We start from the raw sequence: 72,089 nt of genomic DNA, 5'->3' as shown, positions 1-72,089 counted from the left end.
TCGAATGTTCTGGTTGGGTGGGTGCCTATGTGGAGAATATAGTGTGACTGAATATGAGAGAAGGTTTATGGTGAGTGATTGGTGGGTGAATGGGTATGAATATGTGTGTGTGTGTGTGTGTGATTAGTGGGCGAATGGGTATGAATATGTGTGTGTGTGTGTACGCGCGTATGTGTGTGTGAATTTCTGGGTGAGTGGTTTATGTGTGGAAAATGAAGTGGGAGTGAGAGAAGGTGTATGTGTCAGTGACTGGTGGGTGAATAAGTATGAACATAAGTGTGTGTGTGTGTGTGTGTGAATGTTCTGGGTGAGTGGTGTCTGTGTGGAAAATGCAGTGTGAGTGAATTTGAGAGAAGGTGAATGTGTGAGTGACTGGTGGGTGAATGAGTATGAACATAATTGAGTGTGTGTATGTGTCAATGTTCTGGGGGAGTGGATGCCTGTGTGGAGAAAGCAGTGTGAGGGAATATGAGATGAGGCCTATGGGTGAGTTGACTGGTGGGTGAAAGGGTATGAATGTGTGTGTGTGTGTGTGTGTGTTTTCTGGATGGGTTGGTGCCTGTGTGGAGAATGCAGTGGTGAATTGGTATTAATGTGATTATGTGTGTGTGTGTATGGTTTGTGAATCTTCTGGGTGGGGGTTCACATGGAGAATGCAGTGTGAGTGAATGGGAGAGAAGGTGTGTGGGTGAGTGACTGGTGGGTGAATGTGTAAGAATGGGATTGGGTGTGCATGAGGAGAATTCAGTGTGAATGTTCTGGCTGTGTGTGTGAGTGAATGTGAGAGAATTTGTGAGTGATTGGTGGGTAAATTGGTATGAATGTATATGCGTGAAATGCTCTGGTGGGCCAGGGAACACTTGAGCATTGATTTTCATTAGGTGATATGACATGTTTTACTGGCATTTTCATTGCAAAGCCAACTTGATGTGTGCTATTACGTGGCTAGACTGGCATTTTGGTGCAGCAAGTCTAGCCATTGAGTCTAGCCATTGCTTTTTGATGTATGAAATTTTTCCTGGGCATCTCGGATACAGTAAGCATGATGAGTGTTATAATGTGGCTACACTTGAATTTTGGGGAGACAGTCTAGCCACTTCCTCTTGTGGCATGACATAAAGCACGCATTAGAAGTGTTAACACGCAGCTAGACAGGCATTTTGGTCCAGTCAGTCTATCAATTTTATGCTGTGTCATGATATGTTTTACCGGGCATATATTATAAAGCAACCATGCAAGAGTTATTCTGTGGCTAGACTGATATTTTGGTGCTGCAACTGTACCCATTTCTTACTGTGGCATGACTTTATTTTTACTGGGAATCTATGATAAAGCAAACATGATACAGGTTATTCTGCAGCTAGACTGGTGTTTTAGTGCAACAAGTGTAGACATTTCTTACTGTGGCGTGGCTTTTTTTTAATGAGCATCTATGATAAAGCAAGCACGATAAGTGTCTAGACGGTCCTACATTGGAGCTAGCCTGGACATGTTTTCTTACTGTGGCACAGCATTTTTAATGGCCAAGCCAACAAGAGTATGTTCCTATGTGGTGGTACAGACATATTTTGGCAGAGCCAGATTGGACATGTTTTCTTATAGTATCATTACTTGCATTATGTACGGAGCAAACAGGAGTATTTTCTTATATGGGAATATTGGCATATATTGGAGCAGCAAGTATGGCAATTTATGGCACAAACAGCATGAACATGACTTTTATACTGGCATATATTGTGGGGAAGGCATGAAAAGGAATTGGGAAATGCTCCTGTGAAAGTTGGTGACTTTCATCTATTAGATTGTTTTCATACGTTACCCTACAAAACCGATTGCAAACTGTCTGGCTTTTTACCCAGTTTTTCACAGAAAGTGTGCTGTATAATGCACCATTTTAACCCATTATTCAAAAACATATTTGCAGGCGGAGAATCCCTCGAACCCTCTTTCATTGGTTCTGGCTACCTCACTATGCTCGGTCGCTCTCACACACTTGTGGCAAATATTTATGCCCTCCAATAAAACAACTAAGCAGCTATTACAGGTGGCGCTGTTATATTTGGGGGCCAGGCACCACCCCCTTCTTTCTACACTAGGTGAAAGGTTTAAGCTTTGATTGCCCCTACAGGGCCATGATAATCTCGGACATTGCGCATGTGCAATGGTCATGTCTGGCCCAGAGTTTGGCATGTCCTGTGCTTTGTTGAGGAGTTTGGAGGGTGTCCCTCAGCATGGCCTGCAGAGCCCCACCCCATATGTTGTGCTAAACCACTGTAAATGGCTGTTTTTGAGGACTTGGGAATTATTTACCATGTTACTTAAAATATCGCAAGAGCAGATTTACACAGTTCTGGATTTTGTATTGCTAACAATCTGATCAATGCATGATGTAACTTGTAATTGATTTTTTTGCCCTGTAATTGTGGACCTACACGTCTCAGCCATAGCCAAATTGATCCATGAGGTCTGGCTGCATGATACAACTTGCCACATTTTACTGCAGTGTTTTTGCATAGAAGACAAGCCCTAAGTACCCCCATTCTTCCAACCCCATTCCAACCTCACCCTTCACTCCCCATAACCCTATTCTAATAAGCCCTGTTCTCCTAACCCCAATACCTACTGTATTAAAATGCAGTACTTGTCCTACTGGCACAATTTGATAAGTCAGCTGCAGCGAAATGGGGAGATACTACTTCAAACCTAAGGAATGTAATTCATGCTTAAGACTAAATGAGTTAAGGGGTAACATTTCTGACTTATCTTTATTTAATGTTTTATTCTGACAGATTTGAAAGCAATTTGATGACTCCTAATACATTTTTTACATTATTGTTCGGGTTTGTCATAAATATTAAAATATCATCTGGGTATGCAGCAATTTTATATTTATATTGGACACGTGAAATACCATGGATTTTAGAACAACATCTAAGAAGTTTCAAAAAAGGTTTGATCAAGAGCACCTAAAGAATAGGTAACCAAGGACCTCATTGTCACATACCTCTCTTTAATGAAAGCAGGTAGAAAATGGACCATTAATAAGTATTGCTGTTACAGGAGTCAGAGACAGCAGTTTAATTAATGAAACGCAATTCAACCAATCTCCCCGAACTACAGTTTAGGGTGTAGTGTGGTGCACTGAAGTTCTGTTCCCTGATAGGTGTCCCACTTACATTGGCCTTCCCATCCACCATTCTTACTACTTGCGGTAGATACCATCATTGGGGCATTCCTATGGTTTTACACAACAGGCTAGAGATGGTATGGTCAACAAAATGGGGAGCCTTTGTTTACCTCCTTCAGGGCCTATATCACATATTGGGTGGTTGGCCCTGGTCACATGATCTCACCAGTCCTTCTTAAAGCCCATAACATGTGACTTTGTCTCACTGTCCTCATACCAAAGAGGATTCTATAGGTTCAATAGGACAACTCTGGACACTGTTTTAATTGCACAGCCAGTCTGTCCTGGAAAGTAAGCAGTGGTCACTGTACTTGGCATCCCTGCTCTCTTGGTCCTAAACAGTAATATAAATAACACTCGAGAATTTATATTGAAACTGGCTTATTTGTGAATTATTACAGTTAGGGACAACAAAAGCAAACAGGGATAGCATAAATGGCACTCAAAGGTGCTAACATTTCATCCGAGAATTGCTCCTAAAAACACAGGGTGACTCATAGCTCACAAAAGTCTGTAGAATTTCCAATGATATCAAGATTCTCTCCCGGAGAGCGTAAATGGTGTACAGAAATGAAGTCTTACTAAAACCAAAGTGTCTACACTTGTGTAAGGCGCGTTATAAATGCCATATCATATCATATCATATTCCTGGGTGGACAGCCAATGGATACCCTGAGCTATCATGTACCAGCGCCACCACAGAATTTTCCAGCTGATACATTCTCACCACTCTATAGTGCTGTCAAGAATAACACTCTCTCTGCTCCAAAACATTCTCTGGTGCCAACTGAACCATGTTTACCCCTTTAGTGTCTAGTGACAAAGCATAAACATTGATGGAATCAAAACTGGGAGGGTCAAAAGATTGGGCCCACTTCCAACTATTGGGGTGGTAGTCTAGCACTGTGTATCAAAGTAGTTTCTTTTATGAAGTTGCAACTGGATGTTTTCAAGGTGACTGTCTACTTTATGTGTCAGTACGTCTACACAGAAAAAAGTGCACAAGAAAAGACAGTTTCAAATCACTTAATTCACATCTTCCTGTCCTTATAGCACTAACATGTATGTTCATCATACCCCCTGGTTTAGGACCCGACCCAGCTTACAGTACACATACCTGTTTCCTTTAAGCTCACTCCTTTGTGTCATTATCTGTGCCATATTTCCCAAAAAGAAATAGCTACCTGTGGATCACACTCACTGATGCCTGTCTCCAGCAGCCAGTCCCCATTTGCTCCACCATCCACCAGTGTGCCCACAGACTGACCCTCATCCAACACCCAATAATGTATCCCACTCTATGGGATTGCCTGGCTTTACACTCTGCGGTTGTTCCTCCAAAACACTTCCTGGTGCCAGCTTAACCATGTCTAATGGTCTATTAAGTCTGGAGGCAAAGAATAAACATTGGATGAAAGAAAGCATGATGGTTTAACCCTTTGACTGCCCTTAAGAAGTTTATATATGTCTGTAAATAACTGTCCTGTTTTGCCCGTAGGGCACACATTGGTGGAGTACTCCTTGTGCGCCATCCACCATAGCCAGAATATTACCTTTTAGCAGCTGCAGTCTGGGCCTCCAATGGGGTGGCAGTGAAAGGGGTATTTCAGTTCACTTCCAGCTGGCCAAAGAGTCATCCACTGCAAGCCGAAGTATCACTTTCATTCGCACCCAGGAAAGGGCACTCAGCCAATCAAGTAGCTGGAACAGCAGGCAAGAATACATAATCTCCACTTGCTGTTTCTAGCAACCAGAGGCCCATTCCCAGAGTGGTGCCACATTTTTTTTTTTTATGGTGGGGCAACATGGAGCTTTGTGCTGCAGTCCTGGCACTCCCCCTGAAATGGAAAAGGGGCTTAGTCACCTTTCCGATGGCTGTGGCCATCTTGTTTTTTTGTTTCTTCTTTTTTTCTCGTGCAGCCAATCTGATGAAATAATTTTTTTTTTGCTCCCGGGCAGATCACCCGGTATGAATAGCAATCAAGCCCAAGTAGGGGGGGCTTCCAGGCTGGTAATGGCCCACAGCCCTCGCCGAAGACCTTGCATGGGCTGGCGGGTTGTTACTGATAGCTTCTGACCATCACATTGGCCCCTGGTTCCAGAGATCAGCAATCCTCGGTAGGAATCTTCGAAAGATTGCTTTCTTTTCCTGTGAGTCCATAGAACTGACAGAATAGATTAGTCTCTTAAATGATCAAGTAAGACATCATCAAACAAGATAATGTTTATGTGAGCAACTGTAACAGGGAGAGAAGAAGGCATTCTTACAGGTCTTCTGAATAGGACTTGGGGAAGACTTTGTCTTGTTTTTCGGTTGGGTGTACTGCGGATTGTGAGAAAAACCAACAGAAGGGCATCAGGCCACTTCAACCCAGTCTCTTGACACAGTTTGGATAATCCATTGTTTTTAAAACACTGTCTATCATTCTACTGTCCCTGAGATTGCGGACGGGGAGGACAATGAAGGGTTGTTTGAGCATTAAAACCAGTAAGAAGATATTTAATGATTTGGTTGCCAAAGTAAAGTCCCCTGGTTACTGGTGACTGGGATCCTGAACCTCATTATGAACTCTCAACTCTCATATTGAGATCTTTGCAACAGTTATTTCATCTGTTCGCCAGTATGGGTACCCCTTAACCAAATTAGAAAAGACGTCAAGAATAACTAGCACATACTGAAAGTTATGGAAGTGGGGTATTTGGAGGAAATCTATTTTAAGGTTCATAAATGGACCATAGGAAAGACAGTGTTCCCTTTGAATGGTCGCTATAGTATTGTCCACATTGCTTTGGAAAAACATGAAACATCATCTGCAAATGTTTTGAGCTAAAGATGCAAAGTCAAGGGTGAACCAGTACTTTCTGAAGGTGGAAATCATGACACTTTGTTTCCCACGTGAGCCTGTCCACAGTATATCCTGACTTGATGGGACAACAATGTCTTTGGGGCTACTAAGTGATCCTGTCGATATCTTCAAATGGAAACCTCATGGAGCTGCGCCCCTTGTGGACACAAGTGTCCTCTTTGCAAAAAGAGGCATTTTCTTTTATAAGGGCCAATGCCTCTAGAGTCTTGAAAGGAGGCTGTTCTGGGACCTTTCTCATGGGCACTATATATTCACCTTGTGAGCCTGTTAGAGTAGCCAATTTTGCAGTGCAATCAGCAAAATTATTACCACAGCTCACTTCCTCATCTAAAGGCTGGTGAGCTGCACATTTGATTATAGCTATTTGTTGGGTATGGTAATGGTTTTTAGAAGGTCTGTTGATTACTGATGGCTCTTACTAGGGGAGCCTGATGAGGTCAGGAGGCCATGCTGCTTCCATAGCTGTCTGAAATCGTGATACACTCCACACTCATGGTGTGAGCCTGTGTATAAACTGACTACCTGCTGTTCTGACAGTCTGCATAACCTTGTGATTTCACGAGTTCTACTACTTGTGCTGGGGTGACATACAGTAGTTTCCCACTTTCTGCAACCTCTCCTGGGGCACAAACCACAAAACCTGAAACCAAAATACCTTTTTGATCTCGATAATATGTCCCATCCACAAAGTAAATTAAATCTGCGTTGTGTAAGGGCGTCTCACTAAGATCACCTTGGGGAGTGTACATGCAGTCTGTGCTTGTAATAACTTTATGGATGTCTGCATCACTTGGTTCCCTCTGGTGTGGGTAGCAGGATGCTGGGTTCAACATGGGGCAACTGGGCAGAGTTCAACAGTAGGACCTCATATTAGTTTGCTCAAGAAATAGATGTGTGCTGAGTTTCAACTGTAAGGAAACCATAGAATTTGGGACTGGTACTTCCATTTTAGAACCAAATTCAACGTTTACTGATTGTTGAACTGCTTTAGCTGCTGCAACTACTTACCACAAGCAAAGAGACATGCCTGCAGCTACAGGATCTAGTTCTTTGCTGTAATATGCAATGGACCGTTGATGAAACTGATCTGTGTTGGCACTGTGAGGCCATCCGCTTTTTCATGACAACACAAAGTAAACTTGAACTTGTTATTTAGTAAACCCAATGCGGATACTGAACCAGTTTTCTCTTCACTTCAGAGAATGCGTCCTTTGTCTCTCTTGACCATTGTAAAGGTTCAGCTCTTTTGGGCATCATATACATTTGCAGAGGGTTCACTAATTTTGCAGATCCTTATATCCATTGCCTACAATAACCCCCAATACAGAGGAATGCTCTAATCTGGGTGATTGTTTGAGGTTTTGGAATCTTGTATGCAGCCTCTTTTCTAGAGGCGGCTATGTCTAATGACCCATTACAGTAACTTAACCCAAGTAGTTACCCAACCCTTCCTTCAAGACACACATAACTAAGAAAACTCAGGCAGCTTGGTATCAGCTCTCCCTCCTGCGGAAAGTCAAGCCCTTCCTCCATCTGGACAGCTTTAGATCCACTGTTCAAGCACTGGTGCTAACCCACCTGGATGGGGGCAATTCACTCCTCAAAGGTCTCCCGTCGTCCTCCCTTGTGCTGCTGAGAAGTGCCCTACAAACTGCCCCATGCTTCATCTAGGGTCTACAAAGATATGACCAGATCACCCAATCCCTCATTGACCTTCACAGGCTCACACTGCATGCATAAATCACCTTCAACTCTTGCTGCATCATCTACAAGGCAGTCACTGTCAAGTCACCCAGCTATCTCACTGAGAAACTAAGCATCCCCGGTGGACAGTGCACCAACAGAAGCCAGGACACGTGCAGACTTGAAATCCACTGCTGCAAAAAGGAAAGGACCAGAAAACAAGCCTTCTCTGCCAATCCCCCAAGACTATGGAACCTCCTCCCTGCTAGCATCAGACTCGCCCCCACCCTCCTACATTTCAGAAAAGAACTCAAAACCCACCTCTTCAAGGAGACTCTTCTCCTCAGGTCTTTTTCTTTTTTGTTTGTCGGGTCAGCTGCGGGGGGTGTCCCCCGCAACACCCGCTCACTATACTATATAGTATACTAGTACACTATACTATACTATATAGTATACTGGTACACTATACTATGAAGTATAGTTAGCGGGGTGTTGTGGGGGCCACCCCCGCAGCCCTCGCAGCCTTTGTTTTTCTTTTCTTTTTTTACCTACCCCAACAAAATATACATACCACAAATGGTTCAAACGTTTTGCATTTCAAACTTTTGATGGTATGTATTTTAGGTCTTTTGGTGGGGTAGCTAAAATGGATTTGGTAATTTCAGGCTGATTCCGTTGGTACGCTTGTTCAAAGGAGGTTTGCCTGGCAACTTTGGTGCTGGACTGCTGTGGTGGCGGGACAAAGATTGATATGCAAATTGATATTCCTCCTTTGTGAAAAATACATTGAGTAAAAAGCGATGGCTGCGGACTCTCAAAGTGGGAAAAAACCACAGAACTAGTTATCATGCTATGTTGTTTCTAGAGAGGGGCGCCTGCTACCCTTTGTGTATTTTTGCAGGGAACTTGGGGTTGGTCACCCTAGGTTACCTGGGGATCCCAGACATGGACCCTTGTTCACTGTGCTCAGAGAGAAACAGCTCCACCTCACTGTTGAGGTCCAACAAAACTGAAACATGTGTCTGGGGTTCCTGTTGGCGTTTGTTCAAAGGAGGTTTGCATGGCATTTCGGTGCTGGACTGCTGTTGTGGCAGGACAAAGACTGTTATGCAAATAGATATTCCTCCTTTGTGAAAAGTACAGTGAGTAAAAAGCAATGGCTGCAGACTCTCAAAGTGGGAAGAAACCACAGAACAGGTTATCATGCCATATTCTTTCTAGAGAGGGGCGGCTGCTACCTTATTTGTATTTTTGCAAGGAACTTGGCGCTGGTCACTCTAAGTTACCTGGAGAAACCTAGACGTGGACCCCTTGCTCACTGTGCTCAGATAGGCACAGCTCCACCTCACTGATGAGGCCCAACAAGGCTGAAACATGTGTCTTGGGCTGCTGTTGGTACTCTTGTTTAAAGGAGGTTTGCCAGGCATTTCCGATGCTGGACTGCCCTTGTGGGTGGGACACAGACTGATATGCAAATGGTTATTCCTCCTTTGTGAAAACTACAGTGAGTAAAAAGCAATCGCTGTGGACTCTCATAGTGGGAAAAAACCACATAACAGGTTATCATGCCATTTAATTTCTAGAGAGAAACCTTTTTGTATAGTTCCCTATCTTACCCCAATCTCTTTTTCTTGGGCATAATCAGATATGGCTGCTATCGATTATTTTGAAGCTTTTTCAAGGGTGTCCTGCACATGGACCTGCAGTATTGTGGCATGTCAATGTCTGCCTAACCTCTGGAGGCATCACTATTCTCATGTGCGGATTCCTATCTGCCCAGGCCAAGTCATAACATTGGCTAATGGTGAGGATGCCCTTGATGAACCGCTGTGGTTCATCTCTAATGTTGGGGAACTCCTTGGCTAGTTCACGCATATCTCTCAGTGTCAATGGACAGTGACTAATTGGTGTGCCCCTCGTTTTGTTGGCAGTGCTCCCGGTGAGTGCCACAATGGTGCTTTCAACAGAGTAGAGTCAGGTTCATGTAACATGCCTCCCCTCATCACAGATGGGGTATAAGAAGGAGGATTATTTGGCATAAACGCTGCTCCGGGAGCAACTGAGCTGCTTGGCCCTTGCTTCACTTGTGCAACAGAGGCTTATACTTGATGAATCCCTGTGGTAGACAGCTGTGTGACACCTGGCATCGGGGCATTTGCCCTTCTAGGTGCCGTGCTGCGGACACTAGTGATAGTGATAATGTCCTCTGTGGATTCATCATCCTGCTTGACGTCCCTCTTCTCGTCTATGATCTGGGGCACAATAGGATCAACAATCTGCCAATACTTCCCCCCCTCAGCACCCAAATGTGTCCCCTTAACCGCTCATTGGCATCTCCAAGCCCCCTACCTTTGACATGTTGTGTCCCGCAGTAACTTCCTGCAGCCACATTGCATATGCCCCTCTTGGGCTCGTCTTCCCTTCTTGGGCTTCTAGGTTGTGTCTTAAAGCTGCCAAGTTATCTAAATTAAAAGCGCCCTTTATCAGAAATTGGGTATACCTGTTGCGGTAGCAGATGCCAAGCCTCAAGAAACATGCACGTGGCACTACTGTAATTGGCGTACATGAAATGTGCAGGAATTCCCTTAGAAGGAGTGCCCACCTGTTTACTGTGTTCATTGCTCATTTTCTGTCCCCCATTTTAGCTCCACTCACCACAGCACAGTTGCCCCTGCACCACTCGTACTTTGACACCACTCGTGTGCGGCCTTAAGAGGTGACTTACAAGGGCTCCGCTGAGTGGTCCTGAAAGGGTTTGTGGGACACTCTGTTCTCGTCCCAGCTTTCCCGGCTTAGTTTAGACATAACAAGACCAGAAACCAGATATACCAGAGAATCTGCCAACTTTCCAGACCAGCCAATGTCCTAAAACTGCAAATATTTTCACTGGTTTAAATCAGGACACAACAAGTACATAACTCCTATAATCATGATAAGAAGCAGGGCCAAAACAAACGGCAGAACCAAATCCCCCATCCAGAACTTCCAACCCATGATCAAATATCCCTAAAACAAATAAATGTCTTGTTTAGCCATCATGGAAAATCTGGGCTCCCCTGTGAGCCCTACGTGAGTGCACCTAATTGCGGCTTGCCCTTACCCGGCCACTCCTTGGACTTTTTAACTAAAACTCCTCACCTCTTTTAGGTCGTTTGTATGGGGTGTTCGAGAGGAGGCATGTGCTCGGTGTGTGGTGCCTTTGCATTGTTCCACAGCTATGAGTTGTAATGCCAATCTCTGCAAGAAATCAGTCTCACTATTCTGAAGGTAGCAAACTGAGCTGATTTATTCATTGGCCTCATTATAAGTTTGCCGGTCCGGGAACTACGGTACTGGTACCGGTAAGCATGCCGGTACTGTAGTTCCCGGACCGGCAAACTACGAGTTGTGCTCGCGGGTGTCTTTCTGCCCGCCAGGTCGAGCACAGCATGTCGAATGCACCGGCACCGTTATAAACAGTGCTGGCGCACCCTATGGGGCTCAATGGGAATGGGGAGTAATGGACTCCAGCCCCTGGCAATGGGGACCTACAGGGTCCCCCAAAGTCAGAATGGCCCTGTACGTCCCCATTGCCAGGGGCTGGAAAAAATGCAACTCCGGCGGCAGCCATGCCTGTTTTACAGGCACGGCTACCGCCAGGGTTGTAATGAGGCCCATTGACTTGCAGGTCATGGAACGTAGAGGAGCAACCCTACCAATTCCATCTCACCAATCTTTCCAGCTTTCTAGGGCTGCTATCTTTATACTCTCATGGTCACCTGAGAACATTCTGCAGGGGCAATCACATCATTCATATATTAGAGTGTCAGGCGTTACTTTTCATGAACACATATTCTGTAAATGCTTCACAGTTCTGGTTTAATTTAGCCTGCAAGGGGGCGGTGATTACTTCTGTCAAAGTACATCTGATCTGCCTGATTAGCCGAGGGGCATCCGTCCACCACCATCATCTCCCTGCGGTACTTACGGTCATGAGTTTATTAGGAAACAGTCTCTTTTAACAGTTCCATAAAAGGATATCACAGCATGGTATGCAGTGGAACACTGCCCAAAGCACCTGCCATAAGGGTCTGTTTCCTTGGTTGAGCCGCACCAGAAAAGTGTTTGGATGAGTGACTGCAGATTGTAGGTCTGGACACTGGCATTGAGTGTGGCTGGTGGCAGCATCAGAAAAGGATGCACCTTTAGATCATGGTACATACAGAGGCTCATCTCTAGATGCCACTAGAATCATCCTGTTTTCATTCAACCAATGTTAAGTCATCGGCTATTGGTTATGCCCTGTGACCTCCAAACCAGCTAAAGTGGCCACTGAGAATTGTTAATGGGCAGACACAGTGGACACTTCCGCTCCCCCCCCCCCCCTTAGCCCCCAACCCTTGCAGAAACACAGGCCACTGGTCGTGGCCACTGGCAACTCTGTCTGGGGCTGGCCCTCAGCCCTGCTCTAGTCTTCACCTCGCCATTGGCCAGGCACAATGGCCCCATGGTCTCAATAGTGAGTCCACAGGCCTGTGGCAATGAACAGTTGCACCTTTGCCCATGGCAAGACATTGCCCATGATGAAGGCCCTTCCAGCGTGCTGGAGTTTCCCATTATGGGTCTGCAGGCCACTGGCCATTGTCTGTAAGCATGACCAGTGATCAATGTCCCAAGGGCGTGGCCTTCAGCCATGTCCCAGTCAGCCCTGGTAGCTATGGTGGTCTACAGGCTGCACACTCGAACCCGCAGACCCGCCCATAGTAGCCACTGTGTATGGTCTATTGGTCCAGGCTGGGTCTTTGAATCAAGCTGGGCAGTGTCGGAATCCAATCGTGGACCCCAAGCTGATCCGGTGCCCTGCAGGCCGCCCCAAAGCCCTGTTCACCAACCAAAGGCTGTGAGCCCCACAGAGACATTGGTCTTTTTGGCTATTTTGGGAACTATTGCACCCCTCAGTTGGCCCTCTAACCTTACCTATGGCTGATGGGTGTTCCAGGAGCCTGCACCATGCCCCTTTTAAAAATATTTGCCCGAGCAGCAGCATCTGCAGGACACTGCAAAAAATCAGTGAATAGTGATGGCAGTCATTTCGAAACATTTCCTGGGCCCCAAAATGAATCCGATTGGCTGATGTTCAACCAGTCAATCTGGTTGCCCAATAGTAACATTGGTAAACAACGTTTTGCAAAATGTGCAGCCAGATTTACAACAACGTACTGGATGGATCAATGTACCAGTCATATAGCAAAGGAGTAGACCACTCGCTTTGACATCAGAGCAGAGCCTGCTGACGCAGGTTCGAATCCCGGCTGGGCCAAACTCACCCTCTCCTTCCGAGGTCGGTAAATGATCATCACGCACCATGGGGAATAAAAAGCAGCGCCTGAGCGTTCGTAGCGCTATAGAAATGAAAATAAAAATGTGTATCATACCACGAAAGGACTGTGAGCCACACCCTATTATTGATATCTTTAAATAAGTCAATTGGCATTGTCGTTGCTAAAAAAAAAAAAAAAAAAAAATGTGCATTGTCGTTGAGTACGCCGATTAACAATGACCCACCTCCCCTTGCATTGTGTGCTGGGCATGGCCACAATGCATGCTGCGCCCGAGGCATGAAGCCATGTCCCTTGCACGGTGACCACGCCTGCATCGGTATGGACACCATCCGGCAGGCTATTAGTATACCTAATACAATGAATTGGGACAGTACTTATTAAGGACACTGATTCTAGCAACTCCTGTCTGAGGTATGATACTGGCCCATTGTTATTACTCTGTGTTGGTTCTGGATTGAAGGCTATTTTCATGATTCTGTAGCATTTAGATTGAGCACTTGAGAACATTCTAAAAAAGTGTAAGCACAAACAATTTGCAAGTTAATTAGTGGAGTTCAAGAGTGGAGAGCAGACTGGACAGTCCATGTTCTTCACAAATCCTTGAAATATGTCTTTCAACTCAATGCTGTGGCTTTACACTCTGCATTCGACAATCTCCCCCATCTCTGTTTACAAGTTGAGTTTCCCCATCAGTCTCCACTAGGATTTAGGCTCTTGACCCCTTCATCCTGCTCTAGACAAGTGCATCCTTCACTCCTCTGCTCAGTTTTGGCATTCGCGACAAATAGTTCCCACCGCAATGTATTTATACAGCAGTATTGGCTGCAGAGACCTAAGCCTTGCAAGACGCATTCAATAAACATGCTTTCACTAAAAGGAGTGATTTAAAATGGCTCTCTTTCTATGACTCTTCTGATTTAAGTTGAGCCAAGGAAATAATATTTACATAATAGTTGGCTACTTAAATCCAGCTCGTAACACAGTCTTAAATTGCAATAGCACTGAACAGTTTTGAAAGGATAGACAATACAGTGATATATCCCAAAATATTTTTGTGATGAATACCTACCACCAGTATATTTTTCAGGTAATTCTTCTTCTTCCTCTTCTTGTTATTATTAACAAAATTTAAAACAAGCAGTTTACTTCTGGCTATACGAGTTGCAGGGTATAGAAAATACACACTCACGTCAAATTCAGATGCAATTTCAACATAAAGCAATGCCATGGAAATTAAAAAGTAAATGGTGGGTAGAGATGACACTTTTAGGGTGGACCGCCAGGCAGGCAGAGCCTTTTACTAGTAGTCCGCAGGTGCAGAATTCATGGAAGGCCTAACTCCTTCCCAGCCCAAAGGAACGTAAGGTCCAGACAAGCAGCAAGGTGTAACAGAGGTTTATTACAGCCAACACAGGGAACTAATTTGCGGCAGCCATTCCGAACACCTCTCAGCGAACTCTGGCGCGCGGCATCACTCTTGCGTCACACTCCAGGCCCTTCGCCAAAAAACCTAAGTACACTTAGATAGGCTGTCCAGTGGTAGTTCCCCTATAGTAGCCCATATAGAAAGTTATGTATTGGACCAGGCCATGTCAGGGTTCAGACTTGGGCTATCCCCCATATTTGCTACAACACAATTCTTACAGAGTGCGGACACCATGATTGGTCAGTGATCCCGGCTACCCACCCCTTGAGCCGGGAGTTCTGATTGGTGGAGCGCGGGCCCCCAAGCTTGGGTCAAACTCTGTTCCGAGCCTGCGGGACACCTGCTCTCGGTGCATGTGCAACTATCTGTCTATGAGGTGCAACTATGTGTCCGCACCATAACTGTGTGCGAGCCATCATGGCATTGAGCATGCTGCATTCCCAGCGCAGGACTGTAGCTGGAGTCTAACAGATTTGTTGCGACCATTGTCTGGACGGTGAGACGGTTGGCTCTTCCCAGCCACCAGATCTTGGCTCCTCATCAGGTCGGCGGGATCACATGCTTGGAGAACACGTTTGTGAGCTCCAGGGCTCTGAATTATGCTGTATTTTACAGGGACTGAACTCGTCCGCAGATGGTGTTACTTTGGTTCAGAGTGTGGAATGTCACTTGCGACATTACGACCTTGGCAATGGCTTTGTCCCTGCCGCAGTGATTCTGCTTGCAAAGCACCCTGTGCCCATTCAGGTTTTCTCGAGAGGGTTATGGCCTACTTCGATTTCCTAAGCCGTGGTCTGGCTTTTATATACTCCCGAAGTGTCCATAGATTATTGTGTCGTGGCTGTCAGGTCCCTCGAGTGCTCCTGTCATGCCATAGGGTTAGTTGCATATAGCATCTGCAAGCATTTACACGTTCGCTTCTGGCTTCTTGCATTCTTGCGTTGCTGCGGCAAGCTAATTACAAAAATAATAAACGTCCAGACAGTATGTTTTTTGTCGCCGTCCTCTAACTCATACAACTGTATACGTGTGTTCTTCATGTAGTCAGGCGTGTGAGTGTCCCAGATGTGCAGATGGCAGGTGTGCTTCATGTCTGATGCATCTATGTCATCGTGGTATCTCTAATGACTGGGGCATGGCTTCTCAGTGCGTTAGTCGATTCTGTCCATATAGCTGTCTCCAGCTCCGTCTTGTGTATCTTTGTTCAATTTGGGTCATGTTCGCACGGCTCTAGAATTTAAGGATCTGGTGAGTGGGTATCCCTCATGGTATTAGTCAATTGGGGGAGCAGTGAGGATTGTTGTGAGCTCATACAATTGGTGGCCATGTTGTCTTTGGTATTTCTTCCTATTCGAGGGTCTTCCGGGATGGGAGGCATATTCTGACATTCCCCTGCAACCCAGCAGAGCACTGAGGGGGAGCCCCTCGAAGTAGTAGTTCCAGCTCTGCTAACTGGTGAAATGAGGCTGGCCTTTTCGAGGACCTTTTGTGGGCGGATCAGAGTAAGGCCTTGGTGGACAGAGAAGCATGTGCTGACGTGCTCATTCCTTGGGTCCAGGATTGAGCCCCCACTGACAGAGAGGAGCCTGGCGACGGCGATGGAACACCACCATGTGAGCCTGTTGTCACAGAACAACTGGATCGGGTGGCGTGCACAGAGCCTGGCCGACCGCCTGACCGGAATTGAGCAGCAGATCTCACTGGGCGGGAGATAGGCGAGTACCCAAATGGACCACCGGGGAGAGGGTTGCAGGCAGATGTGGAGGGACTGTGGACTGGCCTGCCCAGCTGAAGTGCTCAGGTGTGAAGAGCAGGGGCATAGAAGCACAGTGTGGAGAGTGAGTCTCACGAGAGCCGTGATCCCAGCAGCCTCACAAGACTCAGTGTGAGCGCAGAGAGCAGGAAGTGCAGCTAGGGAAGCACAGGCGATAAGGACAAGTGGAGGGAGCCGCAGAGGGTGCCCATTCCCAACACTCCTTATATATGTATATGCATGTATATATATTTATAGAGAGAACTTTACCAGGACTAATGCTGCCCTCTACTGGGCCCAAGACTTATGCTTTGAGACTCCCTGATTTAGCAATAAAGCAACTGCTTATAGTTTGTGAGGAATTGCAAATAACCACTTTTATCATCAAGCCACAGTGTCACTTCATCCTCTTTTTACTACATAATTGGCGACGAGGACCAGGAGTACCCCCACGTATCCAAGATGCAGAGTGCAACACCACTCCCGGCCTTTCTCCGGTCTCCAGGTAGGCCTGCAATTTCATGGCCTCAATGGGAATCGCTATTTACCACCTCAATGCAATTGGGGGCACTGACTACCCCCCGGCCAGAAAATGGGCCATGGTGTTAAATGCCATAGGAGTAGAGGACCAGAGAATTTATGCAGGGCTAAACCAGGAGGAGAATGAAGATGAAGACAATGACGTGTTTAATGAGGCGATTAGGCACATAGTGATGCGATTCTCCAACAAGGAAAACACTGTGCTGCACCAAATACAATTCTATACTAGAAAACAAAAAGCTGCGGAGCTGGTAGACAATTACGTCACGAGGATGCGAGAGCTGGCAGCTTTCTGTGGCTTGGGGAATCACACTGAAAGCATGACATGTGACATGCTGGTGGTCCACACCAATTTGAGGAAGGTACAGGATAGGTTTATAGTGGAGAAGGAGTTGTTACTTGACAGAGCAATCCAAATTGCCAGTGCCATCGGAGAAACCTCAAGCAGGCACAGCGAAATGACGGGCAGTGCGCTTTGCCCTGAAGTGAATGCCATGCAGTTTTGGGTCCATAAGGAAAAACAAAGGTGGGATGCCAAGGACGAGAGGTTCGGGAGGAAAGAACCACTGAAGTGCCACACGTGTGCCAGCACCCAACGACCGGTCAGAGCACAGGTACGGAATAGTGATGGTCGATTACCTGTCTAAATGGGTCGAGACTGAGTTTGCGGCTTACATCAGCACCACAGCGGTCAATTAAGTATTGACAAAGGTTTTTCATAGGGAAAGATTGCCCAAACAAAGTGTTACTGACAATGGGGTCCAGCTGGTATCCAGAGAAATTGAGAGATTCCTCATGGGGAATGATATAATATAAAGCAAAGCTTTTCTGTACCATCCTTAAGCCAAAAGATTGGTCGAAAGGATAAATAGATATGTTAAAGGGGCATTGCAGCTGGCCAGAGCCTCAGGCATGGAAGCATACAAGACAATCAAAGAGGCAATTGCAGCCCACCGCCTCACTCTCAACGGGGCTACAAATATGTCGCTGCTCCACATGCTGTGTGGAAGAAGAGCGATTTCCTCACTTATACCTCAGTGGTTAACAATAGTTAGAGAAGATGAGGTGAGGACATAGAATAGGTTGTGTGTAGAATCAAGAAGAGTAAGGTGACCATGAAGAGCAGAGGTGACAATAGGACAGCTGCCCAGAGAACAGAGGTGCAGGCGGGCGACATGGTCAACATTCGCCATCCTCAAAAGGATCAGATTACTGGATCAAGGTTCAGTAACCCTATTCCGGTAGTGCAGAGAGAAGAAAATCATGTGTGTACCCAAGATGCAAACGATGGAACCTGGAAAGAGTAGCTGAGTGGCAAAGGTCATTGGAAGGATTGAAAGAACCTCAAGTGAGAGAGTTCAGTGGACAAGAAAGAGGCAATACACAAATGCCTAATGCCAGTGACGTGGAAGCTGTGGGGGGAGCACCGCAGAGAATGACGAGCACAGGTCCAGCACAGGAAGTGAAAGAGTGAGCCAAGAAAAGCAGGGTAATGAAGTGTTGCTGAGAATGAATGCGAGAACAACCACAGAGTTGCCTGTCAGAAAGAGTCCTAAAGGTCAGCCCCATCGAGAGAAGTGCAGATCTGCCAGCCATGAAGACTATATGATGCAATGGGACATTCCTGCTCAACAAAAAGAGGTATGTGGAGAGTGAGTCTCGTGAGAACTTCGACCCCGGCAGTCTCGTGAGACTCAGTGTGCAAACAGAGAGCAGGAAGTGTGGCTAGGGAAGCGCAGGCGATAAGGACGAGCCAGGGAGTGTGCCCAGCCCCAGCACTCCTTATATATGCATATGCATACATATATTCACGGAGAGAACTTTACCAGCACTAATGCTGCCATCAACTGGGCCTGAGACTTCTACTTTAGGACTCCCTGATTTAGCAGTGAAGCAACTGCTTATAGTTTGCGAGGCATTGCAAATAAACAACCCCTTTTACCATCAAGCCACAGTGTTACTTCATCCTCGTTTTTCTACACCCAGGCTTACGTACATGAGGAAACACGACCTTGGGACAATAATGGATTCCCTCATTTCTTTAATTATAAGACAGGGAAAGGATCTTTAGCACTTCTGTCCTTACTTAAAGCTTTTATTTTAGGAAACACAACCGGTGTTGGGGCCAACTACCCCATCATTATGGGGGGCGGGGGAACTCAGTCTTAGCCTGGGGATAGGAGAGTATTTATTTTCTCTCACCGAAGAGGAGAGGGCTTTTTTGGTACCCACAGTTCTCTAGTTGATTCCTCCACATCAGGTAAGGCCCTCTTCTATCTGGATCTCTCGCTTCAACGGGTTATCGAGCGGTACATGGAAGCTTTAGTGTTCGGAAGGGGATTATACCTTTGTAAATGATAGGTCTCATAGCATTTCTGAATATATGAGTCCCAATGAGATGGTGGAGGTGGATACAGGGCTTTGAGGTTATCAATAGGCCAGAAAGTGATCATAACCCTCTATCTCTCGAATGGGCTACAGAAGAGTTTGGTAGGGAAGAATTTGAAACATTCGGCTGTAATTACTTGGGGGCAAAGAGCTAGTCTGCTCCATTGGAATTGCAGGGATAATACCGTACTAAGATATGATATGATATGGGATTTATAACGCGCCTATACACAAGTGTTTCACGGCGTGACGAGGCAAGGGAGGGGAACAAAGGGAGGACGGACAACGATCCTACTAGGCCAGATGTCATTCAGATCGTGCAAGTGCATGGGAAGGGGGCAGGGACAGTGCAGTACAAGGGAATAGATAATAACAATAAGTAAATTAACGGCCAGCATGTGGCAAGGGTAAGTGCAGACATCAGGTGTCAAGGGCTGGTAGGGGGACTGTAGAGATACAGAAACAGTCCCCAAGTGTGGGTGCTGCCTGGTAGTACCAAGGTAGTATCTGCAACAAGATCCGAACTCAGGTCAAGCTTAAGTTACAATACAGACGGACTTTATTAAGCCCAGTAAGACTATATTTAGATGCATGGTTTCAGACAAGGAAAACAAGACACGTTCTCCTAAATCCTGCTGTCTGCTAACTGCTAAAGCCCTGTTGGAGGTGTTAAAATGGCCGTTAGTGGACAATGCTGAGATAAGACTCAGACCTTGCAATATACGTCATCTACATCGGATAGGAGGACTGAAATAGCAATTATTATCATGGGAAGCGCTATGTGATGTAGCAGTGAGGTCAGATTACGAAATAGTTTGGAATGTCGTGCCAAGAATTCAGATGGTTTCGACACTGGTTGCTTACCAATCCCTGAAGTCCATATTGCTGAGGAGATTTTTTGGTTAAACATAGCAAGGAACTTTCAGTACTGAAGATAGGGCTCTGAATAACACTAGCAGTAACATTATGACTAGCTCAGGACTAGCTCAGGAAATTAGGGCTATTTGGAACTGCTGATGTTGAGGGAGTTGTCGGTTTTGCAAAGATAGAAACCATTTAAATCACTAGGGATAGACTGTGTCCAAAAGGACGTTTTCTGTTCATTGTTGGGTCTATTGGGACCTATCCTAGTACAATACACTTATCTCTACTAATCAAATCCAAGATAGATGGAAGATTGGGATAATTGTCCCGATCTACAAAAAGGGCAGCAAATCTCTTTGCTCCTCTTATCGACCAGTTACCCTATAAGCTGTTCTCAGGTGTCATTCTGAAATGCTTGTAGGAATGGGTGATATACAATAACATCCTTTTTGATTCACAATTATCTTTCAGACCAGGAACTTGTACAATACAGTAGTACCTGAATCTATATTTTATTTTGCCCAAATACATCCAGATCCTTGATTGTCCTATCTACGTGGCCTTTATGGACCTTTGATAACATAGATAGGAGTTTACTTTGGAAAACCCTTTGCGATATGGTGGCACCAAACCCCTGATCCGGATCCTGAAGTCCTTACATGTGAATTCCAGGGTTTGTGTGCAATTTGGGCTGGATGGGGTGCTGACAGAAAGCATGATGGTGAACAAGGGGGTTTGTCAAGCTTGCTTCTTCGCATCTCTTCTCTTTAATGTATATGTTAATTCCCTGGCCCCATATCTAGAGTCACTTACTGTTGATGTTCCATGCTGCGGAGCCAGGAAGTTGACAGTTCTCAGCTATGCTGGTGATGCTGTTCTCCTAGTAAAGACTCCAAGATCATTACAGGAAATGTACGAGGAATGGGGATTGCAGGTTAATCACCTGAAATGCTGTACAATGTTTGTTTCTTTGAAAGCAAAAAGGTTTCCGCTGAAAACCCTGGAAGTACAGCGATTGGGTTCTTGTTCCTCATTTCACTATTTAGGGGCCAGGTTCAACAGTGGGACTGGAGTGGGACCATCAGATTGAGAAGCAAAGAGTCAAGATGAGCCAAACTATAGGGAGAATTGTCAGACTGGCCAGGACAGTGCACAATTCCTCCATGGAACACATGCTAAAGGTCTATGAGGGTAAAGCAATACCCACACGAATTTTAGGGGGTTGGGATCTGGGGATATAAGGTAGACCACCTCTAAAAATACGAACATTTTTTTTCTAAGATGATTATTAATGGTCCATCCATCAGCACTGGTATATTATGTACACTTTGAAACTGCAATGATGTAGCCTATTGATATAATAAATGTGAGACGAATCTTGACATGGTTGTCATAATGGGCTAGCAACCATGGGGAATTAACAACCTCTCTGATGCCATTATACAGTAGGTTAGCTGACCCACAGAAAGTCTTTGTTATGCAAATTATCCTGGGCTTCATACTTTGATGACCCAGCAAGTATTGGCAGTGTTTCTAAGACTGTGGCCAAAAGTTGGACTGTGTACTATCCGGCCTCTATGAGGGAAGATGCAAAGAGTTTACAATCACAGGTAAGGACATATCTACCTTTGGCTGCAGTGGACAGGCCTGCAGCTTATTGGCTTCAGGTGTCCATACCTTGGCAGAGATCCCTTCTCTCCAAAGACAGCTTTAACATACTCCCAGGAAGGACAGCTATGCAGAAATGGTCTGATTGTGATGATGGTGGTCCAGATTGCAAGTGTATCTTGAGGGTAGAGGGGTTTGGGGGGTGAGACCCTGATTCATTGTGTAGGGTTCTGTCCACTTTTCCATGATCTACAAGCAAAATACTTAAAGAATATACCTCGCGACGTTGGAAAAGGACTCTTCATCCGGCTGTGGTGTTTTTGCTAAGCTCAACAAAGCCAGTGGTTAGGTTTGCTATTGCTTGTTCTTTAAAAGGTTTGGAGGAGACGTGGGAGGGTAGCGATGCCCTGTTGTAATCTTACTGCGGTTAGGGATGCATTGTGAAGAATTATTGTTGATTTCAGGATGAAGTGTGTTATAGTTTTGATGCCGGAAATTGGTTTTAGATTATTTTGGATGTGTGTATTCATTTTATGAATTATATGGAATGTGTTTGTTGTGATGGTTTTATGGATTTGTAACAGTCCCAAATAAAGTGATTGATTGATTGATTGATTGATTGATTGACTTAACGGAAGTTTGGCATTCCTTCAGGAAGAGGAAGGTAAAAACCGTGAGGAAAGAACTCGCAGGCGTATTGTTCTTATTGAATATGCCATCAATGAAGGAGTTACACTCTGTATTTTCTTGGCGAATGAATTGCTGTAACATTCTTCTTTTTGTAAATGCCTAATAATATTTATTTGTAAAAAAAAAAAAAAAAGGTAAATGGTGTCCTGCCTTTTGCCAGAAATGTTCCTAATGCGTTTGTGTGAAGTGTGCATGGGGCCAGTGGTCGAAGTGGGCAGGGGCGGTTGATACCGTTGCTTTTTTTTTAAATTAAGTTTTACTGTGTCTATGCTTTTAGTTTAAAAAGTAACCGTTCCAGAATTATTTCGTTTTAGAATCAAAGTGTTGGAAGAAGTTGAAAGTTGCACTTCAGTACACTTCAGTGCACTGCACTGCACGCTCCCTTAAAGCGTTTGTTTGGGGTTTGGATAACTGGCTGCATCTGCATTAGCACAAAAGGCCCAATAAGGTAAAGGCACTCCTATAATGCTACTTCGACACATCCCGCAAAGGCAAACCTTCATACACCTTCTTCTTTTGGGGTTTGTCATTTCTTTGCTCTTAAATAACATGTGTTATTACGATTCGACTTCATCATGCTCAAGTTATCAATCAGCAGTAGGAGCTTAACTCGCTGAGCCACCTCACTCCCTAGTGGAACAGCCTTGTCCTGGCCTCTACTGTACTCTTTCTCACCCCCTGACAGAGTGCTCAAAGTAGCCACTTTCCCCGCTTCCGTCGCCATTTTAACATATCATTAGAAAACAGTCTGCAAATTGCAAATTCCGGGGCTCTATTAATATAGAACCCCAACTGCAGGAGTAAGTTAGGACAGGTCTAACTTACACCTAAGTGTGCTTGTTCCTTCCATCTTAACATTGCATTCACAAAGAAGCATCTCTAAGCAATGCAGTGCTGGAAATGGAACATTGTACTGGGGGAACCCTCTCATTCTTGGAGGGGCTGGCGTGGGAATGAGGGGTGGGCTGAGAGGCATAGCCATAGCCCCTGGTCAGGCCACACAATACAGTATCTCTTCATAGAATCCAGTTATGGTAATTTGCATAAAAGCATAGAGCATTATGGGAACATAATGGGCACAATTTTAAATTTTAAACATGTCTTATAGTGAGTCAGTAAGAAACGCTTCTGAGCGAATAATGGAAGTTGGGCGCTGTGGTTTTGATTGCTCACACCATAAGAAAAAATGTATGTACATTGCAGGACATATATAACAGTTTAGACAGCTGCAGCAAGTATGTAAGGCTTTGGCTGTTTCTGTATTCAGTTTTCCGTGCAGAGTTCACTTTCTCGGTTGCTCATGCATGTGATAACTCTGCTTCAATACAGATCTCGCTGCGAGTGTCCTGTTCTGAAACTGAGTTATCAGACGCTCAAGCACCCAAACCTCGAGCATACAACTTCCAGAAGGCTGGCAGCACTGCAGTGTCTTCTGAAAGCTGTCTGTTAGTTTAAGCGTGGATTGAAATCTTCAAAGAACATGTCATGGGCACGCCCCCGGGGGGCAGGGCCATGAAGCCATGGATAACTAAAGTTCCCTGAAGTGAGTTACACGTGCAGCTTTGTTCTCAAAGAAAAGAAAAGGCACCTGTGCCTAAAACTGTGGTCTTACGTGTGCCTGGTGTATGCAATGAGTAAGTGACACATTAGCAAGGTGTAATGGAAAGGGATTTAAAACATGCAACTTTAGGAATCTTTTATTCTCCTGATTTCAAACAATGTTCCCGTGTGTTGTTTTCTTTCCTAGACATATGTGCATTTGACAGCAATTTGTGCACTTTCCCACACTATCCCAAACGTATTTCCACACTTGTACCGCAACCATTCTGGTGTTCGTTAGTTGTGTAGATACGTCTGGTAAATGCCTCTGCAGATGTTTGTGAATAGCAATGTGAGTTACGACGTGGAGGCTGTTCAGCGTCACTTGCGTGGCTCTCTTATACCCAAAAGCCTACGCATGATCTGCTAAAGTGACCTTTATAGGAGTTTTGTGTAACATGCTATCTGAATACTGCGCAATTTACGCATGAATGTTCACTGCTTGGTTGTCAGAATTTCACGCATTCTTATCACGTCCATTGCTGTTTATAGCTGCCCTCGTCCATGGCCTGTACACACCCAGAACATCTTTTACGATATTCTAACACTTCCATGCCACCCTGCTTCTAACCAGCATTGTGGCACTCCCAAATAGATGGGCTACCCCACCTGTATGGCACTTGCCGGTAGTGAAATATCGCAGTAAAGACTATGGCATTGGTCTTTGCATAAAACAGAGTACACCAATATGCATTCTTATATGTGACAATGTATTTTTCAATTAATGATGTTTTAAAAACCAGCCTATACGGGCTGCTGAATCTATGTCACTGATATTCAGCTCCTTTTTCAAGGAGAATTACATACAAAAGTCATCATATTGTATTTTCATATGACTAACAATTTGTAGTGCTAATGACTTGTGAGGGTTAGTATCCAAAGTGACTCATGATGTGGTTAAGCTACATAACACATCTCTCTAGTCAACACTTCTGGAGTTTCTGGCACGAGCGAAGTAGTTGGCTGTGCTGGTGCCGTCTTCAGGACTTGGCAAGGGAGCGTGGAGGTATCTCTTCCAGACCCTTTTGGTGTGACATCTATAGGAGTAAGTGAAAGCTAAAATCAGATATTGGTGTCTGTGTGTAGGGAGTCGACACACCTACATGTTGTGCTGCGATAACGTCCTACCTGAGCCAGTTATTGGTAGTGTCACAGGTACGTAGAAGAAATGTTCTCTTCTTCTATAAAGGAGCCTATTGTGCGCCTTCTGGGTCTTGATCCTAATCAAGGTGGTCTGCTCAATGACCGCGTAGTTAAACTGTAAAGTTAACAGAGGCTATTAATCACCTTTGAATATTGTCAACAGATGGCAAGTTGCTTACTGTTGGAGCTGCATTCATTAATGCGGGCTATTTAAAGTAATATCTAGCTGGGCTTATCATCCTTGCTTACGGATAGCCAGCATGTCAGTAATTACACGGGTTACGTGCATATTACGAGATCCTTCGGTTTACAAATGGCCGCGGGCTGTGCGTTTAACAGTTATACAGTGCGTTCCTTAATGTGTGGTATACATTTTGACCCCCCTGGGATTCCAAAATGGTGGGCTGGTCCTCCTGCTAAGACCGCGACTCTAACGTCGGGTCTGGGGGCAGCACCGCTCTGTTGGGAGCGGTGGGCATACCTGCGTATGCTTCCTGCAGTGCGTAGCTGTACTCGGGATCAGTGGTACTTGCCCGCGCATGCGTCTTTGATATTAATGGACGCGTGGCGCGTAGCTAGGCAACAGCTGAGCGTATCACGCATGCGTGTGTGTCTAGTGCTCTCGGGTCGTCCGAGTGTTCTAGGAGCCACGGGAGCTGTGATACTATGATGTCTGATGTGAGATGAGTACCTTTCACAACTGGGTGCTCGAAAAGGGTGGGAAAAGCACGGGAGCTGTACGTGCTTCCCATTAATGTATCACAGGGCATGGACATTGTACATCACACACATCTCATGGAGAGTAACAAGTCGGGATCACATGATTGTCCCGGTGGCTTTACATCAACAGATGGAACATATAAAACATTCATGGCACATGCAAAAAAAACATACAAAAAAACCTTTGATCAATAACTCTTGTTTGTCTTGCAGTGTGTGGATGGTGACAAGTGTCTGCATGACATCTATCAAATTGGCTCGACAGTGGTACTGTAGGACTGGAAGGGTTGTCCCATAATGCTGGACAGGCCTGTACACCCCATGTGTGTGTGTAGTAGCATATGTTGAGTATGCTTTAGCAGCTGTGTTGCTTCAGAACAATAAGTTCCATTCTTTTGACACATTGAGTCAGTTTTTTACCATATCTAAACGGTGAATCCATTTCTGTTCGAGCTTCCTAAGTTCCAAATCTCTATCCCCTCCTCTTGCGTTGGCGTTGACTATTTGAAGGACGCACCACCTTAGTTCTGTGTGTTTGTGTTTCTTTTTGAGGAAATGAGCCACCATTGGCTTGTCTTCGACATTGTTTATTAGGCAAGATCTGTGTTCACAAATTCTTTGCCGCACCTCTGCGTCCTTCAAATAGTCAACGCCATATTGGTGTACTCTGTTTTATGCAAAGACTAATGCCATAGTCTTTACTGAGATATTACACTACCGGCAAGTGCCATACAGGTGGGGTAGCCTATGTCCTTGTGTTACAAATACTGTTTGATACCCTCATGACACAGGCCCCCCTGACTAAAAAAGAGGGCCATACACACCCCTTGTGAGTACATATATATACTCCCAAATAGATGCAGTCTGCCATCTTGCCTCCCTGCTACTGGAACTCCTATTAGGTCCATCACCATCCTGGTTGCCTTCCAGATGAGTGTCAAATTGCACCTCGTTTCCCTAGAACGCTGCGTTGCTAGGCCTGGAATGGATCCAGGGCTGTGCTAATGTTGGGACTGTTGGAACTAAGAGCTTCTATCCGGGGCTACAGCCAAAAGTCCTGCTGTGACAGCAATGTCATTTGACATTTAGTCACTAATTTTCCTCTCGTCCAGTGACCCACTAACTTCTATAAGGTAGGAGCTTGATTCACAAAAGTGGGCTCATATCAAGAAATCAAAATGATGCACTCTTTTGCATAATTCTAAGGAAAGTGAAGGCAACGGTATTCACAGCCATCACAAAGGCGACTTGCACATTTCTCCGGGATCAAGTGCCAGCACAAGTCATGCTCTGACTGCCCCCTTGGAATACATTTCTAGAGGAGCAGCTGTATACCTCTACAGGAGACCCCACCCCCTTCCTCCCATATGTTGGAAGCATGAGACCGTGCCGTGTTTGACACCTGCCGTTGTGCCAATGCCGCAGGGTGTGTTCGAAAGAAGATACCCGTTGAGACAACCTTACCAAATGTATCCCCGAAGTGATGACAAACTAAGGGAGGAACTCCCTGAAGGAATATGAAAAAGAGCAAAGAAAGAAGCTAGTGACGTCACAAGAGATATACACGACGTCCCGAGATACTGCCTGAAGAGGAAGAATGGATCCTACAGAAACTAATGACAAAATTAAGAATCAAGTGAGCTTTTTAATCGAATAAGATTACACGGAGTGCTACAGAAAATCAACCGTTCAATAATTCTACGAGCAAGTTGGGTAGTATGGCCTCTTGATGTGTGTTACAATAAAACAATAAAGTAAGTTTAAAAAAAAATAATAATAATAATTATACAGACGTTGCAACGCAACGTAGACTAAGTAACAATAGAATCTGGCTATACGTAGTAAATAGAATGCAGGCAAAGCAGCCATTGAATAGAAGCTGGACATCGGTATCATGAATTTAGTAAGCCAGGACCCATGAAGAGGGAAGGGAAAACTGTGTCGCAGCATGAATAAGCAGAATCGTGGAGCTGCATGGCGGGGTTGCATGGCCTGGAGTCAAAACTGTAGCAGCCAAGGTCAGCTATCTATTCTGGAAATGGTTGAACGTTGTTAAGGTGCAAAGAAAGAACACCAAGAGTGCCAAGTTGTAACGCTCACCTGATTTCCGTAGAGGCGCCGGTCTTGACTGGGCGTATACCGTATCTTCAAAGGTGATGTGTAACACACGGCTGGCTCTTTGGGCTGGACCTCTGTGCACTGTATGTCTGACTCGAAGGGTAAGATGTCTGCAGATAGAAAATATGGGATTAATGAACTGGGTTATTGAATGTCTCTCTCTTCTTCCCTTTCTCTTCTCCTGTAGAACCCCAAAGGTTAACGCTCTCACCTTAGGTAAGTGAACGCCGTGCTCTCCATCTGCCTCGGGGCAGGGTGCTGTAACCAGTTTCTTCACTGGATAAGGGGAGCAGGCCTCTTGACTTCAGAGGACTGGTGACCGTCGTTTACTGCACGAACGGTAAGTTTCGAGTAATTCTAATGTCTTTAAAGTCTTTAGTAATGATGTCTCTTGTTTTGCAGGGTTCCGGCGATGGTGGATGACGGGCTGAAGTGAGTTGAAGATGGAGCCCGTGTGATGAATAGAAGCGCCTGGAAGCACGTAAGTAAGCGCTTGTTGCCTGCTTCACGATGCGCTCTAACTGTCTTTTTATTTTGCAGGTACAAGTTCGGAGCAGCTGCAGGGTGCCGGAATACCCACTGGGTTAGATGTGGAAAGGAGTAATGGCCCGTGAGTATTAAAGTTCCCCAATGTCTTTAAACGCACCTTGTTTTGTCTTTCAAATGCGGGATGCAGCGCTGAAGGCCTCCGGAGCGTGCGAAGAGTTGGTAAGCTTTTGTCTTTCAGATGACGGAATGCAGTGTGAAGACCTCCGGAGCGCACAAAGAGTAGGTAAGCCTTTGTCTTTCAGATGTCGGAATGCAGCGCGAGGCGTTGGTGACAGCCGATGGACCAGGTAAGTGAAGAGCTGTCACTGAAGACCGTAATGCTAACCTGTTCTTTCTTGTCTTTATAGGTGTTGCTGAAGACTGGATTCAGGAAGGTAAGCCTTTTTCCTTAGGCCCAGGATCAGATGCAGAAGACACGATGAGCGTTCTGCTGCAGAGGATGCAGAATAACGCAAAGCAAGATTCATCCATCGGGTGTGGTTTAAATAGCCTCCTGTAGTGCTTAGGTGTCTCCTTCCACAGCCACGCCTAGGTAAGAAAAGAGTTCCTGCTTTCCAGAAGAGTTCCAGTGTTCTGAACCTAGGGAGTGGCTCCTGCCCCACCCAACAGGAAAAGTAGTTCCAAACAGAAGAGGATCAGAGGCTCAACTGGCAGGCAAGTAAGCAGCATGGTCTGCTGCAGGTAAGTCCACCCAAGCATTATGAGCCCGGCGCTTCCAGCGCTGGGACTGGGCATATTTATGAGCCTGGTGCCACTGGCGCCAGGACTGGGTCCAAAAGGTCCCAATTGGGACTGGTTGGCACTCGGAACCTGGGTTATGGATCTGCTTCCAAGGGAGTTGGGAAAACCCTGACCTTTTGGAAGCAGAGATCATGACAGTACCCCCTTCAAGGCCCCTCCCAAACCGGGCTTCTCCGGGGGTTTTGGCTTGTCAGGAAATGTTCGGTGAAATCTTTTGATTAGGCGAGGAGCGTGGACATATTCAGCAGGTTCCCAGGATCTCTCTTGGGGGCCGTAGCCTTTCCAGTCAATTAGGTAAAATAGTTTAGATTTGGAGATCTTGGTGTCCAGAATGCTTTTGACTTCAAACTCGAGTTCTCCATCAACTAGGATAGGTTTTGGAGATTTAGTTAGTCGGGTTTGAGGTTGCACGGGTTTTAATAGAGAGACGTGGAAGACCGGATGTATCTTCATGTGCGGTCGCAAGTCCAACTTGACCGCTACTGGGTTTACTATGGTAGTGATGGAATAGGGACCAAGGTATCTTGGGTTGAATGTGCGTGGCCCTTTTAGAGGTAGATATTTGGTGGATAACCAGACTTGATCCCCTACTTGATATTGAGGGGCTTCCTTCCGATGTTGATCTGCTCCTTTCTTGTATTGTTCTTTAGCCCTTTGAAGGTGAGAAACAGCTTCCTTAAAGGCTTGGGTGATTGTAGAATGCAGGTAGTCTACTGCTGGTGTTTCAAGATCTTGGAGGGGATCCAACTCTGAGGTTCGAGGGTGACTGCCGTACAAAAGAAAAAACGGGTTTTCCCAGTTCCCGAATGGACAGAGTTATTGTAGGCATATTCGGCTATCCAAAGGATGTCTTTCCAAGTTTTTTCAGTTTGTTGCAGCATGCAGCGTAAATACTGTTCCAGAGTTTGATTGGTCCTCTCGGTTTGTCTGTCGGTCTGAGGGTGGTGACTGGTCGATAGTCTCACATCAATTTGAGCCGACCGACAGCAACTTCGCCAAAAATGAGAAATAAATTGACTACCTCGATCCGAAATTAGAACCGAAGGTAAACCGTGCAGTCGGACGATGTTTTCGAGAAATTCTCGGGCCAGAGTTGCTGCTGTTGGCAAGCCTTTGAGCGGAATGAAATGCGCCATCTTGGAGAATAAGTCCACGATTACTAGAATCGTATTGTATCCGGAGCATGGAGGTAGATCGGTGATGAAGTCCATAGAAAGCGTATGCCAAGGGCGAGGTGGGATGTCAATAGGGCGTAAGAGGCCTGCTGGTCTTTCCGTTTGACTCTTGTTTTGGGCGCATACTCCACAGGACATTATAAAGTCTCTGATATCTTTTTTCCAAGACGGCCACCAGAAGTAGCGCTTGATCTTTTCTGAGGTCTTGGCTATACCGGGATGTCCTTCCATTAAAGAATCGTGATAACAAGAGATTACTTTTTTCTGTAAATCTGTGCTGGGTAGGTATAATCGTTCTTGGAAATACAATAAGTTGTCCTTTACTGCAAAGTCCTTTCCCTGCAGATGCCAATTCTGTATGTCTGCTGAAGTTACAAGTTGCCTGGCTTTATCCTTAACTTCCTCTATGGATTGTGTGGCGATTACACCCAGAATTCTTTGTTCGGGAATGATTGGTACAGGTTTAGGGTTGATCAAGTGTTCTTCCACTCCCATCCGAGAAAGGGCATCAGCTTTACCGTTTTTTGTACCAGGTCGATAGGTAATTATGAAGTCAAACTCGGCAAAGAATAATGCCCAACGGAGTTGTCTAGAGGATTGGGCTTTTGCGGTTTTCAAATATTGCAGGTTTCGGTGATCCGTAATCACAGTAACGGTGTGTCGGGCCCCCAGCAGATAATGCCGCCAAGCCTTAAAGGCAGACTTGATAGCCAGAAGTTCCTTGTCAGTAATCGTGTAATTGATTTCAGGAGGCGAGAATTTGCGGGACCAAAATGCCACGGGATGCAACTGATTGGTTACCGGGTCCTTTTGTGATAGAACTGCCCCCATGGCAAGGCTTGAAGCATCAGTTTCCACGGTGTAGGGGAGTTCGGGGCAAGGGTGTTTTAAGATTGGTGCAGAGATAAATTTAGTCTTCAAATCCTGGAAAGCTTGTTCCGCCTCGGTAGACCATTCAAAACGTTTGTTTTTCTTTAACAAGGCAGTGATGGGCTGGACTATTCGAGAGAATTCGGGGATAAACCTGCGGTAAAAGTTAGCGAAGCCTAACATGCTTTGCACACCTTTTACGGAGGATGGTGATGGCCATTTGAGAACTGCATCGACCTTCTTTGAATCCATACGCACTCCGCCAGGTGATAATATGAATCCCAAGAATTCAACTTCAGTCACGTTGAAAACACATTTTTCCAACTTAGCGAAAAGTTTGTGTTGACGCAATCTTTCGAGGACCATTTTCACGTGTTTCCGATGTTCAGATTCCGATGAAGAATAAACGAGGATGTCGTCAATGTAAACAACAACACACACATCTATGAGCTCTCTGAGGACATCGTTCATAAAATATTGAAAGGCGGCCGGGGCATTGCAAAGTCCGAAGGGCATGACCTGATATTCAAATAGCCCATACTTGGTGCGGAAGGCCGTCTTCTATTCATCGCCCTCTTTTACTCGTACCAAGTGGTAAGCTCCTCTAAGATCCAGCTTTGTATATATGCATGCTTTTCTGACTTGGTCCAGGAGTTCAGGGATCAAAGGTAACGGATATCTATTCTTAACGGTGATCTGGTTCAGGGAGCGATAATCTATACAAGTTCTAAGGTCTCCTTCCTTTTTTGGAACGAAGAACAAAGCTGAAGAAGCAGGAGACTTGGAAGGACGAATAAACCCATTTGCCAGGTATTGATCCAGGTATTGTCGAAGGTGAAGGTTCTCAGGCTCGGTGAGGGCATAAATTCTACTACAAGGAGGAGTAGATCCAGTTATCAGGTCTATCTGGTAGTCATAAGACCTATGGGGAGGTAGAGAGTTAGCCTGATCCTTCCGGAAAACATCTTGGTATTCTAGGTATTCGGGAGGTAACTGGGGAGTCTCTGAAGAAATTGCTGCCAGTGCAACACCAGGTGGAGGGTGACAAGTAGAGACACATTCTGGAAACTGGACCGTTCTTGCTCGCCAATCGATCAGAGGATTGTGTTTCTCTAACCAAGGTATTCCTAGAATAATCTGAAACTGAGGGGCCTTGATCACATCGAACACGATCTTCTCATGGTGTCCATCTTGACTTACTAGCGTCACTTCTTGAGTGGTATGCGTTACTGGCCCGGAGGCTATCTCCGTACCATCCACCGTAGTAATGACGTCCTTTACAGCCTTGGGACAAAGAGTTGGATTCATCCTCAGAACCATTTCATGATCCACATAATTGCCGATGGCACCGCTGTCGACGTAAGCTTCAATTGCATGTAATCGATCCGGATTATCAGGGCTAATGAGGACCATAGGTATCACGAAATGCGAGGTCACGGAACTGGTTTTCACGCTCTGCAAGAGGACCTCTATTCTTGTCGGGCGAGGTCGTTTCCCTGCTCAGAGTTTGTAACTTTGGTAACTGCAGCTCCTACTGCCTTCTTGGCAGGTTTCACCGGACAGTCTCAAAGAAAGTGCCCTGAGTTTCCGCAATAGAGGCATAATTGCAACTGTTTTCTCCTTTCCCGCTCCTTTTGTGTTAGAGGACCTTTCAGACCCCCTATTTGCATGGGTTTCCCGGAGTCTACTCCTTTGGAAGGAGTTGGCGGTTTGGAAAATACTCGAGCATCAAACTTGGAACGATCGGCCTTCCGGTTCTGCAGTCTGTGATCTATTTGAACGACTAAGTCTATATAGTCCGAACAATCTTGTGGGGGATTCACTACTTGGGCTAACACATCTTTGAGCTCTCCACGTAGACCTCTATAAAACAGCGTAATCCTTTTGTCCTCAGGCCATTGAGTTTCCACTATCAGTCTGTTGAAAGACGCAATATAAGCCAAAAGGTCTTGATTACCTTGTCGCAACGAAAGAAGCTCATTGTCCAAGGCCTGCCCCTGTGAATGTCTTGCGAACAGTTTTTCCATACTGAGCTGAAAAGCTTGAAAATCATGGAGGACCGGATCATCTTGATTTACTAGAGGGATCGACCAGTCTGCCGCATTGCCACTAAGGTACGAAAGCACGAAAGCTACTTTAGCTTGATCAGTTGGAAAGGCTGCTGGCCGGCATAAGAAATGCAACCGGCACTGATTGATAAATACTGCAAACCTCTTTGGGTCACCAGAAAATCGTTCGGGCGGAGCCAGAGGTACATTCCCAGGTTGGTTGATCTGCACTGGATTCATAGAGGATGTAGAAGGAAGATTTCCCCCAGATGCGGGTAACGGGGTCTGTCCGGCTTGTGACTGTAGCAATTGTCTAGCGAGATCATCTAATCGCTCCTTGGAAATAATCAGTTCCCTTCTTAGAGCGTTCGTTTCCTGACGGGCTGCATGCACTTCTGCCCTTAGTTCCCCAAGTAACTGGGCTAGTTGGTCGGTATCCGAGGTTTCCATAGCGCCTGGACGGGAGTTTTGTGGTAGGCTTTGCGTTCTGTAACGCTCACCTGATTCCCGTAGAGGCGCCGGTCTTGACTGGGCGTATACCGTATCTTCAAAGGTGATGTGTAACACACGGCTGGCTCTTTGGGCTGGACCTCTGTGCACTGTATGTCTGACTCGAAGGGTAAGATGTCTGCAGATAGAAAATATGGGATTAATGAACTGGGTTATTGAATGTCTCTCTCTTCTTCCCTTTCTCTTCTCCTGTAGAACCCCAAAGGTTAACGCTCTCACCTTAGGTAAGTGAACGCCGTGCTCTCCATCTGCCTCGGGGCAGGGTGCTGTAACCAGTTTCTTCACTGGATAAGGGGAGCAGGCCTCTTGACTTCAGAGGACTGCTGACCGTCGTTTACTGCACGAACGGTAAGTTTCGAGTAATTCTAATGTCTTTAAAGTCTTTAGTAATGATGTCTCTTGTTTTGCAGGGTTCCGGCGATGGTGGATGACGGGCTGAAGTGAGTTGAAGATGGAGCCCGTCTGATGAATAGAAGCGCCTGGAAGCACGTAAGTAAGCGCTTGTTGCCTGCTTCACGATGCGCTCTAACTGTCTTTTTATTTTGCAGGTACAAGTTCGGAGCGGTTGCAGGGTGCCGGAATACCCACTGGGTTAGATGTGGAAAGGAGTAATGGCCCGTGAGTATTAAAGTTCCCCAATGTCTTTAAACGCACCTTGTTTTGTCTTTCAAATGCGGGATGCAGCGCTGAAGGCCTCCGGAGCGTGCGAAGAGTTGGTAAGCTTTTGTCTTTCAGATGACGGAATGCAGTGTGAAGACCTCCGGAGCGCACGAAGAGTAGGTAAGCCTTTGTCTTTCAGATGTCGGAATGCCGCGCGAGGCGTTGGTGACAGCCGATGGACCAGGTAAGTGAAGAGCTGTCACTGAAGACCGTAATGCTAACCTGTTCTTTCTTGTCTTTATAGGTGTTGCTGAAGACTGGATTCAGGAAGGTAAGCCTTTTTCCTTAGGCCCAGGATCAGATGCAGAAGACACGATGAGCGTTCTGCTGCAGAGGATGCAGAATAACGCAAAGCAAGATTCATCCATCGGGTGTGGTTTAAATAGCCTCCTGTAGTGCTTAGGTGTCTCCTTCCACAGCCACGCCTAGGTAAGAAAAGAGTTCCTGCTTTCCAGAAGAGTTCCAGTGTTCTGAACCTAGGGAGTGGCTCCTGCCCCACCCAACAGGAAAAGTAGTTCCAAACAGAAGAGGATCAGATGCTCAACTGGCAGGCAAGTAAGCAGCATGGTCTGCTGCAGGTAAGTCCACCCAAGCATTATGAGCCCGGCGCTTCCAGCGCTGGGACTGGGCATATTTATGAGCCTGGTGCCACTGGCGCCAGGACTGGGTCCAAAAGGTCCCAATTGGGACTGGTTGGCACTCGGAACCTGGGTTATGGATCTGCTTCCAAGGGAGTTGGGAAAACCCTGACCTTTTGGAAGCAGAGATCATGACACAAGTTTAATTCATTTAGAGCATTTAAAACCCGCAAAATGGACCAGATCGTGGTCTCCTGTCACTTGGGCCAAGGATGAAAATAGAGTTTGAACATCGAGTCCTAGCCCCGATAGTGAGAGCTCTCAATCGTGTGCATTCTCACAGACAAGGATACTTTTGCAAGGCCAAGTAAAAAGACAATCTTCATGGCAGAAGGCATGGGTGATGAGAGATTCTGGGCTTATTGGGTGGGCAGGTAGTGTCATGCCCCATCTCCTTGCACCTGTGTCTGGGCTCACATACTGCTAAGTGAACCAAATGTTCCAGACATGACAAAAGCGTGCCAACAAATTATATCAGTCCATTTATCAAAGGACCTTATAGTTTGAAGACCAATGAGAAACTGTGTATCTAATATTTCTGAAGATGACATGTTTTGGAGGTATGTTGTCCACCTGATAGTGGACAGCCAATCACAATCTTAGTTACTATAGAAAGTATACTTAGATGTTCCCCTTTGCCAATCCCGACCCTTGATACATTTTTAATTATTTGCCACATAGTACGACTTCACCTCTGACGTAGTTCTGATATAAAAGCTATTGTTTGTGTAAAGATCACTGAGAGAACCTGAGCGTACGTCCGTTGATGTTCGTTGTAAACTCCCTGTTTTAGATAATTGTTAATAAAACAGTACTTTGCCATCTTCCTGCGTTGGTTCGGTTATTTGTGCTTGGAGTTATTCTGTCTGATTCCATCCATTGCATGCACGTTCCAAAAGGGCCCTAAGATCACATTAGGCTTCTATCCCAGCACCCACATTGATTTTGGGAGCACATGCCAATAGAATGACTGTTAAAGGGACCATTTATGTATGTATTTACTGTTTGCTTGTTGGGCGCTTATACAGCAAATGAATTCTGTTTCAAAGCGCCCACAGGGCAACAGGGAGGGAACATGGGATTGAAGTGCATTACAAACACAGATATATATGTATACAGTGGGGGAAGGAACTAACGAACCTACTATTGAACCTACCGTCATCGTGAAATGTTAAAAGAAAATCAGACTGTTGTTCGTGGGATAAAAATGCAAGTGGGACAACAGCAATTCACTGGTTTCTTCATTTTAAATAATGCACAGAAGGGTCACACAATATTTCCATTTGTTGTGCATCCCTATGCGCCTGTTTCAAATTGATATTGGTATCTTCCACGTATTTCACAGCACATACTTGGGAATAAGAATGTGCTTATGAAATGCATGACATTGCCCGTTCACATCCAGAGACCATTTTGAATGTGACAGATCACAGGAGAAGGATGGCGCCTCCCTACACTTGCGTCAAACAAGCTTTTTTGAATCCAGCCCAAAGTTCTGATCTGGTTGATCTACCACACCAAATTACCATCCTCCCCAAATATTTGGTGTTGCACTAACATGCTGCACCATGCGGACCATCTACTTTCACCTCTGGAAGTTGATTTGAAGGGTATTCACTAATAAATAAACAAATAAGAGCGACTGCCAGGCAATGCCAGGACATCCAAATTGTGCAAATTTAACTGTTGCAGAGACACAAGCCAGTTGCTAACTGAAAACATTGAAGCCGCATTGCATGAGCCAGACTAGGTCACCAGTCTAAACTTTTACAGTGTTATGTGTGCAGGCATCTCCAGTGCCCCTGTGCCACCATCATAATGCAGCCCAGCAGTGGTTGCAATAGCAGACAATGCAAACAAGAATACCCTCAATCTCTCAAAGTGTCCATTGGAATGACATCACTTGCACATTTACATACTTGCATTAGTGCACCAGAACCCTAGACATCAGGGTTCTACAACCTGTGGTTCTGCGGATATTTTGTACTACATCTCCAAACAGCCATAGCCAATGAATGGTGAGGGATCATGGGAGCTGTAGTCTGAAACATTTAGCGAGCCGAGGCTGCAGGCCCCAGATGCTGCACTACAGTATTCCAGTGCACTCTGAGCAGAGAGACATTCATCCCAAGACCTTAACGCACCTCTTTTGGGAACAGAATGACCCAGACAGGAGGTGAACCAAAGATAAAGCGACGTAGCCAAAACTCTTCCAGTGGGTGGGTCTCCACCGTATGCACATGGGCTTAGAGCAGGGGTCGCCATTAAATTAAGTGTAATATATATATCCGGAGTGTTTTCTTCTGCGCGTACCCACAACCAAGCCAAAGTGTGACCTTGTATAGCATAGCTCATTGCATTGTAAACAGCAGGTGTTTCTGCTCCCCAACTAATAACAGGAGCGGAAGCCATGAAGGGTGGGGCAGCATGTGCACATTTGCACACGCGCTGCACAATCATCGCTGGTGATCTTTCTGTAGGCAACTTGGCCCAATAGACAGGCCGTCAAAATGTAACTTTTCACCCAGTTGATCTCTCTCTCGCTATTCTCCCCCTTTTTGCACAACACTCCATTGCTTGCCAGCTAGATTTGTGTTATACAAATCAAAGGCTGAATGCAAAACAACTGCAGAGTGGGAACATTCTAAAGTTAGACACATTGCTGCCCACTTCCTTCATTGAACTATTTCATTGACATTCTTGCTTCAAAATGTATGCTGAAACAGGGCTCTCAAATCATGTTCTGTAAGTCCTGGCATTGTTAGCAAACACCATCTTGCTTTCATGTACAGTTTATAAATACAGGACTACAAGACCAGAATGCAATACAACATGAGCCTAAAGCCAAGACTGGTTGAGTTCACAACTTGACATCCTGCCCAATGAGTTGTACTACTTTCAAGACCTGGACACACTCCAAAAGAGACTATGTTGAAAAAAAGTCACATGCATGTAGACAGCTGTGCTTTGAAACATTTTTCAATAATGTGCTTTCTAAAACATCGATGAAATAAATAAAATAAAAAATGACCCAACAATGCCGGTTGCTGTTATGTATGAAATGCATAGCACTTGATGCTCTACAAAAAAGGGTCAGCCTTGTTGTGCATTACCATGTGTGAGCACGGGTGAGCTGTGGCCACAATGGCAGGTCTGATGGTGGGAGTTGCCCCACAAGCCTCACCCTGCCTACACCACTGATCGGAGGCCCTACTAATCAATTGATCAATTTAATTGTGTGCCAAGTATTGCGCACTCTGTCAAATAGAGTAAGAAGTCCCCCTTTTCGGATTGCAATGCTAAGGGTGTGCATGTTCGTCCTGAATTCCCATAAGGAATCCTCGTGAGCTACGCCCACTCCCGCACTTAAGTTATTATGTGAAGTCAGGCTGTACTCTTCAAACTCTAGACAACATCATTCAGTACATAAGGACAGCTGAAACCTGGTTGCAGTCTCCTCCTGTTACTGTAAAGTCCACCGTCAGAGCCCCAATATAAGAACCATGATTGTGAAAAGAGGATACACATTTAGATCACAAAGACGTATCACTAGACAATGTGACATGGTGGTGGCTGGGAAAGTACAACCTGGTGCATGCTGCACCTTTACCAACTTACAGCACTGCTCTTGAACCTGCAGAAACGATGATCATCCAGCAGTATTTCGGCTTTAATAGCATGGCTTGCAAGTAGCAGTAACCCCTGCTGCAGTGGGCTGGACCAAGTGGCAAGGGCCGGGCCTCAAGTTATAGGGCCAAGCAAAGAGAGGGTCTTAACACTGGACCGGTTCAGCCTCCTGCCACAGGTTTAAGTGCTAGTGCCAGTGCGGGGCTAAGATTTGCGGTGCTGATACCATTTTAGTCATTTTTTTTTTAAAAGGGATTGGCGGCGTGCCTTTGGATCACAGTGGGAAAACAAAAGGTGATGGTTAGAAGGTTTAGAATTCATCATAACCCCTAGCACAGCTCTGGGAAAACCTCCAGACCATCATTATTCTACCGGCTAAGCCATTACAGAAGGGGAAAGACCATATGCAAATAAGGCTTGGTACCACCCCAAAAGGGGGTGTCCAGCTCAAACTGTAAGGTCACATCCCTACTACACGTGACCACAAGCATTCCCAGACATGTTTCTGGCTCATTGAGCATCATCAGTGTGACAAATCAACTTCCGGTGCACCATTGGTCCAGGGATGAATATTGGTTTCTAAACCATCAATCAGCCCCACACCTCTAGTTAACCAGAACAGATTGGAAACACAAGCAAATTATAAACCTCCTTGTCCAATTTGGGTAACGGGGACGGAACGGCAGGCTTATCTCCGAAAGGTCGTGGATCATTGGTTAGTTGCAAAACAGCAAAAATACAATTATTACCCAATGAAAAAAGGAACTGTCTAGTCAAGGTTGTATACACAAATTGACTTTATCATCACAACAGACAGTTCTAACACACTATGAAATACAACCCACCTGTAAAGGAATGCAGAGGACAGACAGTTTCAAAGAAGGAAAAGGGATGCACTCTGGATACTGAGAGAAGGGTAGTTGGTATAGAAAATAATCGCAACAGTCAAGGATACTTGGTTTCAGCAAGAGTCAGGGGAATAGACCCACAATGTACTTTGTGCTGGTAGGTGTTCTTGGTGCTCGACAGGGTTGAGTTGGTTTCAAGGCACTTCGCAGCTTCTGCAACAGAATTCAAGACGGGAGAGAGCTGCGGGTATCAGGTGTCAACCAGTTCAGCTGGCCTAAACAGCAGCTATGGGTCTGGAATTGTTGTCTGAGTCCTGGTAGGCGGTTCTGAAGCACTGGGTGAGGTGACTCAGATGGCTTTAGCGACTGTGACTTAACAATAGTCAGCGGTTGCAGTCGGTTGCAGTTCGAGGGGCCCGACTGGCTGGAAAATGTCCTTTAAAGCGGAGGTGGGTAGATGCTTGTCGATTAACTTCTCCTGGCTTCTTCACGGGACTCATATCGGCGAAAGCTGAGGACTGTGTTGCAGGCAGCTGCTTTGTTCAAAGACTCTCTGGCACTTCCCACCCAGGATGTTTGCTGCAGAGCCTAACAGGGCACGCTGTGTGCTGGCTTGGTACCCATTCTGGAGCTGCTGGAAGGTCCTCTTGATTCGGCAGCGCACTCTGTTCCATGGGAGATGTTTTGGGGAGGGATCTTGCTTTCCTCTCGGAGGTCCTGGCATTTCTTTACTGGTGGAAGATGTCAGGCAGACTGTACCTTCAGCCAGGGTCCAATGATGAGTTCTTCTTTCTGCTTCTGGTGAAGCCTTCAGATGATCACCCAATCATGATGGTCTCAGCACTCTTTTTATGCCAAATGGACCAGAGGGATTGGAGGAGGCTAAGTCTACCTTATTTCTTTTTTTATTTTTTTTATTTTTTATTTAAAATGTTTTGTTTGAATTTTTCAAACATTTCATTTACAGTTATTTAACTTATCAAAGAAATTAGCAATATATTACTACATTTCAATCTTCCAAATTGCGGTCTACATTGATCGCAGTCCAAAATTCCATTACTGTGAAAATTAGACGTTTGTCTTGTCCTCTTAATAGCGTGTTCCATCTTTCTTCAGTTGTCATCTGTTTATGGGATATCTCAAAACAATCTCTGTATAGAATTCTTTTTTCCATCAGAGCCGGACAGATCATGATCAAATGAAAAAGTTTTTCCGGGGTAGTCATCGATTTACAGAAACAGCAATTAGAAGTTTTATTTGCTTATTTGTCTGTCATGAATAAGTAATCACGAGTTGGTAATATGTTGAGGCAAAAACGCAAAAATAGGTCTCGGATAATGCAACCTGGAAAATAGTCCAAGTAGCGCGGCAGTTAGTGGAGAGCTCTTATTTCGAATCCACATTTGAGATGACGTTTATATTTACTTTGTTCGGCTACAGTTTTGATCCAGTCGTTGTTCCATACTTTGCGTTTCGCATGCTGTGGTCTATTTATCAGCATTTCTTCAGAAATTTCTTCTGTATGCATTTTCTGTTTAATTTCAGAAGTCCACCTCATAAGGGCTGTGATTTGAAAAGCTTGTTTCTTTTCTTTAAGGATTTCTAACAATGGTATTTTGTCTTGTGAGATTATTTTTCTATATTGGTCCATTTGCTTCCAGAGTACTACAGATTGGATGGATTGTAGAGCAAATTCAAAACAAATTCTTGTCATCGGAAAAGATCTTGGGAGAGATAGTGTTTTCCTCCAGAATAATGCCTCGTAACGGGGCCATTTTATTATTTGTTGGTTGATCAGTGATTCACTTGCATTGGTCAAGCATGGGATTACTTTTTGTTTATACAGAGCAATTGTAGCTTTTATGGTGTATGTTCCGAATTTCAAATGAAAGAATCGTCCTTGCCTTGCTATGGATTTGGCTTTTTCCTTTAAATGGTCTTTCCATTCTTGCTCATTCAAAGAGGGATTGATCATTACACCTAGATATTTGTTCGCCTTGGTTCTCACGATCTGTTTGCTTACCAGATGAATCTTTAAGGTAGGTTGGTTTTTCTTTTTTTGAATGGCCAATTTCATTACCTTAGTTTTCTTGATATTTATCTGGAGATCGTTTTCTGCCATGAAATTATGTGCTTTGTCTAAGGTATTTTGTAAACCTGTTATGGTTTTATCTAGAATGATAATGTCATCGGCGTAGATTAAGGCTTGTATTGTCTTGTTGTTGATCTTCGGGGGATTCGCCACTGTGTTTGAATCTTTTCTCTGAAATCATAAGTATACAAGTTGTATAGGCAAGCTGCCAAGGGGCACCCTTGCTTCAAACCATTCCAAGTGGAAATTGGTTGTGTCACCATACAATCATTAGTTAGTCGGACTTGGACAGAGGTGTCAGAGTAAAGTTCTTTGATCGGGTGCAGGATGGAGGATGGACAGCCCCATGATGTTAATTTGGACCAGAGTTTTTGTCTATTGACAGAGTCGAAGGCCATCTTTAGGTCTATGAAGATGGCATAAACCTGTTGGGTCTTAATTAATGCTTTGTATTTTATCATGTTCAACAGTAATAGGTTCACATTAGTTCCTATTTTCTTGCCAAAACCAGTTTGTCTTTTGCCTTGCTTTCCGTTCTGAGCTGCCCAGATATTAAGTTTTTTTACCAGATAACCCGCAAATAGCTTCCCTAAAGGATCTAGGAGAGCTATGGGTCTGTAGTTCACCGGATCCTTCCGGTCTCCAGCTTTGAAAATTGGAATTAGGATAGCCAGTGTCCATGTATGAGGGATTTCCTTTGTCTTTCCAATTAGATGAAGGAGTTGAGTGAAAAAAGTTGCCCAATCCTCTGGAGCTGCTTTGAGATCTGCGTCCGATAATCCATCAGGCCCAGGGGCCCGAGAGGGGTTGAGGGCCATGATGGTATTTCTGAGCTCTTCAATATCCCAATCGAGATTCCAAGCGCAATCTTCTTTCTCCACGTTGGTTGTCAGAATATCGGTATTTGATTTGTAAAGAGTCGTAAAATGTTTGAACCATGTCTGTGCTTCAACTTCTTGGATCATAAGAGTGGTTTTTGGTGATTCATTCAACATTGACCAGAGTTGTCGTGTATTTTTCTGTTTTAATGCAGCTAGGATCGCTTCTGCATCATTTTGTTGCATTATGACTTTGATTGCTTTGATTGTGTTAGAATATTTCTGTTTTTCTTTTTTTATTTTGATTTCAAAATCAGGTTCTTTCTTTATTTTTAATTGTTGTATTCGTTTATTAAGAAGTTTATTTTCCATCTTGATTTTGATATTGAAGTGATGCGTATGCTTATGTTTTGATAAATTGTTGCTCCTTGCTCGTGGTTCATAATATTTCTCCAGGATCCAACCATAGTTCAATTTTGAGAGGTCTTGAAGTGTCGACCGTTCAAAAGTTGATGTTAGTCCAGATATTTGATGACTCTTTATTCTGAGTTTGATCAAACCATTGTTGAGTTCAAGAGCTGGTAAAACTATTCGGGGATTTTCTGATCTTAATATGTCCCATTAAATTGATATTTGATGATGGTCACTGGTGGACTGTGGAGAGTTATCAGTGGAGATGATTAATTTACGTATGCCTTCTGAAATGAAAATGTAATCAATGATTGATGTAGATCGATCTCATGACCAGGTTGGAAGGGGGAGCCCTTTGCCGTTTGTCGTTGGATCACTCATGAAGATATTACAAATGATTAGCTCTTTTGTCCATTTCTAGCTCTAGGTGCCAAAGAGTGAGCATCGAGTTTTAGTCCTTCTCTGCTGAATAGGTGCATGTTAAAGTCTCCCGCAATGATGAACTCGAATGGATTGTTAGAATAGGCGATAGTATCAATTTCATCGCATATTGAGCCTATGAATTTATCGTCATTCATTGCGGTCGGGTTCCAGTATATATTAAAAATTATTAGGTAGGTGGTTTCTGGGCATTGCTCCAGGTCATTAGTGAGGGTTGGTATAAGTATAGTGATGTATTGAGCCCAGGAATGGATATTCTTCCTTGTTATTATCGACCACGAGGGGCTGATTTTCGTTAGAATCATCATGCCTGTCGCCGGTCTGCCTTACTGGGAGTTAATGGCAGGATTCGTCAGAGTTGTAAATCCCTCACATAATGCCTCTTCTTTCAGCCAGGTTTCCTGTAAGCATATAATATCTGCTTCTGCAAGAGAGACTGATCCTTCATCGAACAGGTGCTTATGTCGTTTAGTGTTCCAGGAACATAAGGATATTTTACTTAGTTGGGGAGTGTTGGATATTGATTGTTATAGATAAGTTTGCCTACACAGACTCCGGTATTCTCCTGAACTGATAGATGTTGTTTTGCAGTTAGGGGTCCATTGTGAGTCGCGCCATATCCCTTGTCTTTTCACAGCGTCGTATGTGTTTGTTTGATAGTTTTTCCTGTTGGGCTCTCGAGACTTTGGAACAGTGTTGTTGGTATTCGTCTGAGTATCATGAGCCGATTGTTGTTTCATTGGTTTATTGCGAGTGGCTCGATCAAATTCTGCTAATTTGTTGCTCAATTTCTTTTCAGCCATTAATCTCGATACAAAGATCTCTTTAGTTTCGAAGCCTAAGGTTGCTAGTTGAGACTTGGTGGATAGCACGCGGTGCATTATATCTTCAGTGTAAAAATCAATATGGGCTATATCCATCCATCCTCTATTGTGAAAATGGATCACCTCAATATCACTGGAACCAATCTGAGCCAGATGTGGAATAGCATTAAGTAAACGCAGAACATTGGCTCTGTTCATGATTACACTCTCTTCGGAGTTTGTCGCAGATGGAGATACTGATACTCTGAATGCAAAAGATGATTTCATTGGATTCAGGAAGTTTGGTCTAGTGAGTGGTGGATCCGGTTGTTCGACTGGAATGACTTTGATCTTCGGTCTGTTTTGTATTTTTGAAGACGACCAAGATTCATCGCTAGACACTGCTGAATATGCCAAGGATAAATTGTTTGGTGGCTCCTGATTGAGTGAACTCATACTGTTGGATTCAGCCGATGTTTCGTGGCATTCGTCAAGGACAATCAGTGCGGCTTCCTGCGAGTTCATCGAAGTGGAATTCTGAACGATAGAATTGTCAGAAGAACTAATGTCCATAACTGACAAGGAATTTATCGTTTTGCTAGGGCTGTCTTGGTCAATCACAGCTAGTAAAGCGTCCAGTGGTTTTAATTGCATGTGGTCATTGTGTTCATTTTTAATACTTGACTCTTTCATAGGTGCTGTGATAGTAACAACAGTTCCCGGTACAGGTAGCTTCAGGCTTGTTTTATTGGGTATTTTAGGTGTGTTTTCTGACAAAGATGTCAAAGGGAGTGCATGATGCTGGTTCGGCATTAGCCTGGTTTGGTGGTAAAATTGGATCCAGTCCTCCCATAGGATAGGTTTGTAATTCATATTGTGTCATCTGTTCTGTTGTGGCAACATCTACTTGCATTGTACTCATTGTTTGAGTTTGTTTTGTTGTCTGAAATGGAAGTGATGCTACATGTGTATTTTTTTTACTTTTTCATCTATCATTTTCTTGGTGATTATCGATACAGTCTCTATCAGGTTTTGTTTATCTGCTCGATCCACCCTTGCAATTTCCGCAAGGCGATTTTGCCATGTCCTGGAGGTTTCCGCTTCATATTTTAGGCACTCTTGTATGGTTCCAATAAAGCCTTCCAGAAGGGTTTGCTTAGTCATGATCATGGCTAGCAGGGTTGCTTGATCTTTTGTTGTATCCACCATAGCTTCTTGGATTTTGAGAAAAGGTATCATAGTCATTGATAGTACTGCAACTAGTGTGTTCTGGAGGTCAAGCATCGTAGTTGGTAGTCTTTCCGGAATTTCAGGGGTGTTATTGAAAGATTCAAATTTCTTGTGTGGAGAGAAAGTTTCAACTTCTGAAGGTTCACTGTTAGGTCGGTTAATCATATCATCATGCAGAGATTTTGGAGAGATTTTACTGGACACAAGGACTTCATTAGGTGCAATGGGTGTGGATGTATGAATTTGTTGTGTAGGAATGTGATCAAGAGTCTCCCCAAACACTTCGGCTCTTTTCTCCTGGGAGTCCATAATTGCATCTATCCCTGTTATATCGAGAGAGAGGCGTGCAATGCGAACCGACAGTGGCTTACTATTTTTGCAGTTGAAAGAATCTGTGGTGAAATAAGTCGATTGCCATTGTTGTTTGGTTGCCCTTGCACGTTCTTGAAGAGAAGGAGTGAAACAGGAATCCTCATGCGCAGCTTGTGGAGTAATTACATTAGGTGGTCGGGGCTGCATTGTTGGAAAACACAGAGATTTGGAACAATCAGATGCTATTGTATCGGGAGTAGATCAGAAATTGGTTTAGGCAGACTCAGCAGCAAGGACTGTGGCGTCGCTGGGTTGGGTGCTTCTGAAAGAATTGGATAATTGGACGACTGAGTTGAAGAATTAGCCAGCTTCTGGGAGGAAGAGGTGATCTTCTGTTGAGGTGGAGGGCAAAAAGCATCAAAAACAAGAGGCGGCAGCATTTCCCTTGGTGATTGCATGTTTGCAGGTTCCAATTGGGTTTCCCTTATGGAAAGTGCTTGAGCATCAGGTTGATATGGGGGTCCAGTTGTAGGCGCATAAAGTGGCGAAGAGGACTTATTATCCCTTTTTTCTTTTTTTGATCCATTATTATGCATTGGACATCTGCAAGTTCGACCATTTTAACTGCATTGGTATTGGAATTATAGATTTGCTTTCCACATGACTCTAGTGGGATAGTACTTTTATTTACTATAGCTAGTGATTCTTCCAATTTTCCTTGTAGGCACGTTCGTGGCTTTGGGGGTTCCATTGTTAGTTTATTTAGCCAATGAGATCTACAGTCAAAAAGGGCTAGTTTATCACAGCACAAGTATGTAGAAGTAGCAAGAGCAATAGCTTACAACCGATCCTACCTTAACAAACCAATCCTGGGTCCCCACCAACAATCTCCTGTATGTGTGAGGTCATAACCAAAGTGCTTTGCAACAAAAAAGGTAAAGGGGTGAAAACATGTAATACTAAGTCCCACCCATATTCCTGTCTGTTTTAGATCAAAGGGTTCCTCTGGTTAATGCAACTTTTTGTGGTGCCTGATTAAAGCTGAAGGTCTCCCTTGAAGCTGCATCAAGACCAGACTTTCTGGCTCCGTCAAACCACATACTCCCACCTTCTGCATGGGGTCCCCCTGTGGGGATGACTACTGTAAACATGCAGCCCCAGACATGACATTTAACTGTCAATCGATACTGAGGGGAGGAGCTGGCATCAGGTTGACACAATTACATATGAAAAGTTGTAGGGGTTTCCTGTATCCTTTGTTAGCTTCTGCAGCCAGGCACCATGTTAGCCTGTTTGAAGTACACTCTATTAGTGTGTTCATTATGTTAAATGCTTCCACCAGCTGCAGGGATCAACAAAACGACAGGGTGGATCCATGAGGTATTTGGCAGTTAATCAGACCGGCCATGGCAGGGGGAAGGTTTGGCCCTCCCCCCCTGGAGATGCATCAGGTACTCCACCTATCAGATCCCAACTTAACATGACAGGGGTGACTGCACCTTTAGGGTGTATATACCCAGAGTACATGGGTCTATGCATATGTCATGTGGTGAGCATTGCAAAATGTGTGCGGTTTAGACAAAACAAAAGGTGATAGCTTGAAGGTTTAGAATTAATCTTAACCTCTGGCACAGCTCTGGGCAACCCCACAGATCATAGTTCTTTTGCCTGCCAAGTAATTCAAGAAAGGGTGAAGACCATGTGCAAATCAGGCTTGATCCCACCCCAAAAGGGGCAGTTCATCTCAAACTGCAAGATCACATCCCTTCTGCACGTGACCCCGAGCATTCCCAGACATGCTTCGGGCTCATTGAGCATCATCAGTGTGACAAATCAACTTACGGATCCCCAGTGGTCCAGGGATGAATATTGGTTTCTAAACCATCAATCAGCCCCACACCTCTAGTATAGCATTAGGGGTCTGAACAGATTGGAAATACAAGCAAATTATGAACCTCCTTGTGCAATTTTGGTAACACAGATGGAATGGCATGCTAATCTCCGAAAGGTCGTGGATTGTTGATTAGTTGCAACACAGTGAAAATACAATTATTACCCAGTGAAAAAATTGACTGTCCAGGACCAGACGACAAGTTGTCAGCTTTTGTGTTTGCATTGAATTGACGAAGTGTATATCCCACATTGTTTTGTTTGTTTTTCACTGATCACTTTGCGTTTAATTGTTCATGTGTGTTATCTTGTATGTTTGCATTTGTCGATGAAGAAATAATGCAGTTACTTGCACATTCTCTGCACCTTGATGTGTAAAGAAAAAAGAAAAAATAAGAAACAATTATGCATTAGCCAATTAGAAAATGCTGTGCAGATCTACACAAATTGTAAGTGTATTTGTATGTTGACTGAACCTGGAAACCAAATAATAGCTCTTTGGAGGGGTCCACAGAGCAAATTGATTCAAGCCAAAAAAGAATTTCAGAGTAGCATAAGTTTACATGAATCTTGGTAGGTCAAAAACAATAAGTGTCAGGACTCCTCTTTGTTCCATAATTCTTTAGCCCTCGGTCCTTCCACAAATAGGGCAGTCCCTTTAGTTACCTGTGATCTCCTGTCAGAAACAACTTTCTTGGGGAACCCAACATGTGGCAATATCCCAATCAGAGCCTTCGCAACCACAAGGGTTTTGATGCTCCACAGATGGACAGCCACAGGGTTCCTTGTGCCGTGGTCAACCATCACCAAGATTTATCTGTTCCCTGAGCTGGTTTGAGGATCCAAAGGACCCTCAATATCTATGCCTATTCTCTCAAAAAAGCCGCCCAGCCACAAGTAGTAGAATTAAGGGGGGCTTTGTGGCACCACCTGACTGGCCAGAAGCTTGACAAGTCAGGGAGGATCGGACAAATTCCTGAACATTGACGCTGAACTGCGGCCAGTAAAAGTGTGCAGACAACCGGTCTGATGTTTTAGTCACTCCCAAGTGACCAGCTAAAGATCTATGATAGATATCCAGTAAAAGAAATACCACGCCTGTCCCCTGGGCTTCACAGTGCCTCAGAAGGAGAGCTGATTTTGGCAGGTGGGTAGGAGGATTGTGCACCAAAGGCATTTTTAATTTGTTGTACAGCCCTCCTTCCCCCTCTACCCATCACTTGCCAAAATCAGCTCAACGGACTAAAACAAACATACACACACACACATCCACACAGCAATTACTCTATCAGTCATACGAGCAGAGCACCGATCACCATACACTCACTCACAACACAAGCATACACGCATCCATACACATATGTAAATAAAAAAGAAATGAACATAAACGTGCCTTCTGCAGGGACCTGCGCAGTGGTGATGAAATGCCCCGCTCCAGGTTTCTCTGTCCGTACGACGTGTGCTGTGAGGAGGTGCTGGAGCTTCCCCTCGCACATACGGACATGCAGTGCCCCAGCCATCATTTCCAATGAGCTATGCAAGGCTGGTAAAGCAAAACCCCCCAGCCTTGCATTGCTCAGTGAGCATGTGCAGCTGGAGAACTGAACTGTTAAAGGGAAATAGTGTTTCCCTTTGACAGTTCAGCCAGCCCATGAGCACTCCCTCAGCTGGAAAGCAGCTGAGGTAGTGCTAAATGTGTTTCAATGGGCTGGCTCCTCGGCTCCTCCATAATGGGTGTGGGCAGGCTCGGACTGGTTTATAGTGCAACAGGTCAATGCCTGTACCAAAAATACAAAATGCTAGTGAAGGCCAGTCAAAATGGGCCACTTTTTTGCCCAATGTGGGCCAGTTTCATGAGTTACTTCACTTTACTGCTAGTAGTTTTGACCATTGTTGCTGAATAAATATTCTTTAAATATCACAATTTGCTTACATTTCAACAAAAAACACCCTCTTGGGTACTATTCAAACAGTTTGTGACTAAAGGAATGAATATCCATTTGCAACTGCGGGCCACTTTTTCATTGGTGCCTGAGACGGTTTTATGGTCCAGTCAGACCATGTGAGCCCCCCTGGCCCATTTCCTCCAATCTAAAAAAAAAAGAAAAAGAATTGTAATTTATTTGTTTTTTTACATTTTATGCTGGACTCTTGCGTCCCCCCTGGGATGCAGCAGCACCCCACTGGGTGGCGCACCCCACAGTTTGAAGACCTCTGCCCTACAGACATGGGACAGGGATGGAGTCTTTCACTGCGACACACCACTGGGTCGTCTCACCTCACCAGGTGAACCCTACTATCGCCATGGGGCACTTACTCTTTCCATCAAACCCACTGACACTACAATCATCGATATACTGGCCTGGCTCTACCCGCTGCCGGGTGACAGCAGTGAGGCTAGCCACAGTGTCTCGGACCGCAGGAGTTCTGTGTCCATTGATATAACGTGTTCTAGATAGAGTTGAGTATTATTGGCAACTGGGATCTCTTCTGGAGACCCAGTACCTTTCTCAGTGTAACCAATCCACATTCGGCCAGTCCTTGGCCTAGTCGGAAGTCCTCCTCTAGGAGGCCCACACTAATGATGGCCTCCTCCACAAATCCAACATTCACTATGGCTTGCTTGGGTCAGCCCTTTCAAGCAGGATCCCCTTTTATTTATTTATTTATTTATTTATTTATTTATTTAAAATTCTTGTAAAGCGCCTTACGCCCGCAGGCTTCAACGCGCTTACTAACACCAAAAAACAAACAATAGATAGAAACAGTTTGCAGACCTCCTTATAAGCAAAACAACCTTTGGGTGTTGAGAACCCGGATATCCCAGTGTTAGGGGTGCCTGTGCTCTTCTTTTTGGTGTGCGCAGATGTACTAGGGTTTTGCGACTTCCCTTCATTCTTTTGGGGAGCTGACCTCGAAGAGGATTGGGTTGGCCCTTCGTCTTTTCCGTTCTTGTTAACTTTTTTGAGCAAAGATTTCTCTTTTGATCGCCAGAGCCTTTTTCTGGACTCAAGTACTTACAATCCTGTTGGCAAAGCTTGCAAGCTCTCAATGGTCTGTAATAGTGTTGTCCACAAGATGCTGGGGTAGGTCAACCTCACAATTCTTCAGTACATGCTCACATGCTCACATGCAATCAAATTGTACATCCCTTTAAATGTGTCAATTGTCCCACCCGCTCAAATATTTCAACAACAAGTATGTGAAGGCTTCAAATGTCTGCCCACCGTTCTTCCCAAGCTCTATGAAGCTCATGAAATACTGTTCTGGGGTATAGAGCTTCCTGAGGAGGACCAATTTCATGCTCTTATAAATGGGCCTTTCCTCGCAAGTTAACTGAAGAATTGCATCAGTCCCTGGTGTCGGTAAGCGGCTCATCAGGGCTGCAACCCACAGTACCTTGTCCACCTCCTGTAGCTGAAAGGCCAGCTTGAGCACTTCAGACCAGTCAAAAATATTCTTCCCCACTTCGTAAGCCTCCACTAAGTCTGGGGATATGCCACCGGGGTATATCTCAGGATCTCTGGTTTGGGCCACTACCCCTGCTTTCACTAGAGGTGGATATTTTGGCCTCCTTCCTCTCTTCGAGTGCTAGCTTGCACAGCTCTATGGTTACCTTGGTCCATTGTTTCTGTTTCTCTAGCGCTAATCTCCTTTTCTCTAGCAGGAGCATTCTAGTCACTACCTCGATAACAGCGGGAACAATTACCGGGCCACTTAGAGACTATGCCACGGCTTGGAACCTGCGGGATGCCGCACTAGCCCCTGACCTCACTGACACTTTAGAGTGTTGTCTTCCTTGTCATCTTCCACTACTGCTCCCATAAGGTCTTCCTCATTCGGGAACACAGGGCCCAGACCCTCCCTTGGGGTCCTCTCCCCAACCACTCTTGCTTCTACCCAAGATTGAGGCTGGTCAGCAACTCAGGTTTATTAACCTTAGTGCTGTGGGCAAGTCCCCTCTCTTGACATAGGATGCACAAGACATCTTTGCTCATGCCTTTCACAGTCATTATGTAAAGATCCATGTTTATGACAAATACCTAACAGTTTCTAAACATTGCCTTCAACAATACTTTTATTGTTGGGTGACTAAACTGTGCATAAGGCTCCAACTAGATCCGACCGTCTGCCACCAATTTGACGAATAAACTTCTGCGGCACCAGTGGTCCAGGGTTGAATATCCGTTTCTAAACCATCAATCAGCTATACACCTCTAGTACACCAGAAGGGATCTGAATAGAGTTGGAAGCACAAGCAAATGATAAACCTCCTTGTCCAACGTTGGTAACGTGAACGGAAGGGCAGACTTATCTCTGAAATGTTGTGGATCGTTGGTTAGTTTCAACACAGCGAAAATACAATTATTACCCAATGGTAAAAGGGACTGCCAGTCAAGTTTGTATACAAATATCTATTTTAATATTATCACAATAGACAGTTCTAGCAAACTTTGAATTACAACCCCCCCCGTAAAGGAATGCAGAGGACAGTTTCAAAGAAGGAAAACGGATGCACTCTGGATACTGTCAGGAGGGTAGTCGGTATAGTAAATAATCGCAACAGTTCAGAGATACTTGCTTTCAGCACAAAGGGACCAAAGGGTCGTAAAATGCAACAGTTCAAAGATACTTGCTTTCAGCACAAAGGGAACAATTGGTCGTAAAATGTCTCTAGGTCGCTTCAGTGAAGGACCAGGGGGACAGAACCACAATGTACCTTGTGCTGGTAGGTATTTTGGTGCACGAAAGGGTTGAGTCGGTTTCACGGTACTTCGCAACTTCTTCAACAGAGTTCAAGATAGGAGACAGCTGGGGGTATCAGGCAGCAACCAATTTGGCGAGCGTGACTGGACCTACGGCTGCAAGCTGGCCTACACGGTAGCTTGAGGTCAGCAATTGTTGTCTCAGTGCTTGTGCACGGTTCTGAAGCACTGATTGAGGTGTCTCAGATGGCTTTAGCGACTGCGGCTTAACAACAGTCAGTGGTGGCAGTCGGTTGGAGCTCGAGAGGCTCGACTGGCTTGAAAATGTTGTTTAAGGCAGATATCGGTAGATGCTTGTGGATGCACTTCTCCTAGCTTCTTCACAGGGCTTGTGTCGTCCTTTAAGGCAGACAGCCAAAAGCTGAGGAGTGTATTGCAGGCAGCTGCCTTGTCTTTGGTTTATGGTTCCGAGACTCTCTGGTACTTCCCACCTAGGAAGTTTGCTGCAGAGCTTAGCAGGACATGCTGTGTGCTGGCTGGTACCTGTTATGGAGCTGCTGGAGGGTCCTGTGGATTTGGAATCTCCATCTGTTCCCAGGGAGATGTTTAGGGGAGGCATCTTATTTGCCTCTTGGAGGCCATGGCCTTTCTTCACTGGCAGAAGATGTAAGGCAGACTGTACCTTCAGCCATGGTCCATTGATGAGTTCTTCTTTCCTGCTTCTGGTGAATCCTTCAGATGATCTGCTAAATGAGGGTCTTGCCCCTATTTTAAAGCCACATGGACCACAGGGATTGTTATAAGCTAAGCCTATCTTAATGGACCATTTCTGGGTCCCCACCAACAATCTCCTGTATGCATGAGGTCATAACCAGAGTGCTTTGTAACAGAAAAGATAAAGAGGCGAAAACATGTAATACAAAAGTCCCACCAATCTTCCTGTCTGTTGTGGATCAATGGGTCCTTCTAGTTAATAGAGCTCTCTGTGGTTCTTTATTAAAGTGTCAGGTATCCCTTAAAGCTGCAGTAAGTACAGCCTTTCTGGCTCCATCCAACCATGTACTCGTATTTTCTGAATGGGGTACCCCTGCGGGGAGGACTACTGAAAAATGCAGTTCAGACATGACATTACACTGTCAATCGATACTGCGGGCAGGAGCTGACATCAGGTTGACACAGTTGAATATGAACGGTTGTTGTGGGTTCCTGTCTCCTTTGTTAGCCTCTGCAGCCAAGCCCCATGTGGGCCTGTTTGAAATTCACTCTATTATTATGTTCATTATGTTTATTATTGCCACTAGTTTCAGGGCTCAACAAAAGGACTGAGCGGATGCATGGGGCCTTTATCAGTTAATCACGCTGGCCATCATAGAGGGAAAGTTTGGCCATCCCCCTTCTGGAGATGCATTGCCTACTCCACCTGTCAGATCCTGACTAAATATCACAGGGGGTGCTGTGCCTGTAGCCTGTGTCCACCAGGAGTACATGCAGTCTATGCGTATATCGTGCATTGAGCATAGCAAAATGTGTGCAGATGGTCGAATTCCTCGCAATCAGTGAGGCATAGTTTGTGTCTCTAGGTCCAGCAGGCTCCGGACCCATGTCTGGGAAGACCTGTCCTCCTTGGGGTGACTTAGACAAAATGAAAGGCGATGGCTGGAAGGTTTAGAATTAATCTTAAACTCTGACACAGCTCTGGGAAACCCTCCAAACCACCATTAATTAGCCTGCCAAGCTAAAAGGAAGTGAGGAATGGAAGAAATGATTAGAAAAAATATTTCCGTATTTTCAATGGGGTCATACATATCTTTACTATTACACTCTCTCCTTTCATTGGAGCTGGATTAATGTTGAAACATGAATTTTTTAACCTTGTTGAACCTGTAACAATATGCAGAGAGAGAGACCCTGAATTTAGGACATGTTTACTTCTTATACTAGAAGTCACAAATATTACTACTTGTTATACTGAAGGGATAAGAGGAACACAAAAGTGATCGGCTGCCACTTACCTCCATGTGGCCTGGAATACCAGTATGGCTGGTGAGGCATGAAGCCTTAGAGATGAGAAAGAAGCAGAATCCTATTTAGCGTTTTGTTTTCTATGGTGCTTCTTCCATGTGAGCACTGTTGGTGAGGATTGGCTACTTAAGCAATAATCCTGCGTTCTGTGGGCCTCATTGGCCGGTAACGTCCCAGGGCCCAAGTTACAGGCCTGAGCGAAGTGAGGGCCTTAACGCAGGGCCCTGGTTCCGTTACCAGGCTGGTGAAGCCAGCAGAATACGTGATTATTGCTATTAGCACCCGGAGGAAAACTCTTGAGGTGCTAATAGCAATAGAAAAAATAAATCCGGCTGTGTGGCTTCATTCGTAGCAGCGGCCGCAGAGAGTCAGGTTTGCCATGGAAATGGAAGGAGGGGCTCCGGTTGGAAGGAAGCTGTGCTGCCTGGGCAGAAGAGCCCTTTAAGGTAAGAAGATTTGGATCAGGGGGATGTAGTGAGGAGGGGATGGAGTGCAGATGGGATGTGGTGGGGCTGGATTTGGGGCAGGGCTGGATTTGGGCAGGAGGGAGGGGAGGAGGGAAAACAGCAGCGCTGGGTGCGGCGATCACTCGGGTAGCTCCGAAACCCAGGTTTGGATCGGTAGATTCAGCCCAGGTTTGAAGCAACCGGATTGGCTGTCGCACCATGCAGAGGGTGCTAATCTTACAACATAAAGGGCCTCATTACACGGAAGGCGGTAGCCATGGTGCTATTAGCGCCATGGCTACCCCCTTACCGCCGTCGGAGGCTGGGTTCCTGGAATAGGGACTTACCGGCCTACTCCGACCTTTGCGGGACCAGTAAGTCCCCATTCCGGGAACCATTCCCCATTCCCATTTGAGCCCTCATAGGGCTCAATGGGAATGGGGAAGGAGCAAATAACGGTACTGCAATTTGCAGTACCGTTATTTGCACTGAAGTCCCTCAGTGGGTCCTGTCCTTAACGTGTGGTCTGACCAAACGTTAAGGACGGGACCTGCTGAGGGACCTCGTAGTATGGCGGTGGGGATTACCGGCACCGGTGCCCTTACCGGTGCCGGTAATCCCCTACCGCCTTCCGTGTAATGAGGCCCAAAGTGTTTTGTGGGGTTGGGGGTGTACATTAAGGTACTGGGAAGGTGGGAAATAGGGAAAAGGGTACCTTGTCCTAGGTTGTCTTTCTACTATGTCTATGAGCTTTGTGTAGTTTGTTCTTAATGTGAACCTTTATTGTTTCTTGTATATCTATAAAGCTGTTTTATGAAGATCAAGGCATTTACTTTGCCATATTTTACCTGATAGTAGGTTGTGATGACTGGCAGGCAAATATTTTGTGAAGCTACTGCAAGTTGGATCCATGACAGCATGTTGCGTTCTTGCAGGTTCAACCTTATCAGTGTGCAATATTTGGCTAAACAAACTCAGAGAAGGGTTGGGGCTTTTTCATTGCTGCCCTGTCCCCCCCACACCACTGATCAGGTATCCCTACAGAGGATAATCGGTATTGTACAAAATTACCTACTCCCAAAAGTTCGACCCCCAAAAGTCCAACCCCCAATTTTCCGCATAGTGAATAAAAAATGTATAGGGGTAAAGTGGGGGACGTGGGGGTCTCCCCCTACCTATATATTTGTGGAAAATTGAAAAATAACCACAAAAAAGGACTTTTGGGGGTCGAACTTTTCGGTTCGGTAAAATCACGTAGATCGGGATAATCGACTACCATTGTTTTTTTATATACTCTGCAGAGTCGTAGTCATACCAATATGACTGTTATGAGCGGAAACCACGCGGGAAACTAGCAGCCTGATATTAGCCACTAATACAGCCACCATTTTGTCTTGCTGCCTGCCCACTCTGAGCCAGGGAGGAGGATGGAAGGCGGATTATATCACCGTAGTTGGCAGTAAGCCAGCCTACCACATGGAACTCCTGTCACCCAAAATTCAATGAATGCCTCAGCACCCTTCCTGGGAGTCTTCCTCCTGTGCGGAGGGTCAGATAATTCTCTCTGGAGCCAGTCCCACAGCAGCACAGGCACGTCACCCTGAATCTAAAATGCTTGACTATGTTTGCCTGGGAAAGCAAAGACTTCATTGGGTGAAGTATGTCCATTGGAGGGCCTTTTAAAACATGTGTTAATTGACACCCCCATCACCTCAGCTCTTTGTTCAAAAGAGCGCACCCATGAAGCAGAATGTAAAAGTCTCTTGTATTGGGGTTCCTTCTTGTATTTTCTTGTTCTTGGAACACAGCGGGATAGCCATTGAGTGGGAGTCGCTTTCGAGTGCCCTGCAGTTAATAATACCCAGGTCCCTGATTGTGTGCAAAGGTGTAGCTTTTGATTAGCCCCATTTAACTTGGCTGTTGAACATTGTTTGAATAATTCAAACACAGATTGTGCCTTTAGAAGGGCTTCTGCTCTATTGACCTGTAAACAGTGAGTTTCCAGGAAGTGGTGCAGCCGCTCAACTCGCCGCCCCATTCGACTGCAACACTCAAAAAGCAATCCTCGCTCTGCAGGGACGTGTCGACCTCCATTATTGCCTGCTAATTGGCGGTGCAGTATGAAATGGCGTCTTCTCTTAACCCCCCTGCCTTTGATAAAAGAAAGCAAGTTTCAGCGCAGGCAACAGACCGCAGTTGGTAGCCCCTTTATCTGGAACAGTCAACGCTAAGCAGACACTCTTATCTGTACAGTTGTGATTAATTATTTACACGTGTTTGTGTAAACTCGTTCTGTGTTTTTTTTCTCAGTCCTGCTTTCGTGGATGTCAATTCATGAATGGCTGTTATCTTTGTTTGCCTTCTTCTGCTCACATTTGGGTTCACAGTGGAAGAATAAGGGGCTGGCAGTGCCAGAAGCCGAAGGAGGTTGCTTTACTTGGCTGGCACGGCACCAACAGCAACCACTCAACTACAACGTGGCCTTCCTGTGTCCGTGACTTACGCACAGGTCGCAAGATCCAACCTGCTCACATCGCCGACTTGTGTGTGTCTTGGATTCTGGGCTCTTAGTAAAACTTGTTTACAGACACAGCGACATTGCGAATGTCTCCCCAGACAACATCTCGGTTTTGTATCACACGTTGATTTTTTTCTTTGTCCTGATATGTCTTAGTGTTACATGCACATCACGGTGTGGTGCCCGACCCAAAACACGCATGTTGGTTTCATCCGCCAGTCTTAAATTGGTTCCCCCTTTTATCGTCAGACTCCACACTGAGTTGCATTGTGAGCTATTGCCAAGATGGCATGAGGTAGCCACTCTGCTCTCCCCAATTGTCATTACCTCCACGTCCCTTTTTGTCGCCCCAGCACTTAACTCTGAGGCCCCGCCTCTGCTCCAGGAACCCCTCTTCACTTTCTTTTCATTCCGTTCATAAAACCACCTCCTTACCCACAAGCCCCAGTACAAATGTTCCTGCCCTCGGGCTATAATTTTTTCGAGTGCGGGGCACCTTTAAACTCTGGTTTGCTGGCCCCCTAGAGGATCCCTTGGCGGGGCATCAGTCCCCTCCTGTGGGGCATGCTCCTGGTTTCCCCTGCAGGGCTCGGCGGTCCGGTTTGAGCGTGGTGGATCTCCCTGGGCTCCTCGCGAGCCATAGCAGCTTGCGGGAAGAGGTGCAACGCAGCAACCTTTGCGGTCTTCCCCAGGTCATAGGGCCCGAGTTTTCAATGTTTTATGCGCTGCTGCACTGTGTTGTGGTGCTGGGGGTGCACAGTGGTGTCCCTCTATCCCTTCCCACCGGGGTCGGTTTACCAGCCACAGGGGATGCAGGCACTCCAGGCTCTCCTGCAGTGCCTATATTTCTGTTTATCGCCGCCGGCTGTTGTGGGCATTTTTCTTTGTTTTAGGAGTTTCCGCACCTGACTCTTCGATGCGCTTGAGGCCTGGTCTTTGTTGCTATTGTGCTCCCAGGTCTAAAAGGATGACTTAAGAGACCATCCTGTAGTCATCCGATGATCATCGAACTACATTAGAAGTCATTTTCACATCATCAGAAGTCATCAGGCTGTTAAAATCATCAGCAAATGTCTCAGAATGGTGGGTGATGATTTGGGGATGAGCTTAAATGACTTGCGGATGATTCCAGCTTCATCCGATTTTAGAAAACTCTTTGTTCCTGATGACTTTAGGATGACTTGCCGATTACTTCAAGAGCATCACCATGATGATTTGGGGATGATTCTGGGATGACCTGCTGATTACTTCAGGAGCATCAACTGGTTTGCCCCAGAGGATTCTGGGATGACCTGCTGATTACTTGAAGAGCATCACCATGAAACATTTCTTGATGATTTGGGGATGGCTTACTGATTACTTCAGAGCATCACAGATTTTGTTGGATGATTTGCAGACTAATACTGATTGTCATTCAGCTTTTGTTTGGTTGCACTTGTGCTGAATGATTTTTTAATGCTTTGCTAAGCACACCTTTTTGGCATTCTTTTTAATTGCATGTAAAAAGCATAATATGGATATGATCATTTAAATTGCAACACCCAATGTAAAAGTGCTAAACCATTGACCAGGAATCACACTTAAAAAGCATACATGCCACAGAAATAGTTTTCTTGCAGTAAAAAGTGACTGGTCACAAATGTCCCCAACACATATTTGACCCTAGGGAACAAATAAGGGAAACACACCGTAAAAATACTAGCAGCACTTAATGGAAGAAGGGGTGAAACAAGTTGTGAATGGCCAGACAAACTATAGAACCCATTCCAAATGGAAGTCATGAGGCCTAAACATAGCATGCACCCCCTGAGTGAGAATCCTTTGCCATCCAGTCAAAAGCAGGCACCCAGCACCCTCAAAATCCCCAATGTGGCAAGGGTAAAGCTTGAGACTATGTTGGGTGAAAATGGAAGCCATGAGGCCTAAACATAAGCATGCACTCCATGGGAGAGAAACCTTTGCCATCCAAGCAGGCCCGAGCACCCTCAAAATGCCCAATGTGGCAATAAGGGAAAGCTTGAGACCCAGCATAAAAAAACATTGCACACACATGAAAGCCCCCCAAAAAAGTGAAACGCAGCTGCCATGCTGGTCAAGTTGCTGCATGCATACAGAGTTTTTCAATGGCACACAAAATGCATTTAGAATTCACAGAGCTGGATCGATGCACTCACCTGATATGCTGCCTGAAAATGAAACTGAGCTTCTGCTAAAAAAAGGCCTTGTGTTGCTTTCATTAGTAACAGCACATAAATAAAGTCCATATGAGACCAGAGAGCATTGCGTGTTTGTTTACAAGTTTGCCAACACTTTCTGAAATGCCTTTAAGGCGTCATGACGTAGGGACGCTTTTTCACGTAGGATGCCTACGTGATGGCGAAGCTGGTGAAGACAATCATGGAGGAAGAAGGACTCCATGCCGTGCAGCGGCAGGTACATTTAGCTGCTGGTGCGCTTGATTTGTTCTTTCTATTTTGGAATTTTGCAGCAACATCTCGTTGTGCCTGTTTCGTGTTTTTCTGGTAAGCATTACACCCCCCCCCCCACAAACAGAAGTGTTTTTGATCATTTCGAGCGATGAACGCCATCATCCACGCAGCCCCCGCGTGCAAGTGTGACTAATATTAAGTGCTCCTCGGTGTATGCGATGTAACTGTTCATCGCGGGCTGCGCGTGTAATCGGTTTCTGTATGCTGCATGCAAAGCAATTGTGGAATATGATGTGCTTCTGTGCCAGCTATCAATTCCTTCCTGCATACACTGTGGACACGCATTCTTTTTGCTTTTATGATTCATTGTCATTTTCATTCCTTAATACTAATGAACTTCGGCCTAGAAAGTTGTTCCTTTGATCTCACGAGCATGTTGGGGTGGAGGGTACGGTTCCTCGCAGCATGCTTGAGCGATAAATGGAAGAAAGGGCAGGGAATTCTCCCAGTAATCCTGTGGATCTGCCTGCCCAGAACCAGGTTACAGTCCTAGCTCAGAATGATGGAGGTAGTGCTATGGTTCACATCCCGGAATCCCCATGGGCTAGGATCGCTCTAAAAGTTTTCGTCATAGTGTTGCAGATCGCACAGTCGACCCTAAGTTACTTGTGAACAGGTGCTTAAATATCGCCTTCTGTGTCCATGGGCTAACCCAGCGCAGCCCGTGCAGGGTGGCAGAGTGTTAGGCAGAATCCTGTGCAGTTCTCTTAGGGAACACTGCAAAGAGATTGAGACTACAGGAGTAAGCAGTAAACCCAATTGTTAGCAGTCTGCACCACCCAGATTTACCTGGTAGCTGTGGCTGAGCAGTCAGACTTCTCTCAAGAAGAGCAGGGCAGTATGCAGAGTATACACAATAGGGCCAAAAACACAGTAGAGCAAACAGACACTGACCAGAGCTTTGTATCAAAAGTATATAGTTATTTATTTAAAACACACTTTAGGCAATACACAAGCACTCTCAATCAAAAGCAAGTTAAAACACAGTCGAGTAAAGTATAAACACCTCCCTTGGTAACTATCAGACAAGTCAGGGCTACAGCCCCACTATTTGTTAAGACAGATGTGAGGGCGTAGCCTAGATGGCACTCCAATAGTTAAGTTTACAGGGAGAGAAAAGGCAGAGCATAAAACAACACGGTTCCCAACACTTTTAGAAGCTCAGAGCAAGAGAATAAATACTGTAGAGCAAAAGTTCATAGGCCAGGCCCACTTTAAATGGAGCAAAGTGAAATGTGCCCAAGATCACACAGTTTAAGCTGTACTAAAAAGTCTTTGCAGAGTGTTCAAAAGAGGTGCGGGTGATTCAAGAAGTAAAGTTAGAAGGTCTGGAGCCAACCCAGTTGGAAAGCCAAGGATTTAAGGGTCACCTTTAGCAATCCGTTGAAAGGGAGGCCAGGCAGGACACAGTACCTTAAAGAGAGAGGAAGCTCCAGCTGTGGCAGTTGTTCCTGGCAGTGGTTGCAGTTCGTTGTTCCGACAAGGGGAAGAGAGGATCTCGTCGAGGAGGAAACTTGGAGTCGTTGCACTGCCCCTTGAGTAAAAAAGAAAGTTGGACGCCCCTATTAAAATAAATGCTTTATTTTCTCGGTCAATATGAAGTGAAATTTTAGTCTTCCTCCTGCTTCATCTCTCCCCACTTCCCCGGGCATTCCTGTGAAGACATCTTGTGATCAATACACTTGTAAGATTTGCAATAAACTACAGGGCTATAATTGTATGTATTGTGCTTACAAAGCTGTTTCACCAAAGCATGATACAATGTGAATGAATAACCAATTGGGCAGAAAAATAGAAAAGCATTAAGGAAACAAGAAAAACAGACCGCCAAAAAGAGAATTGTACTTGTGGGTGTGGCTTTATTAAATACAGAAATCTGAACAATTTCCATAACTTGATATCGTTTTTCAGTTTTGAGAAATCTAATACTTTTTCATTTCTTATATGGTTTTCAGGCAGAAGGCGTTGGGTCACCCATGTAAGCAGGGTGTGCTTTGGCATCTCTGGGGTCATGTGTTTGCGTACCTTCTAGTTATGTTAATTAGCAAAGGGTTTGAAAGACTATTTCCCCATTTCCACTTATGCCTTCTATTTCTAACTGTGTGAGTATAAATCAATATAGCTACACTAAAGACCATAAAACTTCTGAATGCAGCCACAGAAAACCATGATTCATTTTCAGTTCAAATCTGTTTAATCCTAATGTAGTGACACATTTATAAGTTGACACTTTAACATTAGTTAATCCGGTATGTATTTAATAATGCCTATTATATTCATATATACTTTCTTTTTTTGTAGAATTGTTTTAGGTCTGTCTGCAAGGCGAACAGTTGGCCTACTTTGGACTGCCGAGTGATAAGGAGGAAGCTTGCCACCAAAATTCGCAATGCCAGAAGAGGCCTAAGGAAGACTCTGCCTTTTAAAATACAGGATTGATGATTATTTGTTTGTATTTTTGCAAACGTATTTAGTCTTATGTAATACAGATATGCCATTAAACTGCATTTGTTAAATAAATAAAATGTTGAACGTTTTCTGAACCTATGTTTGATTGAAGATATCGTATAGCCAGAGCAATACTATATTAAAATATCAACAATTTATAGTTGCTGAATTTTACTATTACAATATGAACTAGGTAATTGTTAGCTGCACTTGGTGATATTGGGTGAAGTGACTGGCGGCAGTCTGTCATGCAGGTAGACCTTTAACAGATACTGTTTAGGTCGCTGGAAGTGTGTATTGTAGTGCAGTGCTTTGTAATTGTGGGAGTTTGAGTGTGAGGCCATGTTGGCTATAAGTGAGAATTGAAATGAGGGAGTTTACAGGTTGGTTTGTGACATGTGGGGGTGTTTGTAGTTGTGTGCACTAAATCGTCGAATTTAGTTAACGGGTGCTCGAGCAAAGATGGAAAGTGATAGCTGCAAAATTCCCTAGATTTTTTCCAGTAATCTATCCAGAAGTCTAACTAGAGTCATTGTAAAGTAATGCCACCAATCTTAATCAAAAGGGATACATCCTGGGGTAATTCAACCCCTTTTCCTAAATCTTTTGGAAGAATCTTGAAATTATTTAAACTCATCTTGTCGTGGTCTGCAATAACCATTCACAATTCAAAACCCATACTAAAGTTATCATGGAACCATCTTGGAGTAATCCCCACCCATCCTGAAGTTGTCATGAAGTCATCCCTGAGTTGTCCTGGAGTCATCCTAGAGTAATCTGAAGTCATCCTGGAGTAATCCTAACTCATCCTGAAGTTGTCGTGGTGTCATCCTGAAGTTGTCATAGAGTCATCCTAGAGTAATCCGAAGTCATCCAGGAGTAATCCCCACTCATCCTGAAGTTGTCATGGAGTCATCCTGGAGTAATCCCAAGATCATCACTGGAAGTAATCCGAACTCATCCTGGAGTAGTTTCTGTGATGACTCTAGAGTCATCATCTCATTAAATATTTTGGCCTGTTCGCAGACTTCAGGATGATCTTCCTGAACTATGGATGACTCTAGAATGGAGTCATCGGATGACTCCAGAATGATTCCAGGATGATCTTCCTTTTTGACTAGGGGGTTGCCGTGATCCGGTGATTGGCTCCAGTTTTCCTGTGCTTTACTTTAGGGCCACTGCATGTTTCCAGTTTAGTGTTTTCACTGTGCTGGTTTCATGGCCCTGGTGGTTCCTATGCATTTTCTGCTGTGGCTATGGGGAAACATGTGGTGACACGCCAGAAACTGGAGTCCTCTGCCTCTTCCTCTGGCTCCCTTGAGCTGCCTCGGTTGAGTCATGCTGCTAAAGAGAAGGAGTCTCAGTGTTTCTCTTTATCCTAGAAGGACATTAAGGACTTACTCAAACTAGCTGTTCGCAAGCATGGGAGTGGGAGGATGCACAAGCTTTTCTCTCCTTCCTCTTCTTCATTGACTTCTTCTGGGTCAGAGGCCTCCTCCTCGGATGCCTCTTCTTCAGAGGCTTATTCTGAGGGGAAGTACCTGGACAGGGAGGCTGTGGCTGTTGTTTTGGCAAAGGTGTGGGACAGCATGGTTTATTCTGAGCCTTTGGTCCAGGGTGACTGTTTCAATCCCTCCATTAGGCAGGACAAACATACGGCCAGGACGGTGTTGCCCCTTATTGCGGACATTCGCATGAAGATCCTTCGGGAGTGGAAGGACCCAGAATGGATTACCAATCCCCGATTTATGGCGAAGCTCTATCCGTTGACAGGTGGTGACTTGTTGCTCTCAGACTACGTGGCGGTGGATGATATTCTCTCCAGTCTGGTGGGCCGCTCCTCCATGTCGGCTGAAGAGGCGGCAGTCCGTGACCAAGTGGATCGTAACGTCAACTCGGGCCCCAAGAAGTCCTTCTCTGGGGCTCATCTGGCCTTGCGGGCTAATGTCTATGGATCCTATATGGGAGAGACTATGCTGTTGTGGTTTTAAGTAGCTTCGCCGGGCTGTGGAAGACAGTTCTGACTATCCTCCTCTTCTCTCTGACTTGCAGCGTCAGGTGGAGTTGTTATCGGACCTGGCCTATGATGGTGTGCGTGGCTCAGCCATGGCAATGGGTGCCAAGATTTCGGCTCAGCGGAATGTACTTCTTTGGGAATGGCAGTCTGAGGGTTCACAGAAGATGGCGGCTCTTAAGCTTCCTTTTGAGGGTGCTAAACTTTTTGGGGATTCATTGGAGGACCAAGTTCACAAGGTTTTCGGTGCTGTCAAACATGCAGACAAGTTGCAGCAGAAGCCCCCCTCGGCTGCAAAGAAGCAGTCTCCCAGGTTGGGCCACGCCTTTTTGGCATCTGTTATGTTTTGAGGCAATGACAGCCTGAGCGAATGCGCAGCAGTAAATAATTCTGAGCAATAATGATGCGGAGAGACAAACAATATACTTCTGTTCTTCTTTATTCTCATATCACAAGTAACTAGCTCCTACTGCCAGCATCCGCGCTCGCAAATAGACAGGGGACAGGGTCCTCATTCATTGTCCACCAGACATAGAGATAGGACACTAAAGGGTCCAGCGCTTGCTCCAATGGGAGGCCTGATAGGTGGCATGCTCCACCCTGCTTCACTAGGCCTTTGGGGCCAGTGCGGAAGTCCTGACGGTTCTGGGATGCCGGCGGGCGGACATCTCCAGCAGTTTTTTTCAGGTGTAGGCCTGGTGGTGTTTCGACTCCTGGGCTCTTCGCACAGTCAGAAGTGGGTATCAGGTGGACATCTTTTCTCACTAGTTCAGCCCGTATTGGGCAGGACGTCTCTTCCTCACAAGCATCCCAGGCTGTCGGCGATGTTTATTTTGAAGTTGTTGCTGTGTGGCAGTTCCTCTGGCCCAGCTGGGTCAGGGTTTTACTCCAGGGTATTTCTGGTTCCAAAACCATCTGAGACGTTCTGCCTCATCCTCCAACCTAAGCACTTGAACTGTTTCGGAGGGTGGAGAGGTTCAAGATGGAGGTTCAAAACAAAACATTCTCCCTCTGGTTCAGAAAGGGAATTGGTTGGTGTCCCTGGACTTCCAGGATGATTATTACCATGTTTCTCTGCTCCCCTCCCAGGTCAAGTTCTTCCATTTTGCTGTGCAGAATCAACATGTTCAGTTCCTGGTCCTGCCGTTTGGGTTGCGTTTGTTCCCCCCCACACCTCTCCCAGGGTGTTCACCAAGTGGGTAGCTCCACTGGTGGGTCATCCCCACCTTCAGGGTGTTCAGCTTTTCCCCTATCTGGACGACAGGCTCACCAAGGTGGCCCGACGTGGGACAGTCCTGTTGCACGGTCTGCCAGGCTCTTTGATACTGGGGGTTTCTGAACAACTGGCACAAGTCTCACTTGTGTCCCTCCCAGGATCTGGTTTTCATTGTTGCATAGTTTTGCACCAGGTTGGGGAAGGTCTTCTTGCCTCTGGTGAGGGTCTGCCATCTTCATTCTGTTCTCCTCAGGGTTCCCTGGTGGCAGTGAGCTCCCACTTGTCTGTTGCTTACTCTGCTGGGCCACATGGCCTCCTGTGTTTTTTTGGTACTGTGCACCCGCCTCCATCTGTGTCCCTTGGTCTCCCACCTTCTGCCCCACTGACTGGTAGCTTCTCAGGCTTACAAGCCTCTGTGCCGATCTCTCGACTCTGAAGGCGGATCTGATGTGGTGGATGCATGTCCTAAATCTCTGCTTGGGGGTGGCCCGGGTTCGTCCCATGCGGACCGCTGTTACCACCGATGCCAGTGGATGGGGGTGGACTACTCCTGGTACACATTCAACCCACAACTTGTGGGTGCCAGAGGAACGTTGTCGCTCGTCCAACTGGAAGTAATTGTGTGCCATTTGCCAGGCACTGTTGTTTTTCAGGTAGTCCCTGGTAGTGCAGGCGTTGGTAGTCAGGACGGACAACACGACAGCCTTGGCCTATATCAATCATCAGGGGGGCTCAGGTCGCTCCCTGAATGCCTTGGCCTGTCTGATAGCTGCCTGGGAGGGGAAGCATATGGTGTCTCTGAAGGCCACAAACATCAGGGGGATTACAACTTTCAGGAGGATCGCCTTAGCAGTGTTTTCCCCTCATCCCTGGATATGGTCCTCTCGGACAGGGTTTTTCCAGAGATCTGCTTCAGGTTCAGGTGTCCACTTCTGGATCTCTTTGCCGATTTAGCCTCATCAAAGGTGCCACTCTTCTGCTCTCAGTTTCCATTGGTGAGTGCCTGGGGGGTGGAACCCCAGCATCTGGAGTGGCCACGGGGTCTCCTCTATGCCTTTCTTCCTCTCCCTCTTCTCCCCTGGGTGATCCAGCGGATCAGGGCATCTGGGGAAACAGTTCTTTTGGTGGCTCCTTTCCGGCCCCATCGGGGTTGGTTCCCTTCCCTTCTGGAGCTCCAGTTTCAGGGAGCCATGGTTGATTCCAAAGTGGCCTTGTCCTCTGCAGGCCGGGCTGGGGTGCGAGGTTTGTCGGATTAAATGGGCAGTTTGTTTCTTGTGTGGGCTCAGATTACTTGTCTGTGATTTTCTGGTCATGTGGTCGATTCCATCCTCTAGGCTACGCGGCCTTCTACCTTGAAGACCTATGACCACCACTGGGGGCCTTTTCTGGCTTGGTGTGGGCGGTCAGAGGTTCTCCCCCTTCTTTGTGGATTGCCTTCTGTTCTCCAGTTTCTCCTGGAGGAGTTTGACAAGGGGTTGGCTGTGTCCACACTTCATTCCCAGTGGGCCTCTGTTAAAATCCTCAAAGGTGACTCTGAGGGCCGTATGGCGGGGGATGCTTTGGTGGGGAAGTTCCCCAAGGGTCTTACTGCTTTTCATCCCTGTACCTATAAGGGTCTTCCTCCAGCGGGATCTTCCTCTGGTCTTGAAGCTCCTTCAGGGTCCTCCTTCTGAACCCCTAGCCGACATCGAAATCTGGCTCCTCTTAATATGGCTTTCCTTATTGTGATCACGTCTGCCTGACATCTGGGGGAGGTGAGGGCTTGGTTGTGGTGCCCTCCCTTTTTGCAGGTGCTTTTTGACTCCATTGTTATATGCTGTGAAACCAGGTTTCTACCTAAGGTGGTGCCTCAATTTCACACATCCCATGATCTGGTTCTCCTGGATTTTTCCAGGACCTCCAGACTCCTGACAAGGTGGTTTGGTCTGGACGTCGCTCACCCCTCCTTCTATGTCCCAGGCCGCCCCCCCGGCCCATCCAACCCAGCATCCCTGCAAGGGCGGGTCCTTTGCCTATGGTGCTACATAAGTGTGATCCAGAAAAGCCATTCCTGCCTGGTAAAACATCTCTCTCTAAGGTAATGGGCAAATTATGGTTATTAAGCATCTCTTGTCATAACAAAAACCTCTTAGTCAAGATTGCTTTCAGCCAATTGATTTCTAAGCATTATAGCACCGCAGCACACAGTCCTGGATTTTTAATTGGCAAAGAAAAGGTAAAGACTCACAGTAACATGTTATCAATTGCATTGGGATGATTTGTGCCTTCATAATGAGCTATTAGCTTTGTTTCAGGCCTGACCTCTTTTTTGAGGCCCTCCCTTTCCTTTCTAAAGTAATGTTTCATTTGAAGCTTTTTATGAATGCTCTCAGCAGACAGATCGGGCAAAGAGCTATGTTAGATGATGGTCATGGACACATCCCTTTACCGCTTTCAATTCTTGGTTGCTCTTTCGGGGGAATGGCTGCCAACTCGGTACAGGCAAAGTGAATTCCAATGATTCAAATGTGTAGGGTGGCGAAGCGGGCGTCTCCTTTCACGTTTTCACTTAATTTCATACACTAATTGGGGGACACTCTCCCAGAGGTTTTTAGTTCAGCAATAATTCATGGAGGATCTTCACAATTTACATCTTTGTAGTACAATAAATTGTGTGTTCATCAGTATTCTGCTTGCATTGTATTTCTCTCTATATAATCAACGTCTGGCGGCTACAGTGGCCCAGTTATAGGACTGGGACGAGGAAGAGGGGTGACGAGATAGTGGCAATATTACTTATCAGTAATCCCCATTACTCTGAGGTCCAATGCTTCTGGTTTCAGTCCTCATTGTCTCCTCAATCTTGATGGGGTAGCTTCTATGCATGACAGTGGATGGCATTGGGGTGTGGATGGTATTAATAGTTTTTACTCCTAGGGAGGGGCTCGCTTTTGGTCCCTCACCCTCACTGTCATCGAATCCAATTAAAAAGAGTAGCAGCGATGGCCTGTAAGATATCTCGGAATTAGAAAAGCTCAATGCAGCCCTGTCTCGGGGTAGAGCAGAGGGCAACCGACACGTAACACATCTACACGAGTAGAACGGAAATGAAACCACTGTTACCTTTGCTGTCCTTTCTCTTTAAAGTAGCGGCTATGATTGCCTTTGCAAAGGCAGGTCTGGACTTTGGCAATGGCATTTGCCGAGATCCCAGTGATGAAATTAAGTGGAGGCTTTGAGATGATCCCCGAGATCTGCATTTAGCTGCCATCTAGAAGGGCCCAGAAGAAAAGGAACTTTTGTGGTCGATCTTTCTCCTGTCAAGTAGCAAAAGAATGGAATTCATGGCCTGCAGACCTCAGATACCAATCTGATTCATTTTAGGGAACGTCTATAAAAATATCTGCCTACTAGAACGTTATTGGATAGCCAAGTTTAGCTTTGGAAATAAAGGACTGTCATAACTATTAGTACATAGGGTGGATGCCGCAGCAAATCAGGTTGCTCGGATCGTGGGCTGATTATCGGATAGCCAAGTTTAGCTTTGGAAATAAAGGACTGTCATAACTATTAGTACAAAGGGTGGACGCCGCAGCAAATCAGGCAGCTCGGATCGTGGGCTGATTATCGGATAGCCAAGTTTAGCTTTGGAAATAAAGGACTGTCATAATTATTAGTACATAGGGTGGATGCCTCAGGAAATCAGGTTGCTCAGATCGTCGGCTGAATCCCACGATCCAAGCCTGCATTCCAAGCAAGCTGGAAGCTGTGAGCACCCACCCCATCAAACTACCTCCACGTCCCTCTGATTTGAGTTCCACCACTCCATTCACTGGCGGCAGCGCCAGCACTGCTCCTGTTCTTGCATCCTGGGCCACCATAGAAATGGAAGAGGGACTCCAAACGCAGCCCCACCTTGCAGTCTGTTGGCCAGACTGAGCCTCCAGGTAAGAATAATCTTTGTGTATGTGTGTATGAGTGAGTGCAAGTGTTTGTATGTTACGTTTTAGGAATGCCCTCAAAACCTGGCTTTTCCCTGACTCATCCTGAACCCCCGGGCGTGTCATACCTAGAAGAATTGTTTGGGTTAGGAACTATGTTGCATTTAGACACATTGTTGGGGTTAGAAAATGTGTTACAATTAGAAGGATTTTAGGGGTTGGAAATATAATAGGCCCAGATGGATTTCTGGGGTGGTAAATGTGCTGCATTTGAATGGAATTTTGTGGGCTGGGAAATGTGTTAAACCTAGATTGATTTTGGGGGTAAGAAATGTGTTGCACTTAGCTGTATTTTGGGGTAGAAATGTGTTACTCTTAGATGGAAGCCTTTCATTTTGAAGAGGAGGAGGATGAATAAATAAATAAATAGTTGCATTTCATTCATATGGAGATTGGCAATGTGTCATACTCTATTACTGCATATGAGGGTGGGCTTTGTAAATGCACCTAGACACTTAAGGTGACAACTGTATCGCACTAGAACGACCTAGGAATGGGCTATGTATCACTCCAAGGTCCACAAAGAGGGTGGATATTTCTTGCACTTAGATCTTATGTGAGATTAAGTACTGGAATCCCCGGGGTAGCCGATGTTGAATGTGTTGGGGTGGTCAGGAAAGGCCCTCACGATATGTGATTGGTGGTGCAGCGAACTGAGCGCGATGTTGAAATTTCATATGTATCCAGTGTAGTTAATTATGGATGGGATTCTTTAGTGTTACCTTTTGTTTAAAGTTTATACTTATTAGTCTTGTACAAGCGCAGGAAGATGAAATGCTGAAACTACCAAATGAAATATGAACGCGATTTTCACATGGGGGTGCTATGAAGTACGCAGGCACTTTCATACTGTATTGAATGTGCGAGTGGAGCCCTCACCTCGCTTTTCTTGGTTAGTCGAAATAGTGAAGGGAAACTTCCTGTAGTGAGGTAAAGACCGTTTTGTAGTCGAAAAGGCCGTACTAATGATGAAGAGAGCAGCAGTGTTGTAGTGAAAAGCATTGTGCTCCTTCTATGCTTGAGTGAAGAAGGGGTCTGTCTTGAAAATCCTTGATAAAGGAGAAATAATATTAGACATGCACACTGAGGAACCTACAAAGGGAGTTGTGTATAAATCTTCATGAAGTGGGCTTTTTATGAATTCTTTCAGACTTTGCAACTAGCAGTTTGCACGAGGAATTTCAGGTGACTGGGGCATTCTGGATTTGCAGGTTTGGGGGATGACAAAGAAATAATGAGTAATCCAGCAGAGGGTCAGTATTTGAACAGGACACAGGTTTATGGCTTAGCAGTTCTACAGGGAACGGATGTAGTCTCTCTGAGTACATTGAAGACTTTCTGAGGGACCTGCCCATTTTCTTTGGCCTGCAATAAATATGGTGGGAAGTGGGTTCCGGGGCCATGGTGTCCGATACTCAATTGTTTTCTCAGGGTGGGACTAGAGGCCATGTGCTTGAAGTTGTCGAATAAATTAGATTGTTTCAATGGAACCAGTATAGCTGGGACGGATGCGATAGCCGTAGCTAGTTCAAAGTGAACCTGTTTGCTTAGCTTTTCCTCATGTTGCTCAGAGTACCCATGCCAACCATGTCTAATAACAATTAAGGTTAAAGGGCTAAGGCCATTTGTAACTAGTAATGAATTATGTTTGTAGTTGAATGTTTCATTACATTATGTTATGATGTCACAACCTACCACAGACGAATCCCAAGGGCATGGTATGAATATAATATGAAGATGTAGTTAAGATAATGGCTTCCAATGAGAATGTAGGAATTGGAAAGAGATGGGATTTCTTTGAAGAGGTTTTGTCCAATCACATTTATGGGATGGATTGTAATAAAATATATGGGAGTGTTTATAACTGACAACATTGTATATTATTATTTATTTATTTGTTTTAGTTCATGAAGAACCTTTAGAAAATATAAAATATGACATAAAACATTAAAACACATTAAAACATGAAGTCACGAATATACACATATAAAATATGACATAAAACATTAAAACACATTAAAACATGAAGTCACGAATATACACATATAAAGGTATACTTGGACAAGTGCACATGAACAAACACAAATAAACAAATACCAGCATATACCAAGGCATATACCAAGGCACAACTTCATATTCTGAATCTGAATCCCATCCCCAAGCCACCATTCGTACTAAAGTAGCTAGGAATGAACTTGTAGATGATGGGACACACACCAATTGCATAAGTTAAGAGATACAACATCAAACTATCTACAACAAACATCTCACCATCACCCAATTTCTACAGATTACTACATGTGGCTAATCTGTTTTAAATTGCCTATATCTTAATTCATATTGTTATGATACTTTGTGTGTATCGCAATTAGTTTCTCTATACCTTGCTTATTACGTATGGCACCCTAGGCATAGCACTATCGACTTCCAAACTTGGTGTAGTGCTACATGCACCTTTTCCGTTTCCTTGTTCAGACAAAAGTCCCAAAATTCGTCTGTTTTAATAGAATCATACCTTCCTATGACCGGGCCCAGAAGTGTCATATATGTGGGTCCCATCTTTGGACATAATGTTAGAACATGCCGGGGGGGGTTTCCATATTTTCTTGTATTCTACGTATTCAGCATATTCTATGCTTTAATGGTACTTTTGTCCAGGCCCCTTGTAGGGCTAGTAGCG

This window comes from Ambystoma mexicanum, chromosome 4p (genome assembly GCF_040938575.1).
Source record: "Ambystoma mexicanum isolate Mex_15411 chromosome 4p, UKY_AmexF1_1, whole genome shotgun sequence".
NCBI lineage: Eukaryota > Metazoa > Chordata > Amphibia > Caudata > Ambystomatidae > Ambystoma > Ambystoma mexicanum.
Note: the sequence above shows the minus strand (reverse complement) of the source record.